At 52.4% G+C, this 62,241-nt stretch overlaps 4 protein-coding genes across 11 annotated transcripts in view; 2 read left to right on the top strand and 2 right to left on the bottom strand.

Moving 5' to 3' along the window:
- Positions 1 to 9,124, bottom strand: part of PRPF19 (pre-mRNA processing factor 19) — a 10,092-nt gene extending 968 nt beyond the window's left edge. The window contains exons 1-15 of the mRNA XM_024133405.3: positions 8,900 to 9,124; positions 7,080 to 7,229; positions 6,819 to 6,895; positions 5,933 to 6,074; positions 5,776 to 5,849; positions 5,590 to 5,652; positions 4,662 to 4,703; positions 4,460 to 4,534; positions 4,057 to 4,132; positions 3,854 to 3,963; positions 2,453 to 2,608; positions 2,146 to 2,215; positions 1,832 to 1,917; positions 1,357 to 1,527; positions 1,105 to 1,210 (exon numbers count right to left, since the gene is read on the bottom strand). Coding sequence (XP_023989173.1) covers positions 1,105 to 1,210; positions 1,357 to 1,527; positions 1,832 to 1,917; positions 2,146 to 2,215; positions 2,453 to 2,608; positions 3,854 to 3,963; positions 4,057 to 4,132; positions 4,460 to 4,534; positions 4,662 to 4,703; positions 5,590 to 5,652; positions 5,776 to 5,849; positions 5,933 to 6,074; positions 6,819 to 6,895; positions 7,080 to 7,229; positions 8,900 to 8,918 — 1,417 coding nt within the window. The 5' untranslated portion in view covers positions 8,919 to 9,124. The remainder of the gene's footprint in view (positions 1 to 1,104; positions 1,211 to 1,356; positions 1,528 to 1,831; positions 1,918 to 2,145; positions 2,216 to 2,452; positions 2,609 to 3,853; positions 3,964 to 4,056; positions 4,133 to 4,459; positions 4,535 to 4,661; positions 4,704 to 5,589; positions 5,653 to 5,775; positions 5,850 to 5,932; positions 6,075 to 6,818; positions 6,896 to 7,079; positions 7,230 to 8,899) is intronic.
- An 11,658-nt stretch (positions 9,125 to 20,782) lies between these two features.
- Positions 20,783 to 29,425, top strand: TMEM109 (transmembrane protein 109). 4 transcript variants are annotated; one of them, XM_028483575.2, is made up of 5 exons: positions 20,789 to 20,891; positions 24,976 to 25,092; positions 26,158 to 26,402; positions 27,312 to 27,414; positions 27,836 to 29,425. In XM_028483575.2, the coding sequence occupies exons 3-5, from the start codon at positions 26,166 to 26,168 to the stop codon at positions 28,225 to 28,227; spliced, it is 732 nt and encodes a 243-aa protein (XP_028339376.1). In that variant the 5' UTR covers positions 20,789 to 20,891; positions 24,976 to 25,092; positions 26,158 to 26,165; the 3' UTR covers positions 28,228 to 29,425. The 4 variants fall into 4 exon arrangements, with proteins under 4 accessions (XP_007108265.1, XP_028339376.1, XP_007108264.1 ...); XM_007108203.3 differs by lacking the exon at positions 24,976 to 25,092 and having other exon boundaries at positions 20,783 to 20,891; XM_007108202.3 differs by lacking the exons at positions 20,789 to 20,891; positions 24,976 to 25,092 and adding an exon at positions 20,898 to 21,086.
- Positions 29,426 to 30,145: 720 nt separating this feature from the next.
- On the top strand, positions 30,146 to 42,746 carry TMEM132A (transmembrane protein 132A). Of its 4 annotated transcripts, none has more exons than XM_007108207.4 (11): positions 30,146 to 30,512; positions 32,986 to 33,200; positions 33,395 to 33,613; positions 34,381 to 34,712; positions 36,402 to 36,551; positions 37,615 to 37,813; positions 37,898 to 38,041; positions 39,120 to 39,322; positions 40,074 to 40,350; positions 40,857 to 41,048; positions 41,466 to 42,746. In XM_007108207.4, the coding sequence occupies exons 1-11, from the start codon at positions 30,413 to 30,415 to the stop codon at positions 42,504 to 42,506; spliced, it is 3,072 nt and encodes a 1,023-aa protein (XP_007108269.2). In that variant the 5' UTR covers positions 30,146 to 30,412; the 3' UTR covers positions 42,507 to 42,746. The 4 variants fall into 4 exon arrangements, with proteins under 4 accessions (XP_007108269.2, XP_007108270.2, XP_054938212.1 ...); XM_007108208.4 differs by having other exon boundaries at positions 37,618 to 37,813; XM_055082237.1 differs by lacking the exon at positions 37,898 to 38,041.
- Positions 42,741 to 54,632, bottom strand: SLC15A3 (solute carrier family 15 member 3). 2 transcript variants are annotated; one of them, XM_024133257.2, is made up of 8 exons: positions 54,042 to 54,632; positions 50,424 to 50,713; positions 48,388 to 48,535; positions 46,826 to 46,936; positions 45,931 to 46,099; positions 44,342 to 44,500; positions 43,444 to 43,599; positions 42,741 to 42,962 (listed from the first exon to the last, which is right to left on the bottom strand). In XM_024133257.2, the coding sequence occupies exons 1-8, from the start codon at positions 54,597 to 54,599 to the stop codon at positions 42,808 to 42,810; spliced, it is 1,746 nt and encodes a 581-aa protein (XP_023989025.1). In that variant the 5' UTR covers positions 54,600 to 54,632; the 3' UTR covers positions 42,741 to 42,807. The 2 variants fall into 2 exon arrangements, with proteins under 2 accessions (XP_023989025.1, XP_028339375.1); XM_028483574.2 differs by lacking the exon at positions 43,444 to 43,599.
- Between the last annotated feature and the right edge of the window lie 7,609 nt (positions 54,633 to 62,241).

Genomic DNA, 62,241 nt, shown 5'->3' on the forward strand with positions numbered 1-62,241 from the left:
TCAGCTCCCGAGGGTGCAAGAGGCACCCTGTCACCATGCAGGCACCTCCACAGCACCAGCTGGCACAATCTGCAGTGTCAAAACGCCCATTTAAAGATGAAGACTACAGCTCCAAAAGGGCAAGTCACATACCCGAGGCCACACGACTATGAGGTTGCCAACCCTGTTATCCACTGTCTCAGCATTTCACGCTTGTCTTCTCTAGTACTTATCACCACACTTAAGTAATTACTGGCGAAGTCACTCTACATCTGCCTTCCCAACCTGACCAGAATTTCCGTTAGTGCAAACCCTGGGTCTGCCTTATTTACTGCTCTAATCCCACCGTGGACTAAGACACAACATTGAATGACAGTAGCAAACCCTTCCTATGTGCCAGACACTGTTCTAAACACATATATTTATGTGTATTGCTATTCTGTATTTACACATTTACACATTATGTACATTTGTATATGTTTATATATTTATATAAACTCATCTAAATACATGTATGTATATATAAACTCAACTAAACCTCACAACAACCCCACTGGGTATGTATAGTCCTCCCTTGGTATCTGAGGGGTGCTGGTTCCAGGAACTCCTACAGACACCAAAATCCACAGACGCTCAAGCCCTTTATATAAAATGGTATAGTATTTGCATATAACCTACACACATTCTCCTACATACTTTAAATCATATCTAAATAATTTATAATTCCTATCACAACATAAATTCTACGTAAATAGCTGTAAATATAAAATAAATGCTATGTTAACAGTTGCCAGTGTGTGACCAATTCGAGTTTTGCTCTATTTTCGACCCACAGTTGGGTGAATCTGTGAAGGATCAACTGTACTATTATCATTCTCCAGAGAGGTTAAGTAACTTGCCCAATGTCACACAGATTCAAGGGGTAGAGCCAGCATTTAAAGCCAAGCAGTCTGACTCTCTGAGTTCATTGTCTTAGCCATTAAACTCTACTGCCTCAGACAGTGATTAAAAGCGGCCTTGGCAAATGCAAGCCTACCCCTAGAAATTCCTAACACAGTGAGATTTTCCCACTTTCCTCTGGACCACGGCACCCAGAGACCTCAGGATCCCAGGGCCAGCCTCTACCTGTAAAGTGAAGAATCTCCGTCCACTGTTTGCAGATGTAGATCTGGACATCCGTGCCCCCAAGGGCCAGGTAAGTACCACTCTGGTCAAAGATCAGTGACTTTACCTGCCAGAATCAGGAGAGAGGTCACATGAAGGGAGCAGAAACTATGAGCAACTGGGGATAAACAGAGGCAGTTTAGAGTAATTCAGTGAATAACCGACAAATGAGGAGAGGCGACCAAGAGAGCTGCGGGGAGGGAGGGGGCGCACCTCAAAGTTGTTATCCAGCTGCAACGTCTTAAAGTTCTTAAGTTTGCGCAGATCCCAGAGCTTGACGGAGGAGTCATCAGCCGCCGTAGCCAGGTAGTAGCCATTCTCGGAGAAGGCGATGCTGGTGATGGGGCCCGAGTGGCCGGGGAAGTTGGCCACGTTGGTGCGCTCCTACAGTTGGGGGGCAGGGAGTAAAATGTCACCCACTGGTCAGGGGGAGAAAATGGAGCTCATCAAAGTCCTACTTCTGAGATGTCCTTTTCCATCCTTCAGGGAGGACACCAGCAGAAATAGCAGGGGTGGATGCCCAGCCTGGGGCCCCCAGACCACACCTACTGTGTCACACACACACACACACACAGCCACTGTCCACTCTTGGGACACCCCTGGGGCCAGGTGCCATAAGAACTTCATCACACTGAACAGCTGCAAGAGCTCCAGCCCTGGGCCGCAGATGGAGGTCACCACGTCCTACCTTCAAGTCCCAGATCTTGATCTGAGAGTCCATGGTTCCTGTCCCGAAAATGAGTCCGTCAGGGTGGAACTGCGCACAGGTGAGGGCTGCGGGGAGGGGAGACAGACGTGCGTCAGAGCCCACCAGGGGACCCAGTGCAGCAAAGGCAGGCTCCTCACTCTTGCCGCTGCTCACCGGGCTGGCACCACGCCCGGCACTCAGCAGCTACTGGTGGTTAAGTGTGTTTTTAAAACAAATGAGCAAATGACTAAATAAAACATTACAATACACAAAACGTAGCAAATGAAGAGCCCAGCGCTTCTGAGGCAACTTACAGCAGCCAGAGGTTTCATCAGTCACCTTGGTGAGCACACGTCCTGTCTGGATGTCAGAGAAGGCCCAGTACTGAAAACACAGAGACAACGGAGCCAGTAAGACAGTGGGTCCCCAGGTTCTGGTGGCCCCTCAGGAAGGCAGAGACTCTAGTCCTGCAGACCCTGGAAAGGCCAGCCCCTCTTGGTAGAGGCAACATTCTCCTTGGGGTTCTGAGGAACCGGCTGGGGTTGGTAAGATGTTCCCTCCTCCCAGGATCTAGGAGTTTGGGGACCAGGAGCCTCTTTGGGGCCCTGGCTGGGACCACACCTGGTCATCAGAGGAGCTCAGGAGATAGTCACCAGTGGCGTGGAGGCTGAGGCCTGTCACAGCACTCTCATGGGCTCGAACAACCTGTACACAAGAGGCGTTCGGAACAGACCAAATCCTGATAGTGGCATCTGGGGAGGCGGAAAACACCAGCTCCTGAAAGGAACGCAAGGAGACAGATGATCAGAGACAGAGAAGAGATGGACCACAACCATCTTACAAAAGAGGGCTGGGGACAGCCACAGCTCTGCCCGGCCTGGAATCACCCATTGGCCCAACGATGCCTAAGAGGGCCCAAGGGTAAACGCTATTAGAATGGGAAATTAAACAGCCTTTGGCCAACGGCGGGAGGCCCCGCCATCTAGTGGTAAAAAGGATAACTGCACCAGAGGGAAATTTCCCACAACCCTTTTCCAGGACCAGAGAGAAATGTGGCTAGTGCAACTGAGAAACTGAATTTTAAATTTCAGTTTACTTAAATAGCCACATATAGCTAATACCTACTGTCTGGGGTGGCACAGGTCTGAACAGTACCAGGCCCGGAAGGGGCTGCAAGGGCATGTTCCAGTGCATCCCACACTTAAGGATTTTGGGGGCAAGTTAATTAATTCTCAGAAAAACCTACGTGGTGTCACCAACCAATTATTTTGGTTAGTTAGGACGTTAAAAACTAAAAGGTAAAACCCACTACCATCTTCCATCAATGCACTTGCATAAGAGAAACAACGTTAACACGCAGTAAGCAGGAAAACAGTGCTTCAATTTGAATATATCTATCTAGTTTTAAGTTATTTTTCTATTTCTAATTTCCTTAAAGGTACAGAGAAAAGACTCTGGGAAGAGCTGATCCAGCCACTTGCCCTACAGTCCCAAACTGTCCTAGACGTAAAAACTCAAATCCCATAACGTCATTAATCTGGTCAAACGAGCTGCTTACCCTCTAAGCCAGCTGCTCTCCATCGGTTTTAACCCCTTAGAGCGGTTAACGTCAAGTTTTCACCCTCAGCCTGGATGACCTTAGGAATACAGACCCATCTGTCCTTCTCAGACACATGAGGCAAGATTCTGTTGAGCTTTGTTTACTACAGTTTGTATTATAAACGCTGTAGGGTTTTTTCCTTTTCCTAACATAAAACATTTCAAGGAATATGCTTTTCAAACTACACAATCCCTTTCTCCCCCGGTTTGAATGCCACGCTTCAGAAGCTCTGACACAGAGTAGAGGGCAACCCCATGACCCCAAACCCGGCCCCTAACTGCCATAGCTAGAGAGTCAGCACTCTTTCTCAGGCCCGTGTCACTTCACCAAGGAGGCAACGGGGTGGGGGTCTGGTCCTGGGACCCTAAACCACTGAAACAGGGCTCAGGAATGAGGGCTGAGGGTGCTAGGAGAGCCCTTACCTGGGAAGGGTGAAAGACCACGCTGGTGACTTTCTTGGTATGGCCTTTGAGAGTGGCCAGGATTTGCTCAGAACTCTTGTCAAAGACGACGACATTTTTATCTGCCCCACCTGAAGAGGACCAAAATGAGATCCAAAGATGTGTCAGGCCCACCCAAGTCCCTCTGCTGAGGAAGGTACTTTTGTCCCCAGGCCCGCTCTCACCAGTAAGGATCTTGTTGGTGTCGGAGGGGCAGAGGTCCAGGGCAAGGATCCCGGGAATGCTAGCACTGTGCAACCCCTGTGCAGAGAGAGCCACGTCAAACCCAGTCACGGCCGAATCAAGGCAGGCCACAAAGCCACCCAACGCCCCGGCCCCGGCCCCGGCGAACACAAGTGACTTCTGTTCCTCACCCACTGCACCTGGACTTCTGCCTGGATGCAGTAAGTCCCTCATTGGCTATTGGGAAAGCCAGAGCTGGGCAGGAAGAGAAGCCTGACAACTCAGCAGCCAAGACTAGAAACGGGGCAGGGCCAGAGGCCCTGGCGACACTCCATGCGGACCTGCCCCACCCCAGAACAGCCTGGGAGGGCCATGTCTCCAAGTCTGCAGGACTCCACCACTCACCACGTGGGATGCCACCTGCCGGTATTTGCTGAGCTCTTCCGGCTTCACCAGCTCCTCAGGCACAGTCTTCCCTCTCTGAGAGAAAGAAAAAGCCCCCCAAGAAAAGTGGCAGTGAGTGCAGGCCTCGGCCACCCCCTCTCCTCCTAAGGGGCCAGCCACGTCCTCCAGGCCAGCTCCTGCCCCTGACCCTGGGAGGACTCACCTTCTTCCGCTCTGTGGTTAGCACAGTGGCCTTGTCTTGAAGCTGGGGAAGAGAGGGGAATAGGCTCAACGTGAGACAAATTATTTTGCCAGGAAAACAACACGGTGAATGCTGGTCACATCTACGCTTTCACAAGCATCACCAAGAACTCATCATCTGCCAAGCTCTGTGCTAAAGGCTTCTGTGCATTATCTCTTTTTACTTTCATTCCAACCTTATGAAGTGGGTGTTGATAACCCTATTTCACAGAGTAGGAAATTGAGCCTCAGAGAAGTGAAGTCACTTGCCCAAGGCCACAGAGGCAATAAATGGCACGGTTCCCAGACCACGCCTGCGCCACTAAGATGAGAGCTGAGATGCCTGCTGACAACCTGAACGGCTTGGAAAAGACACACACTATCAACTCGTACTAAGGAGGATCCCCTGAGTATAACAGAGCACTGGACTTGGACTCAGGGGCCAGCTCTGCCTCTTGTGAGCTGAGCCTTTGAATCCGAACCTCACATTCTTCACAGATTCTTCATCGGTAAAATGAAAGTGAGCACTCCTGTCCTGTCTCCCTCAAAAGAAAAAACATGAAGACATGTAACAAAATGTTTTAGTATCTGCAAAGAACCCTAATAAGAGCAACAAATGATACTTAACAGTAATCAAAATCTTTAAAATTCCCACAAGTCTATAAAGCAGGTACCATTACCCTCACTTCAGAAGGCAAATTAGACACAGGACTGGTTAAGTCAGCCCAAGGTCATAAAGTTTATAACTGGTGACATCAAAACACAAAGCCAGGCAGCCTAGTCAGAGTCTGTGCTCTGTACCACTCCACTTCATCTCCAAATGGATGGGATTCTTATTCATATTGGACTCCAGACAGATAGTGAAAAGGGAGGACCCATCAGCCTTCCCACCAAGTGAGAGCACGACATACCTTCTGAATAATCTCAGGGGTCATTCCCACCAGCTCGCCCAAATCCATCGGCTCGCCTGCACCCTGAAGAGCAGAAAGGTGAAGGTGAGAGGAGCACAGACATGCCAGAGACCCTTGCAGAGGAGGGCTGTGTGAGCCACCGCGCGCACGCACGCGGGCTGCTGGCGGGGCTGGGGGGACACTCACCACAACACTCGGCTGGGAGCTCGGCACAGCCTGGGGCACGATGAGACCAGCCTGCGGTTTCAGGGTAGCCAGAGCTGGGAGAGACGACGATGTCAGAAATGGGCTATTATAAAACAGGCCCAGCCCAGAGTGGGGCATGGCAGGTGAGAGGCTCTACCTTCTCGGGCAGCAGTGACTTCCTTGGTGAGACGGGCGATGACACGGCAGGCGGCATCGTGCTGGTACAGAGCGTGGGACAGCTCTTGGCGGGTGGTCTGCAGCTGCTGGCGCAGGGTGAAGCTGTGGAGCATGACTGCGTCCTGGGAAAGGGAGATGCCACTGTGAGGGGGCGGGGAGGCGCGGGGAGCACCCAGCAGAAGAGTCAGCCCTTGATAAGAAGACTAGACCAGTACTGGTGACCCAAGCAAGATCTGAGTGACCCTGAACGCTTTGGGAGATGCTCCGGAGCTCCTACACACGCCAAACCCTGGGCACACAGACAAGAGTGGGAGCCAACTCTTTCCCATTCCCATCTTCTCTAATTCACCGGCACATCTCAGATGTCGTGGCATCACCTTGTCAGATGGGAATAAAAATGCTACAGCTGCTATTTATTGATGGCCCTCATTGTGTCGGGCACTGTGCCAGACAAGCCTCAAGATGTAGTGGTTCATTCACGTTTTAGAGCACCTACTATGTACCTGGCGCTGCTCTCAGTGCTGGGGCTCTATCGATGAGTAAAATAAGCCCCTGACATCCTGAAGTTTATACTCTAATCTTATTCTAATTCTCCCAAAACCCTGAGAGACAGGCACTAATCCATATCATACGGTCAGGAAAATCAGAACTTGGATACGAGCAACTTGCCCAGGGACACGGCAAGCGGGCAATGGAACAAAGCGTGGAGCCCAGATCTGTGTGAGGGCAAGAAGCAGGCTCCTCTTCTGCTCTCACCCTCCCCTCAAAAGAGAAAATAATGCTCCATCCCTCCCTCCCCCACATCCTAGTGCAGTGATCCCTGCTTTTCAAGTGGGTAAGATACCAGTTCTCTTCCGGGGACTTACCCATTCGTCCTGCAAGGCTTTCAGAATGGCTGGGATGCTGGTGGCTGAGGGAGGCTTGGGCCGGATTGGGTGAGCAACTGCCAAGAGAGGGCAAGTGGACGTGAAAACCCATAACCCAGGGCGCTCTATCCCTCCCCCACCCTTTCCCCTTCAGCCTGCACTAACAGACCGTCATCCCCTCCCCGAGTGCGCGGGCACCCCCTCCCACCCTCCCAGGCTCTGGGCTAGGACGGCCCTGGACTGAGGCCAGCCAGCACGCACCTTTGATATCAATGAGCTGCTCCTCGGACAGAGGCTGGTTGTTGATGGGATCTGTGCCATTCTCTGCAATGTACTTCTCGATGAGCCGCCGCTCGTAGACATGATTAGAGACAGGGGACACACACGGGTGCTCTGGCACTTCATTGGAGACTGCGGAGAAAAGGCAGGCAGTGAGCCTGGGGCGGTGAAAGGGCCACGGGGATGCTTCAGCTACTGCCGGCCTCCACAAGACCACGTGTCCCTAAACTCAGCTAACAGGAATCAAGGCGTGACACCAAGCCAGTTTCGGACTGTACCCAGAACATTTTCCAGCCACCTAACTAGCTTCGCCATCAGTCTCCTGGCAGTCAGATAGTCAATAAATAATTACTACAGGACTGCTAAACGCCAGGCACCTAGAGGGCAGTCAATAATCCCCGCCCATCTCATTTTTGAACAAAGATGCTTAGGCACCCATTATACGGCAGGACAGGGAGATACACACGAAGCCATTCAAATCGCAAACTAGAGCCTAGATGGACTCTCAAACAAAGAAATTACAAAGCGATGTGCCAAGTGCTATGATAACAAAAAGCATTTACATGGTGTTTACTAGGTGCCAAGGGCGACTGTAAACATTCTCCACTGATTAACTCATCCTCACAACAGCCCCCAACAGAGGTATCATTTACACCCCTTGAGGATACGGATTATAGCTGGTCTCTGCCTTCCAGAACAATGCAGATGCCCAGCGGGCACTCAGTAAACATCTAACCGATGAGCAAATGAGAGGAAGGATGGAGCTGGGAAAAACAGGAAAGAGCTTTCTCAAGATTCAAACAATGAATGTGAAAATACTTTGCACACCGTCATTTCTTTAAGGTGTAAGGTTCCTTTCTCTAGTCACATTTCCTTTCGCTCCTTCTTCCCTTTGTATTGGATGTATGGAGAAGTTCTGAGAAGAGTAAAGGGCTTGAGAGTTAGGAAGCCAAGAGAGAAAAAGATGAGAAACTAACACCCGGATGAACAATGAGAATGCAAAACATCTGCACGCCTCAATAAAACACCTAAAGGAAAGACAGGACAAGGCATTTGAAAAGAGCATGGATTCAGGATCAGAGAACCTGGCTCCATCATGCAGCTCTGCCACTTACTAGCTGTACTGTTTTACAAAAGCCACAGTCTCCTTGAGGCTTACATCCTTATCTGTAAAACCGGATGTTTATTACCGCTTTGGAGAATTCTTATGAGGACATAACGAGATCACAGTCTTGCAAGCGCGCTGTAAACCAACAAAGGCTTTATAAATGTGCGCTGTTTTCATTAGTCCTACGGAGTCAGGCTGGAAGCCACAGACCTGGCTTCCAGCCCTGTCACTGCCTCTAACCCACTGTGCGACTTCTGCAAATTGCAGAAGTTCTGCCTACCCAAGCGAGGCGCCTCAGACAACATCCAGTGCCAAGGCCTTCACTTTGCAGATGGGGAAACTGAGGCCCGCATCCCTACGCCAGCGGAGGCGGATCCTGCACAAGCCCTAGGGTTTCCTGCTTCCCCTGCACCTGCTCCCCTCTATCCAGGCCTCAGTTCCACTGCGCAAACGAGGTGGGTGGCCTCAGTGCTGCCTGCGACAAAACGCTTGAGGCGTTATGTAAACTGTGAAGCGCAGCGCAAATGCATCCCACGCTTAAGGAGGAGGACCCCCGGGCTGACAGGCCGCCGCCCTGCCTCCTGGGGGCCCCGTTTTCACCTCGCCCCAACCCCGGCGTCGCAGCGGCCCGCATATCCTCCCGCTCGGCTCTCCGGCCTCCTGCGACCCGCGATCGACCGCAGCCGATACTCACTAGAGCAGATCAGGGACATGGCGCCGCCGCTGCGTTCCAAGGCTCCTCACACCAGGCTCCGGGATCAGCTTCACGAGCCTCCGCGGGCCACTTCCGGTTCCCCGCTGCTTCCGGGACGCTCCGCTGCGAGCGGGGAGCAGCCCCGCCGAGCGACGCTCGCGTAGGGCTTCACGTGGAACCGCGACCGGTCGCGCGCCCCAGCCTCTGGCACTTAACGGAAACTGCCCTTTCCCAGAATGCAATCGGGCAGGAAAGGGCGCGCCAGGAAATATTCGGCTATTTCCGGGCCCTCTCGGCTCGTTCCGTAAAGCGCTCCCAGGGGCTAGGAAAGGAGATCCGAAACTACATTTCCCATGATGCAGTGGGACTTTTAAAGCCAATCAATTCAGCTACACCCTTTTGAAAGCGGAGCTGGCGGGGACCGTGAGACCTTAGTCTTGCAAACTTTGGTGTATGCGAGAATTTCTTAACGAACTTCTTAAAATGCATCTTCCTGGGGTCTACTTTAGAGAGTCTGCGTTGTCAGTGTGTGACCCACGTGATTCTCGGGCAAGTGTTTCTCGGAATACGCTTAGAAAGACCCACTGAAGGGCTTCCCTGGTGGCGCAGTGGTTAAGAATCCGCCTGCCAATGCAGGGGACACAGGTTCGAGCCCTGGTCCGGGAAGATCCCAGATGCCACGGAGCACCTAAGCTCGTGCGCCGCAACTACTGAGCCTGCGCTCTAGAGCCCGCGAGCCACAACTACTGAAGCCCACGTGCCACAACTACTGAAGCCCGCGCGCCTAGAGCCCGTGCTCTGCAACAAGAGAAGCCACCGCAATGAGAAGCCCGTGCACCACAACGAAGAGTAGCCCCCGCTCGCCGCAACTAGAGAAAGCCCGTGTGCAGCAACGAAGACCCAATGCAGCCAAAAATAAATAAACAAAATAAAAATAAATTTAAAACAAAAAAAAAAAAAAAAGAAAGAAAGACCCAGTGAAGAAGGCGCAGATGCAGATGGGTAGAGAAACTAACACTGGCCAAGAAACTGTTCTGGTCTTGCCTCTACTACCAATTTGCTGTGTGATTTTGGGCAAGTCCTCACCTTCTGCGCATCCACACTGGCCTTTTAAGTCCTCAGACTTACCCACTCTGGCTGGTTCCAGTTATGTTTGCCCAGAACACTTTCCTCAACTCCCTCTCTTCTTTCCCTCCCCTCCCATCCGCTCCAAAGTAAACTCAATCACACCTTAAATGGTACTTTCTCTGGAGCGTATTTCTTGACCCCTGACTGAATTTTAGTCACGGAACCCTGTAATTCTCCCCTGAGCCACTCTGGATAACTATAATCATTTAATTATTTAATTATGTACAAGTATCTGTTTGCTGTCTGGGTTCTCCGCTAGACCGTAAAGTCCGTGATGGCAGAAACCATGATTGTTCCGGTCACTGTTGTTTCTGAGTCTAACACGGTGCCCGACACAGCAGGAACGTCGTAACTATTGTTGGCTGAATGACAGGCTGTGTGAAAGGCCAGGCATCTTAAGTACTTGGATGTGGTAGGAAATAAAATGGATCTGTTTAGAGGGGACCTTGAACCAGAGGTGGTTAGACTTGATTGCGTTCACAGCTGGACAGCAGATCAGCTATGGAGTGATAACCACATTTCCAGAAGATTCCTCTGGAAGACATTAACTGGATGGGTTGGAGGGGGAGAGAGAAAGACCCAATAATTCATTTGTTGGACAAATGTATTGAGTATCCACTATGTGCTAGTCAGGCTCTGTACTTGATATTGGGATAGCACTCTGAACAAAACCAGAGGTGTCCCTGTGCTGGGGAGCTTATGGCTGTGACAGAAGATGGAGGAAATGGGGAGTCATTTCAAGGCTTTTGAGTTTCAAAACAAGCCCCTCAGGGAATAGAAAGGATTCAGGGCAATTGATTTTGGAGTAACTATTACAGGTGAGAACGTGATCTCAGGTTCCTCCCCACTCCCCCCAATCTCACTCTCCCCACAAAGGAGATAAAGATTACCTAAGGCTGGGAAGGAAAGAGGTGGGGGAATGGGCTATATGCATAGCTGTCAGTGGGTTCTTGAGACTGGAACTCTATGTCCTGCTCCCCTAGGCCAAGGCTGCTGTTCCTTGGGAAGCAAAGGTACACACTTGTCAATAACCCAGAAGCTCCATTTCCCAGGTAGATTTAGTTGCAACCTGTGTGGACAACTGACAGAGGATTAACCAGGACAATGCAGCTCAAACAACTAAGAGGATTAGGTGAATTCTTCCCCTCTACCCTTTGGCCCTATGTTAATTTTCCAAAAGCTGTGTACAACCTGTAAAACAAGGGTGGGAAGAACCCTGAACGGTCTAAGAGTGTTCCTACCACTCAGATGGAAAAGAGAGTTGAAAAGAAATTAACTTGTCGTAAGAAAAAAAGTTATATTTCCTGCACAGGAAAATCCAAGTGACACGAGATTGGTAGTCCTACAAATCAAAAATGATCTCACAAGCAAACGTGAAGTTGCAACTGTGAGAAAGGCTGGAAGGTGTTGACCAGGATGCTACCAGAGCCTGTTCTGGAAGAAAGAGACCCTTAGCCAAGGCAGGAAGTGATGAAGGTCCAGAGGAAGATGGATGTGTCTGAGAAACATCTGAAGGAAAGAAACAATCTGACATGGGGACAGACCGATTGCTACTCATGTGTAGTCTGTACAACAAAGAATGTCACTTATCATCCAGTCCTATAAGGATTAAATCATTAGCCACTATAATCACAGCCCTACATTACACCCTGAAAGGAATTCAGGACAAAGAACAGGCTGAGGCACGCTGTGCTTTGGAAAAATGCACAAAACAGGCCCTTAGATGTAACAGGAGAATTTTTATGACCCCAATTCTTGCATCTTCCTATACTTTAGAAAAGCACTAAAATCATGAACTGAGAGGGACTTCCCTGGTGGTCCAGTGGTTAAGACTCCACGCTCCCAATGCAGGGGGCCTGGGTTCAATCCCTGGTCGGGGAACTAGATCCCACATGCCACAACTAAAGATCCCGCATGCCACAACAAAGACCCTGCACACGGCATCCCCTGTGCTGCAACTAAGACCCAGTGCAGCCTAATTAATTAATTAATTAATTAAAATGAAATCCCAAACATTAAAAAAAAAAATCATGAACAGAGATACCTGTTCCTCGTGACTAGCAGTAACCTTCTACTGAGATGTCGGATTGTACATACTCCTTGGCCAAAATCACACATATAGTGGCCTCTCCCCCTACCTCTTTGGAGCAGTTCCTCAGAGCTATTGGAGAGGCTGTCTCCCAGGCTATAGTCCTCAGTAAGACAATGCATAAAACTCAACTCACAGCTCGTGTGTTGTGCACTTTTTTGTCAGTTGACAGTTTTGGTGACCATGAGGGGAGAAACCCAGAGCAGACTCCTCTCCTTTGTCTAAACTCTAGGATGATCCAGACCCTTGGTACCAGCAAGGGCCCCTTGCGCCCGTCCACCTCCTTGGTGTGTCCAGATGAATTTAGCTGAATCTCTCCTAAGCTCAGATCTCTCATCTTGGTTGACAATCCTAGGTTTAATTCAGAGGTTGTTAAACTCCTTGGTATGAGGAGCGGGTTATCCTTCAACTTAGGTTCAAGAAGAGGTGCCTTGGGCTTCCCTGGTGGCGCAGTGGTTGCGCGTCCGCCTGCCGATGCAGGGGAACCGGGTTCGCGCCCCGGTCTGGGAGGATCCCACGTGCAGCGGAGCAAAAAAAAGAAGAGGTGCCTAATTCCCCAGCTGAGAGACACTGGGAAGATTTTGCTCAGTTGCTGAAAGACACTGACTGAGGAGTCTTTCAGTGTGATTGGGCTGGGTGGTTGGGTGGGAGGCTGACCTGATGTCTTTCCTCAAATCAGCTTCATAAACTTTAACAGCGTTTGTCAGAATAAAAGTGAAGATAGCATATGAGAGCTTTCAGCTCCAAAGATAAGAGACATAGCTCCTCCCAGCTGGTTTCAGCTTTCTCAGGCAACTGAGAAATTTATGGGAGAGGGGGAGGTGAGTCTTCATACTGTACCGCAGTCCCATAGGGAAACCCACTATTAATTTATGTTATTCTTTTTCCTATAGGTTTTTGGGGTCTTTTTTGTTCTTTGTTGTTCTTGTTGTTTTTATTTTTTTAAATTTTGGCCGCACTTTCTAGCATGCGGGATCTTAGTTCCCTGACCAGGGATGAAAGCCGTCTGTGGCCCCTTCAGTGGAAGCACGGAGTCTTAACCACTGGACCGCCAGGGAAGTCTCCCACTTATTAATTTAAAAAGTCACTCATCCAGGGATGTGCACATAAGGATTGGCCGTCCGGTGCTCCGAGCACCTGCGGGGGTTTTAGATGGCTGGAAGGAGAAACCGAGACAGGTAAACGAGCTGAAATGACTCAGGTAACACCTTAGAGGAATGAAGCTCACAAACAGCAACATGGGCCCACCATACAGTTTTCAGTAGTAATTTTATCCTGACAAACCAACTTTAAAATGTGGAATAGAGTTTCCCAAAAAGAAGAAAAGAGGAGCATCAAACAGCCAACCTCCAACTAACACCCCAGTCAGGTTCATGTATTTACAGAACTTATACTTTTGCAAGTACTTATTTAATTGGGAACTAAAGGAAATCCCACCCTGAAATGGCCAAGATGAGGTTCTTTTAACATTCCAAAACTGGTTTTTGCATTGTTCGAGAAATCGGTTTGATAAAACATCTTTTCAAAATTCTGAACCTAACGGAACAAAAGTCCTTCTAGGAGGAGCTTGCATTTCTCTCCCTGTGCCTTTGAGATGTAAATGTTCTACCAGGGCTCTCAGGAACTCTCATCTATCTAGACCATCTCCAATTCCTGAGACTGGAGGGGAAAAAATGGAAAAGAGGCCTTTTTAAACTCAAGCAAGTAAACAACTTATTCTGTTATATAAACAAATGAGTTTTACATTGTAATATCCAATTCATGACTAAATTTTAAATGAAGCTTTGAGATCTCTGGTTGTGTTGTCTACATGTTTGTGTGTATGTTATAGATATGATATGTTTCTACCTGCAGGTGGTATTGCCAAAATTAATTTGTAAATGAGTTCTATTTAATTGGCTTAAGTGAAATTAAGCACTTATATAAATTCTCAGAAATATAAATAAACTAACCCAAATGGATTTCAGGTTCATATGATCTGGGAAATATTCAGTATTAAATTAATATTTGGTATTGTTAGTTTAAGTTTGCTGGTTTAATTAATACTCGTAACTTGGTAACTTGAGATGTCTTTAAAGTAATCAGCATTAAGTGTAATATTTTTAGTGTATGTAGGTTTACTAAAAGTCAAATAAGATCTTATTATCTCTATTACGAAATTTGTCAGCAAGAAAAATAACTTGCTGTAGTAAGATTTTTACAAGTAAATTAAATGTAAATGAGATAAGAGTCTTTAGATGAACTCTTCAGGAAAAATTATGTTTTATCGTATGTCTTCTTAAAAATAGTTTCTCCAGGTTTTTGGTAACTTGAAACTTTAGAGTTTTGCTAAGTTAAGCTAAACTTTATTGAATATCTAGAAGTTTATTGACTATCTAGATCCTTTAAAAATAAAATAAGATACTGAAACAGTAACATAGGCTTCCCTCTACAGAGAAACTAATGATATTTAGAACTATTAATTGAGACTTTTTTAAAAGAAAGCACATGTTTTTAGAAATTATAAATAGAGTTAATAAGTTTGCCATTCTACAGAATGCTAATTAAGAGTCAGTTCATAATTGCTTACTTCTTAGCTTTTACTAGAAATTAAGGTTTTTAAAGGTTAAAGAATGTAATTAAAATATATAATTAAAACTTCCAAAAATTAATAAGGAAAAAATATTTGTGTGCAAAGGAAAAAGAAGGTTTAAGGAATGGAAATGAATTTTGTTAAGGGAAAAGGAAGTAATTTTGTCCTAAAAAGAAGTTAAAGAGAGAGAGAGAGAGAAAGGGAAAGCATAGGACAAAATCTGAAGGTATAAAAGAAAGTTACAGAAGGTTATCTAGGAAAAGAGTTTTGTATGTGATAAGGACTGGTGAAGATTGGAATGAATTTAATTGATTGAATGAGTTTTAATATTAAAAATAAGCTGGTACAAAATTAGAATTTGGTTTTCGCTCTCTGTTAAGAGGGGCAAAGTTTTCTTGGAATATTGATCTGCTTTCCATAGCAGAATGTAAAGTTTCTCTACCTTGTAAACAATCTGTTGCAACTTTTTGTATTTGCCTTTGAAATCTTCTATTGTCTTCTATTGTCACTTGATTAAGTGAATAAATATTGTTTCACAGTGACCACTGATCCTATTTGACCAAGTGTTTTGAAATCTTTTGATATCTTTGAGAAACTTCCGTGCGTGCATCATGGGGGATCTTACCAGGGAACTCCCAAAGTTCTTTTGACTTCTAGCTAACTTTGGGATACTTCAGAGAATACTAAAACATCTCAAAGAAATATATTAAACTAATATCTAACATACTATTTGGTATGTTTTGGTTTTTTTTTAATTTTTTAATTTAATTTAATTTTATTTTTATACAGAACCTGTATTTTTATACAGGTTCTTATTAGTTATCTATTTTATACATATTAGTGTATATATGTCAATCCCAACTATTTGGTATGTTAAATTACAGGGGAAGCATTGTCAACCTTCTTAGGTTATAGTTTATGGGTAATTGTTGTTAACATAAGTGTTCTAGAAATTATATGAAATTTCTAAAATTTGAATGTAGATATAATGTTACATTATAACATTAATAATGTTATCAGTCATAATATGTTATCAGTCATAATTCTAGTTATTATTTCAATATTATTCTATGTCACAAAAATAACTAAATTTCTCTGACAATTGCATTGTAATTAGGTCTTTAACTATGCCTTTTAAAGTCTCTTGTCATTTATAGATAATTACTGTTTTGCTCTGATGCTTTTGCAAAAATGCTTCATTTTCAAGAAGATGCATAGAAAGGACTTTCTGATAAGTACAGGGTTCTGATAACTTTCAGATTATACTGCTGAATTGGGTAAGAAATTAAAGAATTCGAATGGAAAACCTGATGGCTTCAAAAAACTATGAAGTATCAAGATCAACAAGTATGACTTTTTGTCTGAAATATTATTGACTTTTAATCTTTGTTTTCCAGATATACGCAAACCCTTCCCCTTAAGCTGTGACTTACAGCAATTTGGTAAATTATACCTTTGTAAGCAGAACTGAAACATTTATCTTTTCTCTCTACCTGATCCCTCCAGAATTTGGAAACTCTTAGTATTCTTATTTTCATGGCAATGGTTATTTGCATAAGTTCAATAAGAATCTACTCTCCTTATAACAGCACACAACTGGAAACATTCGTTATACTATCAAGGCTTTGATTGGAATGTCATAATAGAGAGAGATGTGCATAGGCTCAGATATGACCAGACAGCTTTAAGGAACTAAGATTGACTTTATGGAGCCATAAATCCCTTGAAACAACAGTCTGGTATCTTGCATACAGGGTCCCCAACAGCCTTATCAGGTGAATAAAGAAAGCCACTTCCTGGCAGGTGCACGGACCTCAAGATATTTTGTACCTCAAGAAGAAAGAGATTCACCCAAATTTATAGGAATTCCAAACAGAATCTGATGGCAAGTCCTTGGCATGTCTTTCCTGGCCTTGAGAGGACTTTTAAAGTTCAAATCTGAGATTCCTTATGAAAAGTTCCAACAAAGCCAATTTATTTATTTATTTTTAAAATATTCCTAATGCTTTTTTTCTAACATCTTTATTGGAGTATAACTGTTTTACAATGCTGTGTTAGTTTCTGCTTTACAACAAAGTGAATCAGTTATACATATACATATGTTCCCATATCTCTTCCCTCTTGCGTCTCCCTCCCTCCCACCCTCCCTATCCCACCCCTCTAGGTGGTCACAAAGCACTTTTAAAAATTATTTTTGTTGATTGATTGATTTTTGGCTGTGCTGGGTCTTCGTTGCTGTGCACGGGCTTTCTCTAGTTGCGGCGAGCAGGGGCTACACTTCATTGTGGTGTGCGGACCAGGGATCAAACCCGTGTCCACTGCATTGGCAGGTGGATTCTTAACCACTGCGCCACCAGGGAAGTCCCCCAAAGCCGATTTAAAAGAGCATATATGATCAATTATACTTATGTAAATAATCAGGCCAAATTTTTTGAAACCAGACTCATTTTGCAAGCAAATTAGTCTTAATTTGGCTATATTTGGTAGAGATGAGGGTGGTTTTGCAGATAAGAATTATGTTTCAGTAAATATACATTTGTGGCTATTAACTTCCAGTGCTGTTAGTTGTTAGTTGTCTTTGAGTTTCGGTATTTACTGCCGAAGACTCACTTCCTAGATGGCTCCTTTTTACTAAGTTGCATTATTGTAAGGTTTAATTGAACTATTAAAAGGACATTCTCATCTTGTTTCTGAAGCTTACCCTAGTTATGTTTGGATGAAGATCAGATGCCCCATGACCTGCAACCAGGAGATTGTGCATCCTGGAAAAGACATCATTTAAAGAACTCTCTCCAACCTAGATGAAACGATCCTTATCAGGTACTCTTAACTAGCTCATGTGCAGTGAAACTGAAGGGAATTGACTCTTGGATTCATTATCTCCCACTTTAAAAAGGGCCTCTGTACCAGACTGGTCTATAGAGAGGACTGCTGACCTCAACATCAACTTAAAACGACACTCAGAGGAGAAACTACACCCGCACCAGGAAAAAAAGACAACACCAGAAGTAGACAGCTATTCCAAGATGCTGGGCCTGACCTGTGTGATCAGTTATAATGTTTTCTTGGTTTCTACAACCGGTACATAAGTCCTATGCAGAGTTTAAAAATCAATCCAATTGTTGGGTCTATGGTCAATTACCTATGTCCAGTACTTCTGGTTTACCTTGGTGGATTTCTCCACTCCAAGGCTCTGATTGAATGGCCCTTAGGAAATTTTTTCTAGAAGAAAGAAGTTATAGTTCCGTTCAGGCCACTGTTGATATTACTAGATGAGCCCCCCTCACTTGGCCAATCAATCATACCTGCTCTGACCCTGGCCATAAATACAATTTTTTTTTTAAAGGTTACTCACTCAAGCTCAGTCTGAACAATGAGCTAAATTTCAGTCAAAAACCATAACCTCCTGCTTATTGGGAGAGACTGTCCCTCAACTATGGGATGGATTTATATGGTTAATACCAGACTACAGTCATTTAAATTTAAAAGCCCCCTTATGTTGGGAACAATTAAATTATACTAAGGATAATCAGATTAATAACATTGGGAAATTGGGCTGAGTACCTTATGAACAATGCCAATTTATCACTACCCTTAACTATAGTGACTGGTATGGAACAGACTGGGTCGGATGACCAGGGGCTGCACCTAATGAAAGTTCTTAGTTTAAATTCCTACTTCAGACTTTATTAATGCTGCTAGCTATACTACTTGTACTCTGCCTATTCTACAAGATTGTTATTTCTTGTATTACACAATGTGTAATTGAGCCTCCAACAAAAATAATGACGACTGGGCTTCCCTGGCGGCGCAGTGGTTGAGAGTCCGCCTGCCGATGCAGGGGACGCGGGTTCGTGCCCCGGTCCGGGAGGATCCCACATGCCGCGGAGCGGCTGGGCCCTTGAGCCATGGCCGCTGAGCCTGCGCGTCCGGAGCCTGCGCTCCGCAACGGGAGAGGCCACAACAGTGAGAGGCCCGCGTACGGCAAAAAAAAAAAAAAAAAAAAAAAAAAAAAAAAAAAAAAAAAATAATGACGACTAAGCAACTTGAAACAGTTGACCAAATATATAGTTCTATAAAAAATTAAAATGATGGTAACAGTGTAACTCTAGATATGGGAAGAAGCAACAAGAGATAATCATTTCCTGAACCAGAACAGACTAGTAATACAGGTGGTTCAGATACTTCTAAGGCTACAATTAACAGGGTCTAGTCCAGTAATTTCACATTAGGCGGCATATCCACGAAATCCTCGCCTGACCTAGAAATAAGCCTTCCTGGCCCCGTGGGACAAATTGGTTATGAAATGCCTCCCAAACCTTGGTTAAATTTATGACCACAGGGAGGCACTGTAAAACAAGGAATGCCACTCACCAGTTCTGCAAGTCTACTAAGGACTAGTTTACTAGTCCTTAGCCACTGTACTTGCTGACCTACAGTACACCCTGAAAGGAATTCAGGGTGAAGAACAGGATGATCCACTCTGTGCTTTGAGAAAACAGGCCCTTAGATAGTTAGATATGACAGGAAAATTTTTCATGAACCCAAATTCTTGCATCTTCCCATACTTAGAAAAGCCCTAAAATCATGAACTGAGATACCTGTTCCTCATGGCTAGCAGTAACCTTCTGCTGAGACGTATGCTGGATTGCACATACCCTTTAGCCAAAGTCACAGATATACTGGCCTCTCCCACTACCTCTTGGGATCAGTTCCTCAGAGCTATCGAAGGCTGAATTAGACAGCTGATTCAGGGAGGGAGGGAAAAAAGAACTCTATTTTAGAGCGTTGAGTTTCAGGAACTGTTTTAACATCAAAGCGGAGCCTGCTTACGGCAGCCAATGTGATAAAAGCATTTGGACAGCTACTTGGATGTTTTTAAAAACATGTTCACCCCCCCCTTACTTCATTGAATCTCCACACCTACTGTGAACTGAAGAGGTATTTTTAGGACCTTCTAGCACTTTATACAGTTAAAAAACAAAATTCATCCCAGTAAATTTCAAAGATCTAATTGGCTATAAAAGGTTCATGAATCAGGCAGCATGCCATCTCTCCAAAGGGCTACAGTAAGGGAAGGGTTTTTAAAGGCAGGACATGGAAGTCATAAACAGAAAAAAGGAGATTAGGCATAGGTAACCTATCCATGGGGAATGGAAGGGGTCTATATAGCAGATTATCTCATCTTCCTTTGGGGGCAAGAGAGAGCCCATGTGACAGATTGCCTCATTGGTGCTGACCAAAAAATTCCTGACTGACTAGTTAAGACTACATTTCTGGGGGAGGTTGAAAGTTCAGCTAGGTCAGGTATTAATCCCCGGTTTGGGGGCTTGTCCTAGCAATAAGTGACTCCATTTCGAGCCTATAGTTTTCTTTCTAACAATGGCAAAGTTGAAACAAGGAGATCCAGAGAGATGAAGTGACCTGCTAGAATCACAAAGCAGACCAAAGGTCACTTCATTCCAAATCCCCTGGCGTTCCTCCTCATAATGCTACCTTTATATATATATATATATATATATATATATATATATATAGAAATGGGTCTGGGAGTCGGTTCCCTTCCCTTTCTAAAATTGGGAGAACATTTAGGAGCCATCTGCAGAGTTTGGGTGTGGAAATGCTCTCAGAAAGAAAGGATGCATTTTCCCGGTTGTGCGCCTCTTACTGCTCCTCTAACACCCTTTCCCTTTGTGCCTTTTTAGCGCGGAAAGTTTCTCAAAAGACCAGGTGCTCTGTGGCGCCTCTAGAACTACATTTCCCACAATGCCCAAGGAGGCACCACGTAGCTGGAGAACTACATTCCCCGAAATGCCAAGGGGCTTTTTAGAGGCGGATAAGCTTCCACTCCAAATTCAGAGATCCAGTTTACCCACTCTATAGCCCAGATATAGTCACCTCTTTCCCCTTTCCTGCCAGAGACTTCCGTTCCCAGCTCGAACTTCCGACCCCATTCTTCTCTCCATGGGAACGCTTGGGAGAAAAAGGTAATCAGAGGGTAGGGCGCATGCGCCGACCGGCACCAGTTTGGGCTGTGAGGGAGGCCGGCCGGTCCGTGGGCGCATCCCGCCTCGCGCGTGCGCAGACGCTAAACCAACGCCCCAGTGTTGAGGCGCGGCTTTAGTGGCGCGGCTTTAGTGGCGCGGCTTTAGTGGCGCGTTTTAGTGAAGTTGCACGTGAAGAACAGCTGTGGCCGGAGCCCGGTGAGTGCGACCCGAGACCGGGGCTCCGGGGCTGTACCCGGGACTGGGTTGCGGCGGCGGCCGCTACCGGCGGGACCAGGGCGGAGCCGCGAGGCCTGGCGAGCACCAGCGGAGAGGGCTCCGACGTCGCGCGGCGGGGAGACTAACTGGGGACTCGGATCCTCGTTGCTATGCAACAGGGGGCGTCGTTAGTAGGTAACAGGGGAGGCGCGCGTTTCCGGGGAGAAGAGTTCCCAGCGCTGCTCCGAGGTCCGGTCAAGGCCGGGTGGCTGTCAGGCTGGGGGACAAGGCCAGCGCTGAGCTCTTCGCCCCCGCCTCCCGCCCACGGCCCAGCCTCCCGCGGCCCCGCTCCGAGCCCTTTGGGGTACCCCGAAGCCCTGGGCCGCGCCGCATCCCTTGCCGGTGACGCCACCCAGCAAGCTTGGCAGGGGACACGCGGTTCGAAATAGCACATGCATGCCACTGACACCCTGTCTCGGGGAGGCTGGGTCCTGGGGAAGGCGTCGTGCGCCTGGGAGGCTGCCCCTTTGCCCGTCGCCCGGCCCCCAAACAGTTGCTGGGCAGCAGCAGCTGTCAGGGGTTTAGCGGGGGCTGCCCCCACCTGCTGGGACGCTGACTTCATTCTTCTCCGGGGCAGCTTCACCACCCGGTCTAGCAGCTTCCTTTCCACGCAGCTGTGCTTTTCGGGTGGCCGCTGCATATTTGGATCAACTTTAAAATAGCCTCCTCTCCGCACCTCTCCATAGCTCTCCATTACCACCCTCACCGCTTCTTGGCGGGCTTCTAATACTCATTTAACAAGCATGTATTAGTCATTGTTCTGTGCTAGGCGCTGGGGATTCCAAGAAAAGTTAAGTCTGACGAGGAGGTGCTCATAGAAACTGGTAAATGAGACTACAATGCAGTGAGTGGTGTATTGGCAATTTGTGTGCTGCAACGTTCCTATAGACGTTTACAGTTTACAAAGTTCTTGCAGAAACATGTTAACTCCTTGCAATAACTCTTAACCTTGCTTAACCCCATTTTACATTTGAGGAGACTGAAAATCAGACAGGTTAAGTAATAAGACAGAAGGTAGTGGTTTTTAGTGTGTGGCAGAATTGAGCCTGGGACAGAAGGAAGTCTAGAGTCCTCTGTCCACTGCTGCACTCTGGGGGCTTTGCCCAAAGTAGACTTTTCCCCGTGGTGCTGCTAATTTGTGGCAGCTGTCCCGTTATGCATCAGAAATCCCCAGGGAGCTCTAAAAACAAAAGCCTGAGCCCGTCTCTGGGGAGGGTCAGAGTAAGGAAGCCCCGGGGTGGGGTGGGGCAGACCCTCTAGCTTAAACCGGCCCGGGCCCTTCTGATGGGCAACCAGAGTCGAGAACCGCTGCTCCAAAGGGGCAAGTCCCTCAATGATGGGGAAATCAGAGCCGGCAGAGGGTACTAAGTCAGCTGCCCCTCCTGCCACGTCGTGATTCATAGCGCGAGAGGAAGCTACCGGGAGGAAGGAGCCTTGGCAGGGGGTGTGGGGACCGCCCCCCACCCCGCCCCCTTAGCAAACCACAGCCAAACATATGTGGTTCCTCACTACCATAGTTCAAAGAAGCAGTTTCCCCAGCTCAGCCCGTCTCTTCCTGAGCCCCGTTGCAGCTGCCTGAACAAAAGTGGCAGGTCTAGTCCCAATTTTTTGCTGTCCTCATACCTCTTGCTGCAGAACCATGACGTGTGAGCCCAGCAGGTGGGTCATCATCTGGTGGGTGGTCTCCTCGTGGGAGTCTGGATAGTTAGTCCTCTAACTTTGTGATTGTTGATTTGGGGGCAGAACTTTAAGCACCTTGAGGGCAGGGACCATGTCTTACTGAGACAGAGTGGAGGTGTGGAAGGAGCAAAAGGGCAAGGTTTAGATCCTGGGTTCTGGAGTCAAGTCCCAGTCCTGATGTGTGTACTTTAACAAGTCACTTGATCTCTCCAAGCCATTGTTTTCTGAGTAAAACGTGGAGAGTAGCAGTATCTTATACGATTGTTATAGGAGTTAAATGAGATGGTGAAAGAACAAGCACTTTGTAAATTATAAAGCGACACACACACTATACACACCACACACACACAATTTGTTGTGGTTGTTGAGTGCCTGCTGTTTTTCTGAGGTCAGGCATTGCAGGAGGTGAAGACGTTTAAGACATCCTTCCTCTCAGAGCTCAAGACTGCTTTGGCTCCTGGCTACCATGCCTTCTCTTTATTGAAAGTATTTGGGGCTTCCCTGGTGGCGCAGTGGTTGCGCGTCCGCCTGCCGATTTGATCGGGCTGAAGTGAGGAGGTGTAATGGTGGTGGGTTAGACTCTTGCTGAAGAAGACATGAGAAAGATGTTTTAAAGCAGAAACTAACACACCATTGTAAAGCAATTATACTCCAATAAAAATGTTTAAAAAAATGAGAAAGAATCCTGTTAAAGAAAACAATTCGATGAAAGGGACGAGCCAGTTATCTGCTCTCTTATCTGCAAAGGGCACACTCCAGAATCCTGTTAGATTTGGTTTCCGGTGCCCTTTGGAAGGTCAGCTGGCATTGCAATGCCAGCCTCCCCATGGAGAGTTTATTTCAAGGTCCCCCAGCTCCCCTCGACTGGAGCAAATGGCCGCCTGCAAGTCAAGGCTGGCAAAGAACGCAGAAGTCTGCCAAGGGGGCAGGAGCTCATGTCACCCTGACCTTCCGGAAAGGAGGAGACGACATCTGATCCCTCCTGGTGGAGGTCCTTGGATATAGAATCCAACCCAAGATAGCAACCCTGCTCTTTATGTCCCGAGTGTGGTCATGACCCAGATAGACCAGGAACTGACCTATGCTTTCCTCATCTCTGGCCGCTGGCAGGCAGGAACCATCTGGTTCTTGACTTGTGCCAAAAAGAGTAGAAGGCTTCCCAGCCTGAGGTCGTTCCCTGTCAACTGCATGTTTTGCAGCCCTGCTCTACCTACAGGCCTCAGGAGGGACTTAGAGCAGCTGTTTCTGGGCCAGAAAGTGCCCCGAGTGTGATATTTTTATAACCCCTTCTTGGACCCTGCTCCTTCCCACTAAACAAGAATGGGAATATCTTCTCTTCGCTCTCCTTCATCCCGATGGCTCCAGATTTCTGGCCGACTCCCGGAGTGCCCTGGTAACTACAAAAACTTCAAACACATGGCTGCTCCTACCTCAGGGACGTGGCTTAGCCTCTCTGCTCATCAGGTCTGAATCACAGAAACACCCTGGAGCTGCAGGTTCACTTCTGAGCCTGGAAGAGAACGGGATTTGCTGGTGCCATTTGACTTTTCTCAAGCGTGGTGGCAAATAGAAGTTGGAACTGAAAACGTTTTTCTTGGCCGAATCCACGCGTACTTCAATGAGTCGATACTTGTTGGGTCTTAATTTGCCTACAATATCACATTACAGATGAGATCAGAGCACAGAGCGGTTAAGCGAATTGTCACCAGTAATTCATGGAGTGGATTGGTAGATGCCAAGTCTATTTTAGCTCATGAATAATCTATTGTAGGACTTTGCAAATCACTTCTGAGACTGAAGTTGGACAGGATACAACACAGTGCTGTGTGTGAGCGGGTCTGATGTCAGATGCACCTGGATTCAAATCCTGGCTCTCCCGCTTACTACTTATCCTCCCTCAGTTTCTTCATCAGGAAAATGGGGGATAAGAACAATACCTAACTGGTGGGTTGTTGTGAGGATTAAACGAGATAGGTGGCGCATGGTTAACTTTCTGTTAATAATAATAATATCTTGCCGTAAAAGTTGTGCTTTAACTTCTTGCCTACATTGGGGGCTGGGGAGTTGAGTTCATCTCTATATCAGTGGGTCTCAACTTTGCACAGTGGAATCCCCTGGGGCGCTTTTGCAGGTCGAAGCCCGGGCCACGCCCAGATGGTGACATCAGAAGCTCGGGGCTTGGGGCAGAGGTATCAGAACTTTGTGAAGCTTCCAGGTGATTCCAGTGAGCAACCACCTTCACTTCTGCATTTTGGAAGCAGAAGCTTGGGTTTAACTCCTGGCCTTTCTCCTTGGGCAAATGCTTAACTCCTAAGTGTCAGTTTCTTCTCCTCTCTCCCCTTAGTGGCGAGGAGGATAACGCCCACCTCACGTGATGGTCCTGCAGAGCGAGTGGCCTATGTGCAGTGGGTTCTTATTTGAGCACCTAACTGAGCACTTTTCTTTACATCGTTATATAGCGGTAATCCTATTCGAGTGCTATTTTTTAAGGTTTTTTTTAAATATAAATATCAGCTTTATCCTAAGTAGATTATAACCTCCTTGAGGACAAAGCTGTATAGTCTTTTTTTAAAAAATAGATTTTTGTATTTATTTGTTTGTTTTTATTTTTGGCTGCATTTGGGTGTTCGTTGCTGCGCACGGGCTTTCTCTAGTTACGGCGAGCGGGGGCTACCCTTTGTTGCGGTGCCAGGGCTTCTCATTGTTGTGGCTTCTCTTGCTGCAGAGCACGGGCTCTAGGCGCGCAGGCTTCAGTGGTTGTGGCGCGCAGGCTCAGTAGCTGTGGCTCGCGGGCTCTAGAGCGCAGGCTCAGTAGTTGTGGCGCACCGGCTTAGTTGCTCTGCGGCATGTGGGATCTTCCCGGGCCAGGGATGGAACCCGTGTCCCCTGCATTGGCAGGCGGATTCTTAACCACTGTGCCGCCAGGGAAGCCCAAAGCCATATAGGCTTATAATTTTTTTTTTTATGCCCAAAGCACCTAAGACACAAAGGCAGGTCTTCAGGTTTTTAGAACTGGAATAAGCCTTAGAGAGATCGTCTCATCCACCTTAAGGCATTGACTGATACTTGCTGGCTAGTTAATATGCAAGTGGTCAAGAGCGGCATGTGGGATCTTCCCGGGCCAGGGATGGAACCCGTGTCCCCTGCATTGGCAGGCGGATTCTTAACCACTGTGCCGCCAGGGAAGCCCAAAGCCATATAGTCTTATAATTTTTTTTTTTATGCCCAAAGCACCTAAGACACAAAGGCAGGTCTTCAGGTTTTTAGAACTGGAATAAGCCTTAGAGAGATCGTCTCATCCACCTTAAGGCATTGACTGATACTTGCTGGCTAGTTAATATGCAAGTGGTCAAGAACGTGAGAGAGGAACCCGTGAATGAGATGGTTGTGCCCGGCTTAAGTTGAAGTCCGAGTTCTGCCTTTGTCAGCTAACGGGGAGGGGGGTGCTGGGGCCCGTCGTGCTCGGGACAGTGGGTTTCTCGGCCAGTTCGGGCCCTCTGCTGACCCCATGCTTCTCCTCTGGCAGGCCCAGCCATGGTAGGCTCAGGCAGCAGTTCACCACGGGGCAGGCGTCTGTTCGAAGTCGTCCTGATGTTCCTAGTGGTCCTCCTCCTCCTCCACTCGGCGGCATCCCAGTCCCATCGAGACTTTGTGCCACCAGGCCAGCAGAAGAGGGAGGCCCCAGTTGATCTCCTGAGCCAGATAGGGCGATCTGTGCGGGGAACCCTGGATGCCTGGATTGGGCCAGAAACCACGCACCTAGCTTCTGAGGTAAGGAAGGTGTTCCCTGCTGTGGCTCCACGCGTTGAGGATGGAGGAGCCGATGTTCACGGCCGCCCGCCTTGGCTCCGCATCCTCCGTGTGTCACGATCCCTGGGGCAGGGAGCCCCCAGTTCCACAGAGTGAAGCCAGACAGCCCCGGCCTTTTTCACTCTCATTGTTTCATTCCTACCCCAGGGCCTTTAGCTCCACCCCCATCTTTCCCTTATTCCTGCCCTTCCTTGCCAGAAAGGTCGGGAAATGAGCCATCTTTATCAGCCTATGTCACCGGTGACTGTAGAGTCTGGCTTTGGTCTAAATCTGACCTAAAGTCTTCAATTGGCAAAATATTAAGACCTGAGTTCCTTCTTTCACCTTTAGAGGTGGCGGTGAGGATGACTCAGGGTTCTTGGGCAGGGCTGTCTCTTCTACCTAATGGCATCCCAAGCATGCTGGTGCATACTTTTGATAGGTCGTACTAAGCGGCTGAAACAGTCATTTATAAAATGCATGATATAGAAGAGCTGATTGACTCCTTTCTCACTGAAGCATCCTAGCCCTCCACCGATGTTACTTCACACACCTTCATGGTTCCCTGGGAGGCTGGGAGGACCCCAGTGTTACAGGGTGACTACGCCAGGCATTGGATGACCCCCCCCACATGCCCACGTTCACCCACTACTACCACCAAAGTATTTCCGCACATCGGTTGAATTAGGGCCCAGGCGTCCTGGGTTCCAGTTCAGACAGGAAGGAGAGATGGCCCGCCGTCCACCCCCATGCACTGGAAGGTGGCTGTGGAAGGGACCCCTCAGCCAGGCTGAGAAGCTGGTGGAGATGTTCGTGGGCAGCGGTGGTGAGACTCAGAAGAGAAGAGCATCATTAGTCATGGACTCAACTCATGCCCCGCTCTTCCCACAGACCTTGGCTCAGGTGGTGTGGGCAATCTCATCGGCCATCTCTGTGGCCTTCTTCACTCTGTCTGGGGTTGCCGCCCAGCTGCTGAATGCCTTGGGGCTAGAAGGTGAGTGGCCGAGAACTGGTTAGGTCAGCTGGAGCTTCGCCTGTCACTTCCTGTGTGTGGGAATTTATCTTTTCAGGGTCTAGACCTTTCCCCGGCTGTTCAGCATCTCCCAGGTCTCCCCAGAGACGAGCATGAGAGCAGGCTGCCAACTGCCGCGTCATGCTAAAGCCATAACGTCTCACCTAACTGTCACCCGCAGCCCAGAGCGTTACTCGCATTTCATAGATGCGGCAGGCTCAAGCAAGGGAGGTAGTCTGCCCACAGTCAGCTGGGACCAGAGCTGAGATTTAAGCCCTACGAGCCGGTGGGAAAGGATTTTTCCTTGGCGAGGGGGCTTGGCTCCTCCCCCTTTTGGTTCTTGACCAACCCTCTCCTTTCCCGGCACCAGCTTGGCTGATTCTGTGACTCTCTCCCCTTCCAGGAGATCACCTCACCCAGGGCCTGAAGCTCAGCCCCAGCCAAGTCCAGACCTTCCTGCTGTGGGGAGCGGGGGCCCTGGTTGCCTATTGGCTGCTGTCCCTGCTCCTTGGCTTGGTCTTGGCCTTGCTGGGGCGGATCCTGTGGGGCCTGAAGCTCGCCCTCTTCCTGGCCGCTTTTGTGGCCCTGGTGAGGTCAGTGCCCGACCCCTCCACCCGGGCCTTGTTCCTCCTGGCCTTGCTGACCCTCTACGCCCTGCTGAGCCGGCTCACTGGCACCCGGGCCTCGGGGGCCCAGCTGGAGGCCAAGGTGCGGGGGCTGGAGCGCCAGGTGGAGGAGCTGCGCTGGCGGCAGAGGCGAGCGGCCAAGGGGCCCCGGAGCGTGGAGGAGGAGTGAGAGGGACGCCGGACGCTGCCACCTTCGTCATACCAAAGAGCCGAGCCGCTTCTGGGTCGCACAGCCCTCCTTCCGGCCCCCTGCCCCTTTCTTGCTCTGTCTCCGAACCCTATCTCTGCACCAGCCCCCTTAGCCGAGAGAGAGAGAGAAAGACCATGACCCCCGCTGGTCCTCGGGGGCCCTGTCCTCTGTGGTTCTCTGTCTGGGGTTGGTTCTCCTCACCCTTTCTCTGCTCCCACCTGTCTCAGCCAGGGGAAGGTGGGGCCTCCCGCCAGCTTCTGCATCTCCTCTCAGCGGACACCCCCGATCACTGCCAGTGGCTCCCATGACTCAGCTGCTGCCTTGCCTTCCTCCGATACTCTTGCTCTCCTGTCCTCCTCTAGCTCCTCCCCTGCCAAGTCCCCGGCTTCCTTCCTGCTTGTCTTCTCCTTCTAGCCCTGTACTCCAACCAAACCACAGTCCCTCAAGGCATGCCCCTGTCCCCTTCATTGCCCAGCGTGGGGAAGAGGCAGGGCATTTGGGGCCTGAGGGGAAGGGAAGTGGGGAAGTTCCCGCCTGGGGCCCGGGCCGGGACGTACATTGAGTCTGTTACAAGTGCCTTAATCCGAGCCAGCAGGGCCCTCTGCTTGCCCGCTGCCGTACTGTATGTAGGAAACTGCCCTGTAGCTGCTTAGTGTCAAGAGGAAAGTGGTTCCTCTTGGAATCTTGATTTCCCTTCAACCAGAGTAAAAGATGACTGCTTCGTAGGCTTGTGCCTGCAAGTAGGACCCTGCGGTGGCCGTGAGATCCCCTGTGGGGATTTCAGAGACCCTGAAGGAGGAAGGAGGGTTCATCTTCCTGTCTGCGCAGCTCCGGGCGGTTCTCCATCTCTCTCTTCATCACTGCCACCAAGGAGTTCGCTGATCAGTCGCCTAGGAGGAGCGCAGAGCAGACAGCAGAGATGCACCTCACAGACCCTTCCCTTCTCGTGCTCTGCGGCTGCACCCTCCCCACCAGGGCGCTCATTCTTCCTTCGAGGCTTTGGTGGAGGTGGGTGGCCTCCTCTGCCAGGCCCCACGCGTGATGTGAAGAGTAGAGAAGTGCCCAGTTCTTACTTTTGAGGTTGGATATGGAATCACAGCTGCAGTGAAATATATTTTTATCAGCGCTTGGTTGGTTTTAAATAAAGTGCACGCTATTTTATTATCTAGTTCCGGATCAAATGTATTTGCTCAAAGTCTGGCTTGCTTTGATTGCTCCCTCTCCAGCTAAACCCATTTCTGTGGAGCTGCTCAGCTTTCACGACTTCTCTCTGCAGGTGTCAGGTAGTGCGAAGCTGGGAGAAAGGAAGGAGTGCGAAAAAAGGCTGGCACCAGTCACCCTTCCCTCCAGGGGTGTGAGGAATGAGGAGGGCACGCACCCCCATTACCAAACTTCCAGGAACTGACCAGCTCTGTGGCAGTAGTGTACTTGTGGGGAAGGGAGAGGAGGGTACCCCGTCCAGCCCTGTGTGCAGGAGTGGCAAAGGCTGGCCCCCAACCAGAGAGAGGCTTGCCTGCCCCCCCCCCATCCCCGAGCTCGGGGGTGGAGAGGGGATGAGAAGGGCCAGTAGGGCCAGGTGACAACTCCTCTGACAGAGGAAGAGCCCCAGATGCAGGCAGCCCCATCCCTGGGACAAGCCTGTGGGTCTATGAAGAGGGAGGGCTGCTCTCCGCCCCCCCCCACCCCCGCAACGTCCCCCCCACCCCGAATTCTGGTTCTGGTTCAAGTGTCAGATGCTTTTATAGGAGAGCTGCTTGTGGGGTGGGGGTGAGGCAGAGGAGGTGCTTTTTCCTCATTGGTCAGGAGCTTCCGAAAGGGAGCGAACCGAACACGTCGTCGTGTCCCTTTTGGCAAAGGCAAGTCAGTCCCCGGGGAGGTGGCCTTCTGCCCGACCTCTAGCACAGGGGCGCTTGGGGCTTCGGCATCCGTAGGGCACTAGGACCCGGCGGGGCTGAGGGGCAGCCCGTGAGCCGCGTTCGCTCCCTCCCACCCTCCTGCTCCAGCTCTAGCTCCCGCTCCATTGTCTGGGAACTGCAGCCGCGGGGCGGGCGGGCCCGCGGATTGGCGGGCGGCGGGGACCCAGCCGGCCCGGTCGGGCCGGGAGATGCCGGGAGGATCGCGGCCACCTGAGCCGCCCGCCTAGTCCCGGCCTTGCGTGGGAAGGATGAACGTCTGGATGGCGGGGCGCGTGGCAGCGGCTCCCCGGGGGCCCTGCGGCCCCTGGCTCTGCCTGCTGGTGGCCCTCGCCCTGGACGTCGTGAGAGGTCAGCGGGAGGGGAGGGGCGGGGCGGGGCGGGGCGAGGGGCAGCCGGGCCCGAGCAGAGGCCGAGCGCGAGGGATGCTCGGGAGCCGGGAACCCGCGAGTTGTGGGACTAAACCCCGAGGCGGGTCGCCCCGCAGCGTGCCCTGAGGGTTGGAGAGGTCTTACCCCTGGGATCTGGCCCCCAGCCTCGCGCCTCTACGGCTTTCCTCACTTGCATAACCCTGGCAACTTCTTCCTGACCCAAGGCCAGCGGGGTCCCCGGGCTCTCACCGTCTTCCCCCCATCCTCTCCGTGTCCCCGCACCTTCCACGAGTTTCCCCTCCAGTCGCGACGTCTAACCTGGCTGCCCCCTGCCCCGCACGCACCAGCTCCCTAATCTGCGGTACAGAGAGCTGTAGCCCCGTGGCTCCTGGCCTCCTCCCCGCAACCATCAACCCAGCCCCCACGGAACGGGAAGCAGCCCCTTTGCCCAGGACCTGCGAGATCCGCAGCCGCCTTCCCCCTGCCCCAAGGAGCTCTTTGACCTTGGAATTACTTCATCGGTGCCTTCCTGAGTATGGGGATCGCTGGAGGAAGGGGCAGCGCCTCCCCTGTGCCCCTGCGTGGGAGGCAGACTGCCCTTGTCGTGGGCTGAGGCTGCTAGGTGGATGATGCCACAGAGAGCGAGGCATTCTCTGCCCCCTCCCCCCACCAGGGAGCTGAGCTCTGAGTGATGCGAGTCCGTGGGAGTCAGACCACAGAGCATCTTGTAATTATCCAGGCAGTGGAGTATGGAGTAGGAGAAGGACCAGAAGCCAGGGTCTGCCCCCAGGGAACCATAGTCACTCACCTGTTACACTTGAGGGTGGGGGGGGGCGCGGGGAGTGGAGCTTCTCAGCCACATGCTCCTTGCTGGGGAGGGTCCAGAAGGAGGTTGAAACCATCAAGTCCTCCAGCCCAGCAGTGGGGCTGAGAGCGAACTGGCTCTAGGGCTGCTTTCAGCCACCTGCTCCCCTCCCCAGGGGACCCAGCAGGAGCCCTAATAGCCCCTCACACGGAGAGAAGAGGAAAAGCCTTGTCACATCTATCATGCAGCAGCAATGATCCCTCCTCCAGACAGCGCACCATAGTTTACAAAGCCCTCCCCTGTCCGCCGTGTCACTAAATGCTCGCTCGTTCTACAGGTGAGGAAACTGAGGCTCCAGGATGTTAAATGACTGACCCAAGCCTAATCGAGGAAGAGTTAGGACGTAAACACAGGTCTCCAGGATCCCAGAACATCCTCTCCAGGAATGGGGGGTGCTGGGACGAGTAAGACAAGGCCCCCAGCCGACAGACAGGAAGATAACTAATTCAGGAGTGCAGAAGACTGAGGGGACTGGTGGGAGGGCAAGCAATCAAGGGGGGCTTCCTTAAGGAGGTGACAGTGACTCTTGACCGTGAAGGAGGAGGGAGACGCTGCCCAGCAGAGGGGGAGAGACCCACACTCTAGGGAATGAAGCCCACAGGGTGCACGGTGGAAAGCAGCACAGGGTGGAGAGAGGTGGAGGGTGGAGAGGCAGGGTGTGTAATGGTTGGTGCCTGGGCTCTGACTCCCAGCTCCATCACGTTCCTGCTGGGGGACCCCAGGCAAGTCCCTGAACCTCTCAGCTTCATTTTCTACAACCATAAAACGGGATTAATATTAATAGAACCTAGTTCTCAGAGCTATTACAAGACCCGAAAGAGTTAATACATGTAAAGTATTTAAAATAGTAGCCAACATATAGCTTGCTGTCAAAAAATGTTAACTATTGTTTTTAGGGCTAACTAATAGTCAGTTGATCCAAACCAAATATGGTCTTAGGGGTCCTTTGCCCTTCTGACTGTTGGTTGAATACTTGGACTCTCTCCCCAAGCTTATGGTTCCCGCCCCCCTCCCCCATCCTAGACCTGCACTCCAATACCCAGTTGGGATGGGGTAGAAGGGAGCAAGTTCAGGAAACCGGTGCAAGGTTGCCATGGTGATGATACAGCAGGAGGGGGTGGGGGTGGATGCCCAGCCAAGTCTGGCCAAGGACCCCAGGGGCTGAGAAAGGGTCTCTACTTCTACAAAGCTCACCTCGCTCACCATCTTTTACTACATAGACCCTGTCTGGGGAGGTCTGTACCCCACAAATGCCTTGATGTCAGAGGCAGGTAGGTAGGGGGCAGGAATGGGGGAGGAGGAGACATTGAGAAGGTTCTGCCAGCATGAGGAAGGCCTGGGTCTGTGGAAGACAGAAGAAGGAATGACTCAGAAGCTGGCAGCCAGTCCTGGATGTAGATTCAAATCCTGGTCCCAGTTACCTCATCTGTGAAATGGGAAGACTCCCCCGCGACACCCTGGGAGGATGGGACATTTACAACCCTTTTCTTCCTCCATCGCCCACCACTGCCGTGCCCCGGGACAAAGCTGAGTTCAGCCCCTGCCTGCTCTAAAGCTGTCACCATCCCTCCCCCTTCTCCCTCTTCAGTGGACTCTGACCAGGACCCCCTGGACCCAGTCTACCTGCCCGCGGCCCTGGAGCTCCTGGATGCCCCCGAGTACTTCCGTGTGCAGCAGGTGGGCCGCTATCCACCTGCCAACTCCTCTCTGGGCGCCCGATCTGAGACCTTTCTGCTCCTGCAGCCCTGGCCCAGGGCCCAGCCACTTCTCCGGGCCTCCTACCCACCCTTCGCCACTCAGCAGGTAAGGAGGGGCCACCAGGGTCTCCTGGGCTAACCGGACGCAGAGCCAAGGTCTGCTGTGTGTGGCTCAGCCCTATCTGTGCTCCCCATTTTCCAGAGGGGGAAAAGGAGGTTCATAAAGGCTCTCTCCTGCCAGCCTGAGTTTTTGCTTCTCTCCACCCCTTGCTTTGTTGAGCACCCCCGTTCTCCCTCCAGGTGGTCCCTCCTCGGGTCACTGAGCCACACCAACGGCCAGTCCCGTGGGACGTGCGGGCCGTGTCAGTGGAAGTGGCTGTGACTCCAGCGGAGCCCCACGCCCGCGTCCTCTTCCACCTCAAAGGGCAGGATTGGCCCCCGGGGCCTGGCAGCCTGCCCTGTGCCCGGCTCCACGCCACACACCCTGCAGGCACTGCTCACCGAGCCTGCCGGTTCCAGGTGAGTGGGAGGGCCCCACCAGGGCTGGCCCTGCTGCTGTGTCCGCCAGAGGACACAGAGGGTGTCCCGGAGTAGGGAAGAAAGGGCTCACCACTCCTGGGAGGTTTGGAGGTCACGGACCACCTGACTCCATTCCTGCTCTGCTGGCTTTCACGGGTCCCTCTTATTTAGGGCCCCTTAAGGAGTTCAGTCCATTGTACATGACTCTGGGCAAGTAACATAACCTCTCTGAGGCTCAGTTTCCTCATCAGTAAAATGGGATAGTAACAATTTTTACCTCATATTGAGCTGGAATAAAGAATAAATGAGATGGGTGCAGGAATAGCTTTTGGCGCAATGCCTGGCACAAGAGCAGCCCCTCAGTGAGTGTTTGTATTATTGTTAGCATTACTTTTATTATTGCAATTTCTGCTCTTTTGCAGTCTAGCACAGGATTCCACTGGAGAGAGGTGTTCTGTGGGCTTTGGGATTCTGAGAAGCCTGAGGATTCTGAGTGGTCGTCAGGGCGGTCCTGGAGCATGATTAGGGGCAGGAGTTGGGGTTGGTTCCCTCTGGGATGAGACTGTTCCCAAAGGTGGAAGAACGGCCAGTGGGCGCGTTCTGAGACCTAGCCTCAGTCGCGTTGCCAGTTGGCTGTGTCACGTGGCATGCGCCTGTGGCCCGTGCTGGCCCTGCTCTCATGGACCCCTGCGGCTCCGGGTTTCCCGCCCTGGGTGCCGGGACTCCCCTCCCCCGCCACGCTGACCATGGCCGTTGTGTCTTTGCAGCCATCCCTGGGCGCCTGTGTAGTGGAGCTGGAGTTCCCCTCCCACTGGTTCTCCCAGGGCTCGGCCACGCGGGCCGAGCTGGCCTACACACTGGAGCCGGCAGCCGAGGGCCCTGGGGGCTGTGGCCCCGGCGGGGAGGAGGCCCCTGGGGAGCAGGCCCTCCCAGTGGGCGACGTGGAGCTGCGCCCCGCGGACCCCCCACAGTACCAAGAGGTGCCCCTGGATGAGGCAGTGACTCTGCGGGTGCCTGACATGCCCGTGCGGCCCGGCCAGCTCTTCAGTGCCACCCTCCTGCTTCAACACAATTTCACAGCTGGCGTCCTGACCCTGCGGTGAGCACCGGGCCCCCGGGGGCGGGTGAGAGGCCGGAACCTCTGCAGGAAGACTGCGCAGGTACCTCTTCCTCTTGGGGTCTTTAGTGGAATCCTTGACCTCTGCAAAACATGGGTCCGCCACACCCACTCCAGGCCAAGCACTGATTGCCCTGGCAGCAGGCAGGACCCGGCGACTGGGCACGGCCCTGAACTTGGAATCAGAAGGAGGAAGCTCCCCTCCCCTGGCACTTCCCTGAGACTCCTTAGTCCAGTGGGCTAACGTTGCCCACAGGGCAGTGGAAACAGGAGAGGGCTTCAAAACTGGAAAGTGCGGTGCCTGGGAGCGGTTAATGCTCGGATGCCCGGCAGAGGTATTTGCCCTATAGTCCCATTCATCTGCGTCTTTTCCCTCTTACCGCACTCACCATGGGTCCTTAGCCTTTGGACAGAGCTGGCTCCTCCCCATAGGAAGGCCCTCCTTTTGTGTCCCTTTCTTCAGGAAGTGCCCCACCCCCAGCCGTCCCCCACCCCAATCTTTTTTTTTTTTTTTTTTAATTTATTTATTTATTTTTGGCTGCGTTGGGTCTTTGTTGCTGCGCGCGGGTTTTCTCTGGTTGTGGCGAGCGGGGGCTACTCTTCGTTGCGGTGCGCGGGCTTCTCATGGCGGTGGCTTCTCTTGTTGCGGAGCACGGGCTCTAGGTGCGCGGGCTTCAGTAGTTGTGGCACGCGGGCTCGGTAGTTGTGGCTCACGGGGCTCTAGAGCGCCGGCTCGGCAGTTGTGACACACGGGCTTAGTTGCTCCGTGGCATGCGGGATCTTCCCAGACCAGGGCTCGAACCCGTGTCCCCGCATTGGCAGGCGGATTCTTAACCACTGCGCCACCAGGGAAGTTCCCCCCCACCCCAGTCTTACTACTGCCAAGGATTTGCAGAGCGTGACTTGCCTATCCCATACTCGGGTCTGTGTGTGTCCCATCCCTGTGTCTCACAGGTGCCCGTCCCATCTCCCTGTCTCTCACGCCCTCCTCTCTCACTCATATCATCGTTAGATCTCCCTAGACACTTAAAATATGCCAAGCCCTGTGGCTCCACTCTGGACCTTCAGAAAAGAGCAAGCCCCCGTCCCCCTCTGGCACTAAGGGACCCCTAGTGGTAGGGAAGGGGACTGGATGGGCATGGACTGGATTATATGCTCTGATGAAGGTACAGAGTGCTGCAGGGGCTGGGGCTAGGGGGGTGGAGGCAGGGGAAATTCATCCTGCCACAGGGAGAACTTTCTAAAAGAAATAAATGGTATCTGTGTTGCTGGAGACTTGAAGAATGAGCAGGTGAAGAAAGGAAGGGCAGACCAGGCTGAAGGCACAGTTTGAGCAAAGGCTTAGAGGCATGAAGGGCATTGTGCTTGTGGACTTTGGGTGCAGCTAAAGCTAAGAGTGCGTGGAGAGATGTCACAGCCAAAGAAGAAACTGGACCAGACCCTGGAGGGCCTCGGATGCCAGGCTAAGGCTTGACCTTGTGGGCAGTGGGGAGTCATAAGTGGTCTTTGAATGGGGGAGAGCTGTGTGGCAGGACCTGCAATGAGATGAGGTCCTTCTGGTCAGAGGATGGCGAGGAGGAGATTCAGACTGGAGCCCCTTATCGTCCCTCTCTGATCCAGTCCACACTGCAGCACGCCCCTGACAAACTGGACCTGTGTCCCCTTCCCCAGGATCAAGGTAAAGAAGGGGCTGCATGTGACAGCTGCCCGCCCAGCCCAGCCAGCCCTCTGGACTGCCAAGCTGGACCGCTTCAAGGGCTCCAAGCACCATACCACGCTCATCAACTGCCACCGGGACAGGCCCGCGGGGCCAGACTCCAGGTGGGTACTTCCCTCCCACCAGGGGTAGAGCGGGGAGGGACGGTACTAGAGTGCTAGTGGGCAGATTTAGGAGGCCCGAGGGGAGCGGGCTGCCGGCCCCCATATTCCCTTGTAGGCAGGCACAAGAGCAGACTCCTTCGAGGAAGCAGCACAAAGCAGAAAAATCTTTTGTTCATTCAGCTACTATTTATCCATCCCCAGGTACGTGCCAGGTACAGTGAGTGTCTGTGAGTCTTATTCCAGGTGATGACAATCTATCCTGGCCACCCAGTCACAACCCTCACTGCTGCTACCCTGCCTCCCACTACCAGCAGATGGGTCCCTTTTTCCCGGCCATTAATATTCCCCCAAAAGCCCAGGTGCAGTTCTTAACACTTATGAACGCTTCTTATTCATGCCCTGAGCCTGGGTCAAGGCCAGGCGCTTTGTAGCCCGTTTGAACCCTAGTTCTGACACTTTTTGGATAAATAACTTGGGCAAGCTAGTCAAGCATGCCCCCGCCCTACCCCACCAGAGCCTCTGTGTCCTCACTTGTGAAATGGGGATAATGATGCATCCCTTAGGGTTTGTGAAAATAAGGTACCACCCAGCAAGCGTCTAGGCTGGTTCCTGGCACATAGTAGGTGCTTGATCAAAGGAAACCATGAGGCTATTTATTATTCAAGGTGTCAAGTGCCAGTTCTAGGACTGGGAAGTGAGTCTTCCTACTTGGTAGAAATTGACATTGGTGCTTCATGCCATCCCAATGGCTGTGGAAGACAGAGGCCTGAGTGCAGGGGGCCCAGGAAGGCAGGAGAGCCAGCAAGCATTCTAGGGGTGGGTAAAGTGGCTCCATGGATCTTGAGCGGATAAGAACTTGGGCTCTGGAGCCAGGATGCTTGGGTTTAATCCCAGCCCTACCACTTTTCGCTGTGTGACCTTGGGCGAGTTACATAACCTCCAGACCTCAGTTTCCTCATCTGTAAAATGGGGATAATCGTAGGACCTACCTCACGAATACAGGAAGTGCTCACAACAGTGCCTGGCCGCTCTCAAGCACTCAGATTCTCTCTCTTCTGGCCAGCAGCCCCCTTGAACTGTCCGAGTTCCTGTGGGTGGACTTTTTGGTGGAGAATGGCACTAGTGGGGGCGTGGCGGTCACTCGCCCTGTCACATGGCAGCTGGAGTACCCAGGCCAGGCCCCCGAAGCAGAGAAGGACAAAATGGTGTGGGAGATCCTGGTGTCGGAGCGGGACATAAGAGCCCTCGTCCCACTGGCCAAGGTAAGGGGTCGCCAGCTCTTCCCAGCCAGGCTGGGGGCCAAGGGAGGTGAAGAGCTTGGGGCTGAGCTCCTCCTGCACCCCCAGGCTGAGGAGCTGGTGAACACGGCGCCGCTGACTGGAGTGCCACGGCACGTCCCTGTGCGCCTTGTCACCGTGGACAGTGGCGGAGCTCTGGTGGAGGTGACAGAGCACATCGGCTGCGAGTCAGCCAACACACAGGTCCTGCAGGTGAGTGGCACGTATGCGTCTGTGTACGCGTGGCGCACACAAGCGTTCCTCCTTCCCCACTCAGGTCCCCAAGAGAACAGCTTCTTCTTCTTGACACCAGTAACCTCATGAGGGGAACCACAGCTTTGGTCCCACCAGTTCTCTCCAGAGTCAAGTGGGAGCTGTGCAACCCCCTAACCCCCAACTTAGGCACTTTCACGTTCTTACTGCGCTGGCAAATGAACTGACGTGGGAGAGTTAAGAGCGTGTACTTTATGGTGGGAAAGTTTTCATTTGAAACCCATCTTTGTTATCAGCTAGCTGTGTGATCGTGGACAAGTCTCAACCTCTCTGAGCCTCCGTTTCCTAAGCTTTAAAATGGGAATCTATTTTAGGGATGTTGTAAGAATTAAAAGCACTCTAAGACAGTATCCAGCAGAGAGCAGGGGCTGAACAACAGCAGCTACTGCTGTTATAACCATAATACAATATAATCATTATCGAATGGTAAAAGTAATGACAACTATTATTATTGGAGCCTCATAATGACCCAGGAGGTTCCAAAAAAGGCAGGGCAACGTTCCCCATTTTGAATTCCCCTAAGAGGGGAAGCCCAGAGCCTGCATTTCCTAAATTCCGGCCTCCTGAGTGCAGGTGTCTGGATACCTGTGCCAGCACTTTTCCTGTGTGTAAGTGGTTCCTACCTGAGGGTTCACGGATGGATAGGTCTGCCTTGCCCTCAGCCTCTGCCTACCCACTCGTACCTGGTGGCTCCAGCACCAAAGCCAGAGGCCAGCACTAACGAGGAGCCAGAGTTGTGGATTCAAACCCTCCTCTGCCAGGAGAAGGATTTTGTCCTGTGCAAATAGCCAGTTCCCCCAACTGAGCCCCAGGTGAACTCAGGGAAGGGCCGTTCCTGCCAGGGGAATGGATCTTGGCCGCACGGGGAAATCTTAATCCGAGGACACGGGTTACAGAAAAATACAGAATGAATTTCAACCGTACCCCTTTCTTATGGTATGGGGGGTCAAGAGATGCCCCCCGGTCCATACCTGTCCCGGGTGGCTGAGCCCACCCCCTGTCCTCTGCCCTCCCACAGGTGTCCGAGGCCTGTGACGCTGTGTTTGTGGCTGGCAAGGAGAGCCGGGGTGCTCGGGGGGTGCGGGTGGACTTCTGGTGGCGCCGGCTGCGGGCCTCGCTGCGTCTGACTGTGTGGGCCCCGCTGCTGCCCCTTCGTATCGAACTCACCGACACCACCCTCGAGCAGGTCCGAGGCTGGAGGGTACCTGGCCCAGCGGAAGGGTAGGTGGAGCCCTGGGGAAGCTGGCAGGCCTTGGCGAAGTCGCTCTGGGACTGAGGGTGCAGGGGACACAGCCATAAGCCCGAGCTGGGGTCTGAAAACCTGCCCCATTGCCTGCGGTTCCTTCTCCCCCTGCCTGCCCATCACCCAGCTTCTGACCGCTGTTTGTGATTGTCGACCTCCAGTCCTCTCCTCCTTCCCTGCCTTATTTCTCAATAGTACGTATCACTTTCTAACATACCACGCGCTCTGATTAATCTCGTTTGTGGTCTGACTACCCTCCACACTCCTCCCCTAGAATGTAAGTCCTTGAAGGAGGGGATTTTTGTCTGTTTTGTTCCCTGCTGTGTCCTCGAAGCCTAAGATGGCACTTAGTAAATATTGAGGGGATCCCACCAGAGCCCAAGGACGAGGTGGCCTCAGGCCTCTGGAATCTGAGCTCCCAGGCCCTCCAGAGTGAGCACCGTGGGTGTCCCCCATAAGAGAGGGTCTCGTCACGCATAACCAGAGTTCCAGTTAGGAGTAAGAGGAGGGCGAGAGCGGCTCGATGCATAGGCAAAGGCACCAGTCAGGAACGGGACTGGGGCGCGGCGCCTGCAGGTGGAAGGACCTGACCACGGAGGTGCGGCTGCGAGCGGGGCTGGGGGAACGTGCGCCCACTAGGAGCCGGGGGCTTCCCTTGGGCGGGGCCCTCGGCCGGCTAGGGGCGGGGCCCGCGCTGACGCCCCGCCCCCGGGCCGCTGCCCCCCGCAGGGTGCTGGAGCCCGAGGCGGCAGAGGCGGAGGAGGCCGAGCGGCGCGTCCGCGGCTGCCGCCTGCAGTACCAGCGCGCCGGCGTGCGCTTCCTCGTCCCTTTCGCGGCCCACCCGCTGGACGGCGGCCGCCGCCTCACCCACCTGCTCGGCCCGGACTGGCTGCTGGACGTGTCCCACCTCGTGGCGCCGCACGCCCGCGTGCAGGACCCGAGTGTAGCCTCGCTGGAGGGAGGCCGCGTCCTGGTGGGCCGGGAGCCCGGCGTCACCTCCATCGAGGTGAGCAGACGGCCTGAAAAGGGTGTAGGCGACTCCCATGTTAATGGGCAGGTGTGAAGAGTGTCGGAAGGCCCAGGGTGTACCTGGGGAGGTATGAACCCGGGGGTGGGGTGGGGGGGGGGGGATTGGGTCAGAATAGGGCGGCCCGTGTAACGGGGGAAGTCCTCAAAGTATGAAGGGCTGGGGTTGGGTATGTGGGAGCCAGGTCTTGAGGTGCCAAGGGTGGGAAAGCAGCCTGTGCAGATGCTGGGAGGAACCCGGGGGTGGGGTGGTGGGGGGGGATTGGGTCAGAATAGGGCGGCCCGTGTAACGGGGGAAGTCCTCAAAGTATGAAGGGCTGGGGTTGGGTATGTGGGAGCCAGGTCTTGAGGTGCCAAGGGTGGGAAAGCAGCCTGTGCAGATGCTGGGAGCACAAACCAGATCCTTCTGTGAGGGTGCTGGGCTCTCAGAGGGCGGAGGCTCTCTGTGTACGAGGCCCCCCACTTCCAACTCCCTCTCACCCTCAGGTGCGCTCCCCGCTGTCTGACTCCATCCTGGGGGAGCAGGTGCTGGCTGTGACGGATGACAAGGTCTCCGTGCTGGAGCTGCGGGTGCAGCCAGTGATGGGCATCTCACTTGCCCTAAGCCGGGGCACTGCCCACCCCGGGGAGGTCACAGCTACGTGCTGGGCACAGTCAGCCCTTCCTGCCCCAAAGCAGGTGACAGCTGGGGGGTCAGGGGGATGAGGTCAACATCTCCAGCTGGGGGTTGATAACAGGGGGAGGGGAGGTACCTCCACCCTTCACCTTAGGGTTTTCAGGATGAGGACTGATTCCCTGTAAGGTAGTGAGCTCTCTGCGGCTGGAGGTGATCAAGCAGTGGCTGGCTGGAGTGTGGCAGTGGGAGGTTATTAGATGGCTCTAACCGAGGACCCTCCCGATGACTCAGACCCCGGGGCTGAGTAGAAGACAGGTGATTGACGCATGTCCCCTCTCTCCCTGTGTTCTGTCCCTCTGCCTGTGTCTGTTTTCTCTCTGGTCTCTCCTCCTCCGTGTGGCCTGTCTCTGTGGGAGTGGTCTCTGTGTGCATGCGTGCGTGCCTTCGCGTGTCTCTGCCTGTGTCTGTGTGCCCGACAGGAGGTGGCCCTCTCCCTGTGGCTGTCCTTCTCTGACCACACCCTGGCCCCCGCCGAGCTCTACAACCACCGTGACCTGGGACTGTCCGTCTCGGCCGAGGAGCCCGGTGCTGTGCTGCCAGCCTATGAGCGGGGTGCCCAACTCGGGGTAGTGGTGAGTGGGGCGGGCGTCAAGGGCCTGCCCCTGCATGTGGCTCTGCACCCGCCTGAGACCTGCCGCCGGGGCCGCCACCGTGTGCCCCTGGCCTCTGGCACCGCCTGGCTAGGGCTGGCCCCTGCTCCCACCCCAGCCCCTGCCCTCCCATCCGGCCCAGCTCGGAGCCCACCGGCCCCAGAGGCCAGCGTGGGTGGAGAACGGCGGGCGGCAGGCAGTGTGCGGGGCAGCGGGGATGTGAGGCGCAAGTTTGAGCAGGCAGAGGAGGAGGCCGGGAAGGAGAAGGCAGAAGCTAGGGAGGAGGAGGAGGAAGAGGAGGAGATGGTCCCCGCCCCTCAGCGGGTCACCGAACTAGAGCTGGGCATGTACGCCCTGCTGGGCGTCTTCTGTCTGGCCATCCTCATCTTCCTGGTCAATGGTGTGGTCTTCATGCTGCGCTACCAGCTCAAGGAGCCCCCCGACAGCGCTGCTGACCCTGCCGCCCCCCAGCCCCACAACTGGGTCTGGCTGGGCACCGACCAGGAGGACCTGAGCCGCCAGCTGGACCGGCAGTCCCCTGGCCTGCCCAAGGGGGAGGGGGGCTGCCCCTGCGAGAGTGGGGGAGGAGGGGAGGCCCTGACCCTGGCCCAGGCCCCTGCTGGGGGCACCACCAGCTCCTCGAGCACCCTGGCCAGGAAGGAAGCCGGGGGGCGGCGGAAGCGAGTAGAGTTTGTGACGTTTGCGCCAGCACCCCCAGTGCAGCTGCCCGAGGAGCCCGTGGGGGCCCCTGCCGTGCAGTCCATCCTGGTGGCAGGCGAGGAGGACATCCGCTGGGTGTGTGAGGACATGGGGCTGAAGGACCCTGAGGAGCTGCGCAGCTACATGGAGCGGATCCGGGGCAGCTCCTGACCCTCCCCAGCCCGCCTGGCCCGGCGCCATCGGCCTCCAGCCTGGGCAGCCTCCTGCCCATCCTCTGGTGCTTGTTGATGCGAGTCCCCTGCCTGGTCCCTCTCAAGGACTCCCAGCCAGGCCCCCCCTGCCCTGCCCCTTGTCATGGACCGTGGTCGTGAGGAAGGGCTCATGGCCCTTATTTATGAGAACCATTTCGTCCTAATGTTGGGTACAGAATAAACTGAGAAGGAAACCCCAGCTGGGCCTGCGGCTGTCTGTTGGGGGAGAGAGGCCGGGGTGGGGGGAGTGGGGGCCGTGTTCAGCCACTGTCCCTCCTGGGACAGCTTTGGGAGGCTGGGCCCTGGGCCACCCTCTCATAGCGACCAGCGATCCCGATATACAGCAAGGCTGTGGCAGCCTGAATGCCGGCCAGCAGGAAGAAATAGAGGTCCATCCGGCATTTGTTGATGTTCCCTGGGGAAAGGAGGGGTTGGCATTCAGGTCAGGGCAGGGCTCCCCCAGCGCTGGCAGCTGAAGCCAAAGTGGGCAGTGGGTGGGGTCTGAAAACACAGGGCAGATAGCCCACTGGCATCGGGCTGCCCTAGGTGTCTCCTGTGGCGTCTGCAATGCCCTGGGAGCTTGCTGTTCTTTCAGGGGCTTAAAACATAAGTACCACAGAGAAAGGTGACCCTTAGCTGGAATGGCAGAGTTCTGGGAGCAGGAAGGTGCCTTGGGGGTCTGCTGAGTTCACTGATTCCTTTTGGACGGTTAGGGTACCTGAGGCTCAGGACAGGACCGTGCTGTGGGCGCTGGGCCAGGTTTGGGCGAGAGCCCTGTTCTGAGTCTAGCGTGCCATTTCCATCTGCCTGGGGTCAAAGCACTTGGCAGTTGCCATCACCTTTCCAAGTCGCCCTCCACCCATGTCCCCTTCCCGGGGAGGCCCCCCCACACTCACCAGAATCCTCCGGGCAGTGCAGCCAGCCCCCCGGCAGTGACAGTAGTGCCACCAGGCTGGAGCCTAGCAGCGAGCCCACCCCAGACAGGCAGAAGAAGATGCCCATCATGGCGCCCTGCATGGAACGCGGGGCCTCTGAGTATGCAAACTCCAGGCCTGCAGAGGGAGGAAGGACGACCCAAGGGGCTGGTGGAGGAGCAGAGCCTGCTGGGCCACAGCCCTCCCCTCCCCCAGCCAAGCCTCCCTCCTGGCTTCCCTGGGTGCCCTGCGCATCCCCCCCGAACACCTCCACCCGGAAGCTCCCACACTGCCCTGTCCCGCCTCTTCCCCGTCCTCCTGGGTCTCCCACTTCAGTGACAGAAGCCCCGTCCTCATCCTCCCTCTCTCACCCTCTGCCCACCTTCAGTATCATCGTCACATCATTTTGGCTCAACCTCAGAAATCTCCCAGGGTCTCCCCTGCCCCTTTGCCTCTGCCCTGGGCCACAGGAACAAAGGGAAGACAGAGAGGACCCCCTTTGCCCGGAGGCCTTGGAGAAGGGCCTCATGGAGGAGGGGGCAGTTAGACTGGGAATTGAAGGGGAAATGGGAGTTCACATGGCAGAGGGAACAGCAACCGCAGAGTCACAGAGGGTGGGGAACACAGCACCAGGGGGACTGTGGGGGAAGGTGGTATGGGAAGTGTCTTATTCACCTCTAATCCCCGCTGCCTATCGCAGTGCCTGGCACAGACCAGTGCTGATAAGTCCCCACGGGGTGACTGCAGCCCCGCTCAGAAAACCCTGCCTTCCTCCATGCAGACAAGCTCCAGAGGCTGTGCCCGTGGAGCCCTCTGACTTCGAGGCACCACCAGGCAGAGCCCATCACCCATGCGAGAGCAGGGGAGGGGTCCAGGATACCTGGGATGCTGGCAAAAATCTCACTGATCCCGATGAGCAGGTACTGAGGGGTCTGCCACCAGATGGACAGTGGTGCTGCATAATATGTGTTCTTCCCAATCTGCTGGGACACCGTCTGGTTGTGACTGATGTACTCTAAACGCTCCATCTCCAGGACTCCTGGTGGTGGGGAGAGGGGCTACAGTCAGGCCCACTGTAGGCAGCTTAGCCCATGACAGGGCTTGGCATGTAGTGGGTATTCACGAAGTAGCCAGTCATTGACTAGGCAGCATGTAAGGAAAAGAACACTGGCCCTCCCTCTCTTCCCTTTTTGCCTTGGCTGCTAGGAAGCTCAGAACTAGGTTTTGCACTCAATAACCGTAACAGCTCTCGTTAACTGAGAGCCTGTTATAGGCGAGGCATTTAATATGCGTTCTTGCAAGTAAGAGAGAGAAATTTAGGTTAAGCAATCAGCCCTGAGTCACACAGCTGATAAGTAACTGGGGCTGTATTTGCACCCCAGCGTGTCTGGTTTCAAAGCCAGCCCCATTCCCATGATATCACATGACTCCTCTACTGCAGCATCAAGTATTACAATAGCGTTTCTAACCTGGCTTTCAAGTTTAGTTTATCTCCTTCCCCTTCATTGCTTAGGAGACAGCTGTGCTCTCGTGGAACGAACACCAGATATGGAATTAGGTGACTTGGGTTCCAATCCTGGTCCTGCCACTGGCTAGCTGTGTGATCTTGGGCCAATCACTCAACCTCTCTGAGACCCAGTTCCCTTATGCAAGAAGTAGGAATAAAGATCCCAGGATTATTGTGAGGATGAAATAGGACAAAATACACTAAAGCATGTAGCTGAAAAAGAATCTAGTTCGGTTTTCATACTTGCAACACAGTACTACTTATTGAGCTTTAATTCCTCTGGCTCCTACTTGTGTTCCAGGCATTGTGCTGGGTGCTTTACCTACGTCATCTTGTTTAAGCCTCACAACACTCCTGCTAGACCACATTCCATGAGGGTAGAGCCTGGCCTCTGCACAGGGTCTGAATGAATTACTCTCCCCATTTTAAAGATGAAGCTCAAAGACACTAAGTAACTTCAGGATCATTAAGTCACAAAGAAGCAAGCCTTCTTTACCAGAGCTGCTTTCTTATGAGGGGCTTCAAATCCTTTTGAAATGGAAGAGGGAAGAGAATAAATAATAGATACTTTTGGAAAAATGTCCCCCAACTGCTAAATGGCTGTGTGTCTTTGGAAAATGCATTCAACACATTTTTTGAGCACCCGTGTGCATTATTCATAGCAGGGAATAAAAAAGAAAAATATCCCCTGCCTTCAGAAAGCTTACATCCCACTGGGGAAAAACTTTTTTCCTCTCTTGGCCTGAGTTTCCTCATCTGTCAAAACGAGGGGAGGCTGGACTCAAGGAGGAGGGTCTCTTTCAGCTCACATCTTCCAGAAGCCAAGACTGGCACCCACGGGTGGAGGGTGTACTTGGCCCAGGCCCACAGCTTCAGCATCAGCCCCTGGTGGAGCCAGCCTCCCGCCAGCCCCAGACAAAGGCCAGCCCCCTCCCCAAGGCCCTCCACTCAGGCCGACATACCTGCCACAATGACCGAGGCGAAACCAAAGAACATCCCCAGCGCCATCTTCTGCAGAGCCGAGGGAAGCAGCTTGCAGCGCAGCAGTAAAGGATCGAGCAGGTGGTCCTTCACAGGCACCAGGATCAGCAACACCACGACGTTGGCCAGGAGGAGCCAGGCTTCTGGGATCTGGGAAAGAAGGAACCAGGAGAGGCAGGCTAGCAGAGCAGAAGGAGCTCTGGGCTGGAGTCCGGAGACCTGGACTCCATCCAGACTGTCCCTGGGTGACCCAGAGTCAGTCCTTTCCCCTCCCCTGAATACACACTCCTCGGCTGTGTAACTAGGGGATGGATTAGATCAGGGAGGGCAAATAGGTTCCTTTAACTTCTGTCAATTGGTAGTGGCTGCCTGGAATGTTCGTGGGCTCAGCATGAAAGAATGCCATGATCGATTAGTGATGTCTGCCATGGGCAAGGAAGGGAGGTCTAGTAGCAGATATGTCATTTATCTGCCAGCTCTGAAGATCTTCGATTTTAAGAGTCTCTGAAATGCCAAGGAACTGGTTTGGAAAGTCCTGGTGAAAGGCAGGGATCTGAGCATCCAGGAATCCCACAGAGGGAGGGAGCAAGGTGGAGCTGAGAATGCCCCGCATGTGCCTGATCTGAGGGCCTGGCGCAAACTGGGCAGTGAGGCCCGCTTCAGAGCAGCAGTGGGTGGGAGTGAAGCTGACCTGACGTCTTGTATGCACTGGAGCCTTTTGGCAGGATGTCTGGGCCTCCAGGTGCGTTTCCTGTATCCCGAGGGTGCCGTGCCGCTGGGGGACGGGAGTGTGGCGGCAGCTTCATTTCCTCCTTTTCTTAGAGGAAGCCCCCAGCCCGGCCTGAAGTGGGGGCTGATCACACGTGTGTCTCTCACCTTGTAGCCACCGCCCTGGGCCCTCAGGGCCGCAGATCTGTTGGAAGGGTAGTCTGGGAAGATGTTCGGGATTTGGAGGTGAAGACCTTGCAGGACATAGGTGGACTGCATCTGCCGAGAGAGCTGGAGGTGAGGCTGGAACAGAGTTGGCCGCCTCACCTCCATCCCAGGACGCTCCCAGCTCCAAGGCAGGCATTCCTCCGCGGTAGCCCAGGGCAGCCGGGCAGTTGTCCCCTCGCCCAGCTTCAGGGGGAAAAAGTGACCTTCCCACCCTCCTCCCTCCCCGGGAGTTTCCTCTGCTCTGTTCCCAGGCCTGAGGGCTGTGCGTGCAGCTTTGCTCCAGAGCCCAGGCCCAGCTGGTCTGGCTCACATTCTTGTCTCCAGGGCCCGGCACCGAGTAAGCGTGGATAAACATTTGTTGACGTGGGGAAGATAATGCATGGCTGTCCCCGCAGGGAGCGCTCATCTGACGCTGAGGCCAAGCTGAGCCCCACAGGTTGACACAACAGGGGACTGCGTAGGCGCTGGCCCACCAGAATGGCCCTGGACAGCAGCAGGAGCAGGCTCCAGGGGTCCCCGCCATACCGGCCGTTACCCCATTAGTTGCTGTACGAGGGAGGGGGCTCTGGGAGAATCCTGCAGGAGGGCCTGGGGCCAGAGGAGGGCGCTTGGGTTGCTCAGCGCAGCAGCTGTTTGCTGACTGGCATGGAATGATGTCAGTATTCTGACCACCGGTACGACTAGGGATCAACCATGGACACGCATGTCCCATCATAGACACCTTCTGCCTCTGCGCCGCCCCCAAGTAGCAGGCTGGCCCTGCATGACCCTCACCCTCTGCAGCTCGCAACAAGGTTCCTGCAGAGCATGTGTGGGAGGCAGTGACCCTGTGGGCTGGGGATTAGAGGCTGGGGTTAGGCTACCGCCCGCCCTCCACACACCCGCGCACACACTCACTGCAGCAACCTTCCCCTTGGGGAGCGGGCGGGAAGCAGCGGGTTTCAAACCTGGCCGGGTGTCAGCATCATCTGAGAAGTGGATTACACTAGAGACTCCTCCAGCAATTCTCTTTCAGTAGTCTGCGGTGGGACCTGGGAATCTGTATTTTTTAAAAGCTCTGCAGGGGATTCTGAGGCGCGCCCAGGGTGGGGAACCACTGTTGCGAAGCACTCGAGGGACCGAGCTTGCCCCTAACTTGCTGTGGGGCCTCGGGCGACCGACACACCTTCTCTGGGCCTCCGCTGCCAAGTCGGAGGATCTGAATGCTGCAGAACCGTTAGAGCCTCTAGTCTAACAGGAAACTGAGGCCCGGAGAGATGGGGTGACTTATTCAGTCGCTGGGCCTCAGAGCCGTCTCCAGAGCTCCTTGTTCTCTACCACCCAGAGAGTGTAAATCTTGGGACGGCTTAGCGCCAGGCGCCACCCCAGCTGCTACGGGGCAGCAGTTCACTTTGTGAGCCCCTCCCCCTTCCCACATACCCTGCGCATCTACCGTGAGAGATGAGACCCGTGAGGGGCCTGGGGAGCCAGTCCCCGCAGAGCCAAAGGGCAGGGATGCTGACCTGGAAGTACACCATCCAGTAGGGCACCAAGGTCACCATGACGGGCAAGAGCTTCACCAGCACCTGGAAGTTGGCGATGTCCTCTTGGGGGGAAGGGCCAGGCTGGGGAGACCTCTGGTCAGGCAGCAGCTGGGCGCCCGGAGGGTCTCTGAGGGGCCACAGAGGCAGCAGATAAAATGGCTGCTACCGTCACCACCACCATGGCCGCCTTCCCACCTCCCCCATTGTGCCCCACTTTAATCCCGCTCCCCTGTCACCAGCTGTCACAGACCTCGTCTCGGAAATCGCCACACTCACGCCCTCCACTCCACCATCGGCATCCTTTTCGCCGTCCTCGCCATCATCACCATCACCAAAGCCATCCCCTCCACGGAGTCCTCATCCTATCACCATTATTTTTTTCAGCGCTGGCACTGCCACTGTCCATACTATCACTGTCATCCCTGTGGCAGAGCTGGCGATCAAGACCCATTCTATCCTAGAGCTGTGGCCTCTCGGGTCCTGGGGGAATTAAGACCAGAGGCTGTGGCGAGCAGAGTCTTGGGGGATTTTTTGGCTCGTAGTGTGGGTGTGCCATGGGAACCAGGGAAGCCCCAGTCCGTGCCTGACTCAGAGAGAGAGGCCGTCACAATTTGAGACACCCCAGTTCCCCCAGCGCGGTCTCCGAGTCCATCCTCCTCAACAGGCAACATGGGAGCCCTCTCCCTACAGGACAAGGGATGGAGAGGCAGGGGTGGAGGGAACATTATTAGGAGACGGGAAAGATCAACCTTTACCCTTTACCCTTTGCCCTTTGTCCTGAGAGGCTTCTAATCCCTACTTGCCCAAGAGCCTTGCCTCATCCTTTGAGATTCCAAAAGGGATGATACCGGTGTGGTGTGACAGCCACCATCAGCTCCTCCCCACCCAGTGTGTAATGTTGCTCTTCCACTAACAGGTGGATTTTAGCCGCCCTGCCCTTGAATCTGAGCTGGGCTGTGACTGTGCTGACCAACAGGATGAGGAGGAAGTGATGCTTTGGGACTCCAAACCTCCAAAAGGCCTTCAAGGGACCGACAGCTTCCACTTCTTGCCCTCTGGAACATTCCCTCTTGGAATGCTCCCTCCTCTCGCAGCCCAGACACCTTGCCGGGAGAGGCTCCAGCCACCTGGGGGGCAAGGCCACACGAAGGGGAGCCGAGGTGTCCTCGTTGACAGCCAACGTCGACTGCCAGCCAGGAAAGTGAGCCGTCTTGGATGTTCTAGCCCTTTCAAGCCCTCAGTGACTGCAGCCCCCCGTGATATCATGAGAAGCAGAACTGTCCAGCTGAGCCCAGTTACCCACAGGATTTTGAGGGGTAAAAAAAAAAAAGGTGGTTGCTTAAGCCACTGAGCTCTGGGGTAGTTAGTTAGGCAGCAATGGACCATTCAAACAAAACCATACAGCAATGCACCAGGTTGGGGGAAAGCACGTCCTATACCTTTTCCGTCTAGATCCCACTGACAGGAGCTGTAACTGGGTCCAAGGTCTGGAGACAGGTTTGCTTGGCATAAGTAGTCAATTAACTCAGGGAAGAGAGGGGCCAAAGGAAGCCATCGTGCACGTGCAAGGCCATTCAGAGCCTTCCTCCCTTGAATGCCAGCTAATGGAAAAGGGAGCCAGTTTGGCTGACATCTTAGCCTTTCTTATACTTAATATCCAGGTAGCGTAGACTGCTATCCCAGCAACCTTCACTGGTAGATCATCTTCATAACCACCACTCTACTGCCGGGGTTATCACCGTTGCCAGCGTTTATCTTCATTGTCGCTAATAACACCATCATCCCTATCTTTACCGCCACCATCACTGCCAAGACCACTAACATCTTCATACTTTCCACAGTTAGTCCACTGCCGACACCACCACCATCACCCTGATCTCTATCAACATCCTCAGTCATGGCGGGCAGCTCTAGACCACCGGGGAGCTGGTCATCATAAAGGGCTACCACTGGAGCTGATCCAGAATGTCTTTAAACTGGATCACGTGGCCCCTTCCCCAGAGCCCTCCCCTTACCTGGCAGAGCATCGGTGCCACCGCCTGGGACAGCAGTTTTGGAGAGCAAGTCTGAGCATGGAGGACACTTGGCTGCCTGTGGGGGGCTTGGTAACGAAGCTGGGGGTGGCGAAGAGGAAGATGAAGAAGGCCAGGCCCACACAGCCCACGATGATGCTGTAGCCCAGCAGGAAGTTGATGTTCTGTTGGATAAAGGCCAGAACCAGCAACGACAGCACGGCACCCACATTAATGCTCCAATAAAACCAGTTGAAGAAGCGGCGGGTGGCATGGCGGCCAAGATCCATCACCTGCCGGGCGAGGGCGAGAGTGAAGGCCAAGGAGGTGTGAGGGCACCCTGCCGTGTGCCTGTACCCCCTCTCCCACAGAGACACTTCTTGGATCAGTGGGTGGGCGTTCTGGCACTTTCCTCATCCTGCTCACTAAATAGATGCTCAATAGTATTTGTTGCATGAATGAATAAACCCTTCTCTTGGGAGTCACCTGTTAATGATCAGGACATTTTGACACAGCTGTTTCTTCCTGCCCTTGACACACATTGCCTTTTTATTGTCACTAAGTAGTACACACAACAGATGTCTCTGGTGCCACTTTGTTCATTTCTAGCTGATTTATCCCTTTGTCTTTGAACCATCCATACTGTACGTCACCTTCATAGTCAGAAAAAAGCCAGTCAAGGTCTCAGGTCCGTTCCACATTATTAAATATGATTTGTGCCTATTACTGAAAGAACAGTTAGAAGTCTAATTGAAAATTTCCTCTGCAGTTTGAAAATGCAAATGGAGTTTTCCACTGTGCTCCCACCACAACTTGCCTCCCAGTCAGACAAAGTTGGCATAATCAGGGAAAGCAGAAGTGGTCCCAGACACGGCCCCAAGAGCGGGTTCTGGCCTGGTGAAAAAAAAAAAATTGGGCCCCCCAGCAAGGGCAGTAGAGCTGAAAATCTTTACCCAGGATTTGGATCAATCTGCGACAGCCAGGCCCCAGGCCCCCTTCCGGTCTGCTGGCTTGGATCAACTGCACTGGCTGCCCGTACCTCTCCTAGACCCTGGTCCCAGATTCTGACTCAGCAGGTCTGGGGCAGGGCCCGGGCATCTGTACTTTTCAAAAGCAGTGATGTCTGGAGGTCACCTCTCTAGATAAATGATTCTGTACCCCATCACCGTTTCAATAACTCCCCAAATCTCAGAATCCGTTATTCTCCTTCCACCCAGAGATACATATATCCATTAGTTAAGATTCTCTCAAGCTTAAATTTCTGTAGTTGCATTAGGAAAAAGGTAACTAGGTATTTTGTTCATTTTTCCAAATGTAAATTTTAGTCCACACAGGTGCGCTTAAAAGTGCATCCCCTTGGAGATTCTGAGGGGTCCTCTTGGGGATGAGGAGGGAGGGGCCTGTCCACTCACTGAGAATTCTCACTCACTGAAAATCCTTGCTGTAGACTTTCAAGCAGAAAATTGAATAAGTCCCATTATGAGCAGGCACTCCATTTATTAATTGGATATAAATGAATATGACAATTGCAACTCTAAGGGGAAGACCAGGCAGCCCATTCAGGATATAAATGAGCTCTCCCAAAATGAGCAGCCACTTTGTCGAGAACGATGGATGGCCCTTTCTGAAATCAGCAAGTGTGTTAAACACTCAGTTCCTGGGTATGGCTGTCTGCCCGATGGTGCCACCCCCTCCCACCTGCACTCCCCATCTGACTGCCCCCCCGAATTCTGCAGCAGCCCCCTCACTGCTCTGGTGTGCCCACTCGTGTTACCCCCATCCACTCCCTACCCTGTAACCAGAGCCATTTTAAAGAACTCAAATCTCATCTAATGATGTCCATCCCTGCCTCAAATCATTTTAGTGTTTCTGAACTGTCCTAGGGATCAGGCCAGACCCCCAGGCAGCCTTCCAGCCTGGCCTGGCCCCACCCAGAGTCCATGCTACCCAGCGGCCGAGCCTCTGAGAGACCAATTCTGCCACCAAGAGGAGGGACAGACAGGAGGCAGTAGATGGCTGAGGCCCTCTGGAGGTCAATGAAGTCAAGGGCACCTGGGGGTGGAGTGGGATGTCAATGAAAGAGCAGAATTAAGGGAAGATGAGAGATTCCCACTGGCAGATATTGGGGGTCTCCTGGTCTGCAGGAAGGTCAGTGGTGGCTGAGAAATGGACAGGGCTGTCCTGGGGGCACTGAATTCCCCCATCATCAAAGGAATCCAAACAGGCTGGATGAGTCACTCCTTGGTAAGGACTCTGGAGATTGTGTTGGATGCTGGATTGTGGATGCCAGCTGGATGCAATATTCCTTCCAAAATGTCCCCTTTCTGACTGTAATATATGCAATTAAAGAACATTTTAAAACAATTAGGAAAAAAGTACAACTAGTCCAGTGGCACCTGATCACACGACTGTCACAATTTTTTCCAGTTTCCCCCTTTTGTGCACACCTGCTCTTTTCACATGGCTGTAATCATATTCTGTATGCAATTTTGCATTGCTTTTGCTCATTAACACTGTATGTGGTTTTGTTCAAGTCACGTTACTTTTTTTTTTTTTTTTTTTTTTTTTTGCAGTTCGCGGGCCCCTCCCTGCTGTGGCCTCTCCCGCTGCGGAGCACAGGCTCCGGACGCGCAGGCTCAGCGGCCATGGCTCACGGGCCCAGCCGCTCCGCGGCACGTGGGATCCTCCCAGATCGGGGCACGAACCTGCGTCCCCCGCATCGGCAGGCGGACCCTCAACCACTGCGCCACCAGGGAAGCCCACGTTACATATTTTTAAAAATTACTGTCTAACAAGAGGGAAGAGATATGGGAACATATGTATATGTATAACTGATTCACTTTGTTGTAAAGGAGAAACTAACACACTATTGTAAAACAGTTATATTCCAATAAAGATGCTAAAAATAAATAAATAAATAAATAAATAAATAAAATAAAAATTACTGTCTAATAGTCCACTGAGTAGAGCTATCAAAATATAGCCATGCTATTACACAGTATCTACTCATTTATTTAACAAATAGCTATTGAATTTCTCCTAGGTGCCATGTTCTGCCCAAAAGGCTCCGAAGTTAAGATACGCCCAAGTGCCTCTGGCTCGTGGGCGGCAGAGCTGGGATCTGAACACGTGGCCTGACTCGACCTCTGGCACAGCGGGCGGGAAGAGGCCCCCGCCAGCCTCTAGATCCCTGCAACACACAAAGATGGGGCCCAAGGTGTGGGGCCTGAAGTGCAGCTACCCTTACCCTGCTCTCCGACCTGCTCTCTATGAGACCTCGGCCAGGCCGATAAATGTCCTGAAACTTCAGTGTCCTACTCCGTAAAATGGACATAAAAATACGACCTGCCTTCTAAGTAGTTAAGAAGATGAAATGAGTTAAAACACTGAAAGTGGCACACAGTCAAAGGCCAACCATGGTTATCACTATTGCGGCCATCGTTTTTGTCGCAGGGGTCCGCACCCCCACGCCCCCAACCCCACAGCTTCTTTCAAATAAAGAAACTGGGCCCGGAGAGGGGCCACGCTGGCTGGCAGCCAGGGCCTCTTGACTCCCGGCTCCATCGCTTTCCCTCCGCACGCCCCGGGCCTCCCGACGGGGCGGGCCCTCCTGCCACTCACCTGGTCGGCACCGAACGAGGTGAGGTTGCTCCTGACGGAGCTGGCGGCCAGGGCAAGGAGCAGCAACACCGCGTAGAGGGTGGGGGCGCAGTAGGGGCTGGGCGAGGTGTGCAGGCAGCCGGGCGAGGGGCAGGCGGGCCCCAGCGGCAGGGAGCGCGTCTCGCCGCAGAAGGAGCCGCGGCCGTCGGGGAAGGCGGTGGCGGCCAGCAGGCCGGAGGCGGCCAGGTAGAGCAGCAGGCTGAGCGCGATGGCGCGGTGGCGGCCCAGGTATACGTCGGCCAGCCAGCCGCCCACGGGCGCCAGCAGGTAGGAGGCGCCCAGGAAGACCAGCGCGGCGCGGGACGCCTGCTCGCCCGCCCAGTGGAAGTCGGCGCTGTTCAGGTAGAGCACCAGGTTGCCCGCGACGCCGAAGAAGGCGGCGCGCTCCAGCATCTCCACGAGCAGCACCGCGGCCGCCGCCGCCCGCCACCACCGTCGGGGCTCCCGCGGCCTGCGCTCCAGCAGCGGCCGGCGATCCCCGGACTCTCGGGGCTCCACTGGGGCGCGCGGCCCGGGCATCCTGGGCCCCCGCTGCGCTTCTCAGACCCGCACCCTGCCCCTCCCCCTCCTTTCCTGCGGGGCTCTCCGGTCGGTCGGCTTTTCTCAACCGTGGTCCCCTCCCCCGGTGACACCTGGCCCACACTCCGGAGACAAGGGGCCTCCCACAGGGGTCCCCTCTGCCCCCACCGCCCCGCTGTCTCCTCCACCTCCTCCCCTTCCCGAGACTGCCGCCCCTGCCGCCCCTGCCAGTCCCTCTCCCCTCGGGCTCAGCCTCTGCCCAGCTCTCTGCTCCTTGAGAAACTCTGGGAGCCCCTAGCTTCCCCTTTCGCTGCTTCTGTGGCCAGGCTGTGTCACATGGTGTCCTGGGGTGTTTAGGAGAAGCGAAAGTCTGGGTCACAGGGACCCTGCCAGGCCAGCTTTCTAAAAACCTCCCTCTCCCCGCCCCCATTAGCCTCCCCCCCAGCTCTGCCTACTTTTCTGGAGGCTGGAGGAATGTTTTCCATCTTTCACTTTCGTTTCTCTCCTGGATCCCACTTCTGCTGCATCCTCTTCCAATCACAAACCAAAGCCAGAGTGATAGGACCGGAAATGCCATATGCATCATTTGGTTCTACCCGCCCGCTTCGTGGATGCAGAGACTGAGGCCCAGGGGAGGCGGGGGAAGGGAGGTCCGGGGATGACTGGTTCATGGTGGCTGAACTAGGGGTAAACCACTGCTCGGGCTCCTGAGAGACACAGGAAGCTCTCAAATGCAATTCAGATTGTGCAAATGCTATCATGAGGAAGGAAGTGGGGGCACCTTCAAGAAGCTTGTGGCGCCATACAGGGCCCACAAGTAAGTCGAGATTGAGAGAGACTGACCTCAGACTAAATCAAAATCACACCTTAGCCTCCCCCTCCTCAGAGCCCTGCGGAGCACTTGGATTAGGGGCCAGCCTTCACCCTGACCTAAAAGCCCCACGGCATCTGGTCCCTGCCCTCCTCCAACATCACGCAGCCCCACGTCCACTCAGGTCCAGCCACTCTGACCTACTTTCTCTGTTCCTCTCACATGCTGAGCCCCTTCCTGCTTCAGGACCTCCGTCTCTGCTGTTACCTCTGCCAGAACTGCTTTTCCTCCACATCTTGGCATGGGTGGCCTTTTCTCTTTATTTAGATTTCAGCTGGAATGTCTCCTCTTCACGGAGACCTTCTCTGGTATCCTATCTCAACAGTTGCCTACTGGATTCTCAGCATCCTCTCTCTGTTTTAATGTCTTCGGAGCACATAATACTTGTTCAATTACCAGTTATCACCTCCAGTGGAATAGAAGTGTCATTGGATCAAGGAACTTGTTGAACTTTCTTTTAAGACTTTATTTTTTTAGAGCAGTTTTAGGTTTATAAGAATATCAGGAGGATGGTACAGAGATTTCTCATGCCCCCCCACCGCCCCACACATGCATAGCCTCCCCCATTATCAACATCACTCACCAGAATACTTTTTTTTTTTTTTACCAAGGGTGAACCTACATTGACACATCATAATCACCCAAAGTCCACAGCTACCTTAGTGTTCACTCTTGGTGTTGTATGTTCTGTGGGTTTGGACGAATGTATAATGACATGTATCCATCACTACAGTATCATACAGAGTATTTTCACTGCCTTAAAATTCCTCTGTGCTTTGCCTATTCATTCCCACACCCTCCCATCCCCCGGCAACCACTGATCTTTTTATTGTCTCCATAGTTTTGCCTTTTCCAGAATGTCATAGAGTTGGAATCATAAAGTATGTAGCCTTTTCAGATTGGCTTCTTTGGCTTAGGATTATACATTCAAGATGCCTCTATTCCTTTTCATGGCTTGATAGCTCATTTCTTTTCAGCACTGAATAATACTCCATTGTCTGATGGACCACAGTTTATTTATCCATTCACCTACTGAAGGATACCTTGGATTCTCCCAAGTTTTGGCAATTAGGAATAAAGCTGCTGTAAACATCCGTGTGCAGGTTTTTGTGTGGACGTGCGTCTTCAAATCCTTTGGGTAACTATCAAGGAGTGTGATTGCTGGATCAGATGTCCAGCTGTTCCAGCACTATTTGTAGAAGAGGCTTGTGTAACTTTTCACTGTTTTAACCTAATGACTGCCCAGTGCTTGGCAAATAGGAGGTGCTCAATAAACTTTTGGTTGAATAAATAAATGAAAGACTGTCCCAAGCCAAGATTTGTAAGAATAGCCTCAGGAAGGCTAAAAGCTAAAATAAATGGAGTCTTGCAAAAGCTGTAGATACCACCAAAATCTGGGTTGTTAAAATTTTCTATCGGGTGAGAAGCCAAGCTGTGATGGATGGGACAAGCCCGTGCAAGGGCAGGGGTAATGCAGGGTGATGGAGAGAAAGCAGAGCTCTCCACCCTGGATTCTGTTTCAGTCGCATCAGTCAGGGACAGTGCTGTGGATGAGGTGGGCAGAGACCGGAGTCTTCCAGTCCCTCCCGGGTACTTGGACTCACCTGCCTCTACCTCTAGTTGGTAGAAGCTCAGGATCACCAGGGTGTGGTGACGAACTGCACATCTCATTCAGACTCCACTCTGTCCTCTCTTGACAAGGTCACTAAGATGGCAGAGGTGACAAGTGCCATCCCAGAGAGCTGAGCCTTGCCAATGAGAGTGGTGACCTGCCACCAGTGACCTTCATGGGGTGGTGAACGAAAGGAAAGGTCCTAATAACAATGTAGCCAGCGGAGAAAAAGTGAAGGAGCCTTTTCACATACACACCGAGCGGCAGCTACCGGTGAACGTGAGAAAGGCAAGGACGGCACTGTCTGCAAGCTGGGGATGTTTGGTGGCGGTGGCTTCACCCAGGTCCTCCTGACAGCCTCATGCCAGGCCGGGTGAGAGACGCCAGCTTGTGGGAAGTCCCAAAGTGGGGTTTGCCTAACCTCTTAGCCCTCCAGCCCCACCTTCTAAAACCCAGCACAGTTACTTTATGTGGTTGAAAAAAGGAAGAGGTGACACCCAGATCTAACTTCTAGCTTCAGGTACGGTTTCTTAGCAGCGCCCCATTGCTGTCGTGCTACATCACCCACAGGTGATACAGACCCCGGTAAGCATCATATATGCACAGCCTCACTGCAACTCTGTAAGGATGACCAGGATGGCAGCCCCTGAAGTGGAGCCAGGTTTGTCTCCCAGGCCCACCCAAGGCCTGCCACACACATGCAGGGCAATTTGGGTTTTTCTTGTACCGGGCCAACCTATTCCCCGTACCTGTAGGGGATCCTGGGTTAGAGGATAGGTAGGAATCAAAAACAGAGCTGGATGAAAGCACAGCAGCGGTGGAGTGAGGAGGGGTAGAGTGGAGGGAAGGACGGCGACAGCCCGGGGCAGTTCCTGGATGGCTGTGCAGGTGTCCACCCACAGCAGCTTCCTGTGCCAGGGGTGGCCAATCCCAACACGTCCTGGGGTGTAGCAGGCGCACCAGGAGTGGCATGTAACCTGCAGCTGACATGCCTGTTCAGGACTCACGTTCTCCACGAGGTGGGTAGAAGCACACGGAAGACCCTAGCTCCTAGTTGGGTTGTTGTAGGACAAGGTTGAGAACTGCTGGTTTATTCCGTTCCCATGACCACCGGGGAGAGCCAGGGGCCTTTAAAGGAATGGAACAGAGTGGACTCCTTTCCAAGGCGATGAATGAAAGCAAGACATTCCCAGGGCTGAAGGTCTGGCATGGATGCGGACCGGCCTGTGGAAGGCCGTGGCCCCCAGGGGGCAGATGGCAGCAGAGGATGCGTCCTCGCATTGTCTTCCTGTCCCCTTAGCACCCGTGAGAGTGAACATCCATGGATCGGGGTTTGGGTGGGGCGGCAACACGTGGCAGATGATAGTTGTCACATGTTATTTCCTTTTACTAAATGTCCGTTCTCAACCTTTTACAAAACTGATGGGCCAGCAAGCCTGCCCCTCTTTCAGAATCTCCAAGGGTCCTGCCCCCAAGTCCCAATGATTTTGCCAGACAACCCTGTCTCATCTCCACCCACCTCTCTCTGTCCCGTGGCACTTGGCCCATTCAGGCTGCCTGGACCACTGCAGCGATGCCTTCTGGTTCATGGTCAGCATTGCAGTTGGTGTGCTCGAAACCCTGCAAGGGCTCCTCCCATCCCCTGCCAACTCCTGAGTCTCACCCCTCACAGCTCCATCTCCACGGCCCCTGCCCCAGCTCTGCCTTCAGCTTCCAGTCCTGTCTCTCATCTAGAAATTGGCACATGCTGCCCCAGCTTCCCCAGCCTAGAACCTCCCATGACTAATGAATCCTGGTCCCTCAGGACTTGACTGAGATGTCACCTCTTCCGAGAAGCCTCCCCTGATTTCCCAAGGTTGTGTTAGCCCTCAGAGCCCCCTGCATGACTGATGTCATAGTTGTCTGCTTACTTGTCTGTTTCTCCCACTGGACTAGAGACTTCTGGGGTCAGGGATTGTGTCTTCTTCATCTCTGTGTTCCAGAGCCTGGCACCCTGCCTCCACAAGGGAATATACCCTGGGGTTGGACACCTGAGAAAAGGCTCTGTCTTGACCTCTTAAGAGCTGTGTGATCTTCAGTAAGCTACTTAACCTCTTCAGTTTCTTTATCTGAAAAATGGGGGAGAATAATACTCCTTATCTTACGGGGGTTTTTGTGAGCATCAAAAGGAGATAACCCAGCACTGTGGCTGGTGTACAGTAAAGGAAATCCCTGCGCTTTATTTAACTAATAAATTAATTAATACATGTTTTGAGATTGCTTACTGTGTGCTGAGTGCTCTTCAAGGGGCTGAGGACACAAGAGTGAACAAAACGAACACAAATCTTTGTCTTCATTGAGTTGACATGTTGGGGGAGATAAACAAATGAATAGAAGAGAAGAGAATAAAATAAAAGAGAGTAAGATGTATTTAGTGTCACATATAATAAAGGTTATAACGAGAAAGTTGGATAAAGAGATGGAGATGACAGTGGAGGTTTCTTAGAGAGAGTATAATATAATCATAATAATTTATTATAAATCAGAATTTCTCAACCTCAACACTATTGACACTTCAGACCGGCTAATTCTTCGTTATAGGGCTGTCCTGTGCATTGTAGGGTGTTTAGCAATATCCTTGGCTTCTATTAACAAAATGCCAGCTACATCCCTCCACCTCCGTGTGACAACAAAAATGCCTCCAGACACTAGCAAAATGTCCCTGGGGGGTAAAATCATCCCTGGTTGAGAACTACGGCCATAAATAAATGTCTGCTGTGAGAGGGTATCATGGACTGAACGGTGGCCCCCCCAAAGGATATGTCTACATCCTAATCCCTGGAACCTGTGAATATTATCTGATAGGGCAAAGGATGTGATTAAATTAAAAATCTTCAGAGGAGGAGCTTATCCTGGATTATCTTTTTGGGTCCTAAATGCCATCACAAGTATCTTTATAAGAGAAAGGCAAAGACAAGAGATAACAAGTATTGGTGAGGATGCGGAGAGAGGGAACCCTCACGCGCTGTTGGTGGGAATGTAAATTGGTACAGCCAGTATGGAGAGCAGTATGGAGGATTCTCAGAAAAGTAAAAAATAGAACTATCACATGATCCAGCAATTCCACTTCTGGGTATCTGTCTGAAGGAAATGCAATAACTATCTTGAAGAGATATCTGCACCCCCATGTTCACTGCAACATTATTCAAGACATGAAAGCAACCTAAATGTTCACTGATGGGTGAATGGATAAAGAAAATGTGGTATATATACACAGTGGAGTATTAGTCAGCCGTAAAAAAAAAAGAAGGAAATGCTGCCATTTGCAGCGACATGGATGGACCTTGAGGGCATTATGCTAAGTGAAATAAGTCAGACAGAGAAAGGCAAATACTGTATGATTTCACATATATGTGGAATCTAAAAAAAATGAATTCATAGAAACCGAGACTAGACTGGTGGTTGTCAGAAGCAGGGGATGGGGAGTGGGGAAATGGGTGAAGAGGGTCAATTTAAAAAGGGAGAGAGGGCTTCCCCGGTAGCACAGTGGTTAAGAATCCACATGCCAATGCAGGGGACACAGGTTCGAGCCCTGGTCCGGGAAGATCCTACATGCCGCGGAGTGACTAAACCCATGCACCACAACTACCGAGCCCAAGTGCCACAACTCCTGAAGCCCAGGCCCTGGAGCCCATGCTCTGCAACAAGAGAAGCCACCCAATGAGAAGCCCGCGCGCTGCAACGAAGAGCAGCCCCCGCTCGCCGCAACTAGAGAAAAGCCCGCGCGCAGCAACAAAGACCCAAAGCAGCCAAAAATAAAAGTAAATAAATAAATGTATTTTTTTTTTTAAAAAAGAGAGAGAGAGAAAGGCAGAAAGGCAGAGGAGATTAGACAGACCCATACAGAGGAGAAGGCACTGAGAAGACAGAGGCAGAGATTGGAGCGATGCTGTCACAAGCAAGAAAAGCCAGGGAACTCCTGTTGTCACAAGAAGGTGGAAAAGGCAAGGGACAGATTCTCCCAAAGAGCCTCTGCAGCCCTGCCGACACCTCGATGTCAGACTTCTGGCCTCCAGAACTGTGAGAAAATGAATTTCTATGGTTTGAGTCACCAAATCCTTGGTAATTTATTACATCAGCCACAGGAAATAAATCTAGAAGAGGTATGTCATCAGTGAGTGTGGTTTCACCGTTACATGTTATAATCCAAGATTCACATTTCCATAGGAGCATTTATGAAAGAGGCCGTTGACCTGGATGATGGGGACCCCATCTGCAGATCACACAGAGCTGTAAAAACTTTAGCCAGTGGACTCCAGACACCAAAAGATGTCTACAGGGCAGCTCTATATGGATGAAGTATACAGATTTGAACGTCAGGCCCTCTTCTTGGGGCCCCAGACCCAGCTAGAAAGGGCCTGGATGACGTGGCTTAGCACTAGTAGGACAAAAAAAGCCTCAGGGATTCTCATCAATGGTAAATTCAGGATGAATCAGCATTGTGTGAGGTCACCCTTGGCCACAACCGAACAGTGGTTGTCAAGGTGATGAGATTATAGTGATTTTTTTCTTTTCTTAATTTTCAGAGTCCCTCCGCTGTGCTTCCAAGACTCTGATTGTTCACGAAGGTCAAATTTGGTATCGGGGGTAGCATTCGGCTCAACTCCAGGCTGATCAGACCCAATATGGAGTATTGGGTTCAGCAGGTACCACATTAAAATTTCAGTGGGGCGTGATCAGGAGGGGGAGTGGACTTGAAATCTTACCTGTGGGAGAGGAAAGACAACTGGGCAGCACGTCCCTGTTGTGAAGTCTCCACAAGGCTGCTCCTCCGAGCGGGCTTACATGTCACTGGCAACGCTTGGGAGAAGAACCGGGATATTCAAGATGCTGGGTTTCAGCTCTAAGTACCATAGCCTTTCCCACTGAACCTGCAGTTCTCAAAGTGAGGTCCGTGGAACCCTAATGGGTCCCTGAGACCCTTTCAGGCATCTATGAGGTCAAAACTATTTTCATGGGGCTTCCCTGGTGGCGCAGTGGTTGCGCGTCCGCCTGCCGATGCGGGGGAGCCGGGTTCGCGCCCCGGTCTGGGAGGATCCCGCGTGCCGCGGAGCGGCTGGGCCCGTGGGCCGTGGCCGCTGGGCCTGCGCGTCCGGAGCCCGTGCTCCGCACCGGGAGAG

This window comes from Physeter macrocephalus, unplaced genomic scaffold, assembly GCF_002837175.3.
Source record: "Physeter macrocephalus isolate SW-GA unplaced genomic scaffold, ASM283717v5 random_51, whole genome shotgun sequence".
NCBI classification, from domain to species: Eukaryota; Metazoa; Chordata; class Mammalia; order Artiodactyla; family Physeteridae; genus Physeter; species Physeter macrocephalus.

Bases quoted from the DNA above. Each gene is read 5' to 3' on its own strand.
- TMEM109 (XM_007108202.3), top strand. From the start codon at position 21,062: ATGCAACAGGGGGCGTCGTTAGTAG. The intron at 21,087-26,157 runs GTAACAGGGGAG...CTCCTCTGGCAG, and splicing joins ACAGGGGGCGTCGTTAGTAG to GCCCAGCCATGGTAGGCTCA. The intron at 26,403-27,311 runs GTAAGGAAGGTG...CTCTTCCCACAG, and splicing joins CCACGCACCTAGCTTCTGAG to ACCTTGGCTCAGGTGGTGTG.
- TMEM132A (XM_007108207.4), top strand. From the start codon at position 30,413: ATGAACGTCTGGATGGCGGGGCGCGTGGCAGCGGCTCCCCGGGGGCCC. The intron at 30,513-32,985 runs GTCAGCGGGAGG...CTCCCTCTTCAG, and splicing joins CGCCCTGGACGTCGTGAGAG to TGGACTCTGACCAGGACCCC. The intron at 33,614-34,380 runs GTGAGTGGGAGG...GTGTCTTTGCAG, and splicing joins ACCGAGCCTGCCGGTTCCAG to CCATCCCTGGGCGCCTGTGT.
- SLC15A3 (XM_024133257.2), bottom strand. From the start codon at position 54,599: ATGCCCGGGCCGCGCGCCCCAGTGGAGCCCCGAGAGTCCGGGGATCGC. The intron at 43,600-44,341 runs GTATCCTGGACC...CTCCCTCTGCAG, and splicing joins GATTTTTGCCAGCATCCCAG to GCCTGGAGTTTGCATACTCA. The intron at 42,963-43,443 runs GTGAGTGTGGGG...TCCTTTCCCCAG, and splicing joins GCACTGCCCGGAGGATTCTG to GGAACATCAACAAATGCCGG.